Source organism: Myotis lucifugus, unplaced genomic scaffold (assembly GCF_000147115.1).
Source record: "Myotis lucifugus unplaced genomic scaffold, Myoluc2.0 scaffold_8, whole genome shotgun sequence".
NCBI lineage: Eukaryota > Metazoa > Chordata > Mammalia > Chiroptera > Vespertilionidae > Myotis > Myotis lucifugus.
Window position 1 is genome coordinate 10820411 of NW_005871056.1, and position 72089 is coordinate 10892499.

The window sequence follows — 72089 nt, forward strand, 5'->3', positions numbered from 1 at the left end:
CCAACAATACACAGTGTGCTGGAAATCCCTCTCATTTGCAGCAGCATGTTCTATAAAAGCCATGGATCCACGAATAAACCAACTCTGAAATTCTACTTTCTCTATACAATGAGTTCCTTTTTAAAATGAGGACTAATTTTATTCACATTTGGTAACAGGAAGCTAGAGCTGTCAACACAGACATTTATACATGTCGTGAAGGCCCTAAAATAGCCCTCGAAGCCAGCCACTAGATTCCATAGAGCTGATGCTTTAATGGAACCATTCTTCTCTTATTGCAAAATAGTCTCCACTTTGATACACATGTTGTCAACTGCAGCAAAAAAATGTAGGTTTGGGTGTGTGTGTGTGTGTGTGTTTAAAATATTACTACTGCTATCTGTTTACATTATATTTTCAGATTAATATTAAATTGGTATATTGTAAGCAGGGTTTTAAAGGGTGTGAGCCTGTTTTCCTCTGCAGAAATAAGATTAATTGACACTGTTATAAAGAAATGAACCCAATCTGGTTTGATAGCTTCCTTGCTAATTGCTAGCTATACAGTGCTTACAGTTTTAGCAATTAATTTGGAAACCCAATAATATCATAGTAATGGAAAGAACGTTAACTGCAGAGATCCCTGACAGTATTGTACTTAACTGCAGTGCTCTCTCCTCCTTCCCTTTCCTTCCCCTCCTGAAAGTTTTTTGAACTCAAAGCAGGGGGTTGACTTTGCCACTAGCTTCCCAAGGACATTTGGTATCTTGAACAACTGCCAAGCAATTGTTGAGTAACTGCTCTATTGGACTTTACTAGAGGCACTTAGGAAAAGGCAGTTAAAATCTAACCGTGAAGACAGGACTGACCCAAAATAAATAGGAAGTAACATATGATGATAGGTAATTAAGTATTAACTTAAGAATAGCTGATTCAGAGTGTTATTGGAGGTTAGGGAACAGAGATGGTGATGTTGGCTTGATTACTGTGATAGATTTGAAGTAAAGGTAGAATTGAGTTGGATCTTGAAGGAAGATGGCAGTGACAAGACCAAAAACAGTACCATTCATAGAGGGGGGAAAATAAATAAAGAAATTATCAATTTTACAGCCATTTCCACTAAACGCTTTGTATGAATTATCTCATTGGATCTTCAGAGCACCACTTTTCAAAGATGAAGAAAGTGAGGCTCAGAGAGGTTCAGGACCTTGGCCAATGATGGAATTAGGTTTGTCAGCAACCTAAGCCTGTGTTCTTTCTTTCAGAGAGGTAGGGAGAGGGAGAGATAGAAACATCAATGATGGGAGAGAATCATTGATTGGCTGCCTCTTGCATTCCGCCTACTGGGCATTGAGCCTGCAACCCCGGGCATGTGGTTGAAGAATGACCTCCTGGTTCCTGGGTCAATGCTTAACCAATGAGCCGCATCGGCTGGGCCCTTCCTTTTTTTAATCCTCACTCAAGGATATGTTTATTGATTTTAGAGAGAGGGGAAGGGAGGGAAACATCAATGTGAGAGAGAAACATGGATTGGTTGCCTCCCATACGGGTGCCCCCCTTCCCTCAGCCCCTTTTTCTCCTTGAAGTCAGCGACCACATTGTAAGCATTCCTTGTGGAGAGGCCACCTGGTGAGAAACTGAAGCTTACCAGCAAGCACGGGAATGAGCTTGGAAGCAGATTCCCTAACCTGAGTCAAACTTTACAAAGACTCTGGCCCAGGAGACAGCTTCACTGCAACCGCATGAGAGACCCTGAGTCCCAGCTGAGCTGCTGATTCCTGACCTCTGAACCTGTCTGAAATAATGAATGTTTGCTGCGTGAAGCTGCTAAATTTCATATTACTTAGCTCACATAGGGTAGGATGGGCCTTAACCACCAGATAGAAGAGATGGTCCTGACAAACTCGGCCCAAAGGAGGAAAAGGAGCTGTGGGGTTTTCCTGCCTCCAGGTCCCAAAGCTCACTCTCCTGTTTCAGGTTTCCACACAGGTTATTCCTTCTGCCTGTGCATCCCTCCCCCCCCCCCACCCCCAACCCCCCCCCCTCCCCGCATGTCTTCCTGTCTGCCTTTCAGGTCGGGGCTCAAACATCACCCCCTGCAGGAATCTCCCCTGATCTCCTCAGCTGGGATCCTACGGTCTAGAATCTCACTCTTCCTCCCCTCCCCATGATTCCTTTTATCACAGCCATGACTTATTATGGCCTATTTGGTTGTCTGTCCATCCCACTAAACTATGAGCAACTAACTTGAGGGCAGGGCTGATCCCAGCATGTAGCTAAGTACTTGGCTCACAGTAGGTACCCAGGAAGCTCAGTCATAGAAAGTTCCCAGAAAAGAAAAATAATGACTGGCTTGAAAGCAAGGGAGAATCTTTGGGACACACAGGAAAAGGACTTCCTCTCAGAGAAGCCAGGGGCCAGCACAGGGATCAAGGCAACCAAGCCTCAGAGCACAAACACCATTCAAACTGGGCTGGGGAGGGTGACTTGGGTCCCAAGGCCTCGCCTGAGACCAGGAAGCCAGCTCTGGACAGGACACAGCATCCAACTAGGCTGACCATTATACCAATCCAATTGACCTTGACCTAAAAGCCAGCCTGTCTTTATTTAGGATCCAGACCTAGCTGCTGGGAGGGAAAGGAGCCTGGGGCCAGGTGTGAGATCAGCAGGATCAGCCAGTCTAATCTGGGGAGAGACTTTGGTTAATCAGAAACCAGGTTGCTAGAAGGGCAGTTTGTTTATCCTTTCACCAATTGGATATTTTCCAGTTTGGGGGTATTATGAATAAAGCTGCTTGGCTTCACTTTTTTGTTTCATTTTGTTTCTGGTGGTTTAATATTTTTTAATAGACTTTAGATTTTAGAACATTTTTGGGTGCACAGCAATATTAAGTGTAAAGTAGGGAATTTCCATCTACACCCTGTCTCCACACAACCATAACCCACTATCAACATCCCCAAGCAGAAGAGTACATTTGTTATCAGTGATGAACCTACACTGACACATCATTATCACCCGACTCCATAGTTCACCTTAGATTTCATTTATGGTGCTGTACATTCGATGGGTACTGCCAAATGTATAATAAAACATATCCACCATTATAGCATTACACAGAATAGTTTCACTGCCATAAAAATTCACTGTGCTCTGCTTATTCATCCTTCCCTTCTCCAACCTCTGATTTTTATACTGTCTCCGCAGTTTTACCCTTTCTGAATGTCATATGTTGGAATCACAGTACGTAGCCTTCTCAGATTGGCTTCTTTCTCTTAGAAATATGCTTTAAGTTTCCTCCATGTCTTTTCACAGCTTGATAGCTCATTTCCTTTTTTACAAAAATATATTTTTATTGATTTTAGAGAGGAAAGAGATCGAGAGAGAGATAGAAACATCAATGATCTACACTAATAAAAGAGAAACATGCAAATTGCTGTCACTCTGCTACACCCACCAGCCAATCAGAGCAACTAGGCAAATTAACCCAACAAAGATGGTGGTTAATTTGCATACGCAGGCACTGAGCGAAGTCTGAAGACTGGACACTGAAGACTGAAGAGGCTTGGCTTCTCTGTTGCGGCCAGACCAAAGGCCTGGGTCCGGGTGCAGGAGGAAAACCGGTGATCCTTCAGTCTGGAGGCCAACGTTCTATCCACTGAGCCAAACCAACTAGGGCTCATTTCCCTTTTTTTTTTTTAAATATGATTGTTTTATTTATTTTATTTTATTTTTATATTTTATTGATTTTTTTACAAAGAGGAAGAGAGAGGGATAGAGAGCTAGAAACATCAATGAGAGAGAAACATCGATAAGCTGCCTCCTGCACACCCCCTACTAGGGATGTGCCAGCAACCACAGTACATGCCCTTGATTGGAATCGAACCCGGGACCCTTCAGTCTGCAGGCCAACACTCTATCCACTGAGCCAAACCGGTTAGGGCAATTTTATTTTATTTTTTAATCCTTACCCAAGGATATTTTTCCATTGATTTTTAGAGAGAGTAGAAGAGAGAAGTTAAGACAGAGAGAGAGAAACATCAATTTGAGAGAAACACGCAGGTTGGTTGCCTCCTGCAGGAGTCCCGATCAGGGGCCGGGCCTTGGAGGAGCCTGCAACCAAGGTACATGCCCTTGATCAGAACCGAACCCTTCGGTCCACAGGCCTACACTCTATCCACTGAGCCAAGCCAGCTAGGCGGCTCATTTCCTTTTAATGCTAAATAATATTCCATTGTCTGGATGTAATAGAATTTACTTATCTATTCACTTACTGAAGGACATAGTTGCTTCTGAGTCTTGGCAATTATGAATAAAACTGCTATAAACATCATGTGCTGTTTTTTTTTAATGGATATAGGTTTTTCAATGCCTCTGAATTGTATGATACGAGAATTTCAGTTTTGTAAGAAACTGCCAAACTGTCTTACAAAGTGGCTGTATCATATTGCATTCCCACCAGCCGTGAATGAGAGTTCTTGTTGCTCCATATCTCCATCAGAATTTGATGGTGTCCGTATTTCGGATTTTGGCCATTCTACTAGGTGTGTAGTGATAGCTCATTGTTTTAACTTGTATTTCCCTGGTGAAGTAGAATGCTGAACATCTTTTTATATGCTTCCTTGCCATCTGCATATCTTCTTTGGTGAAGTGTCTATTCAGGTCTTTTGTCCATGTTTTTATTTGATTGTTTTCTTATTGTTGAGTTTTAAGAGTTCTTTCTGTATTTTGGATAACATTCCTTTATAAGACATGTGTTTTACAAATATTTTCTCCCAGTCTGTGGCTTGTCTTCTCATTGTCTTAACTTGGCTTAACTTTTTGTATTTAAATCTTTGTTCTCTCTGGAATTTGTTTTAATCCAAGTAGTGAGATTGGGAATCCAAATTTTGTTTGTTTGCTAATGATATGACAATCCAGTAGTAATCACAACATGACTTATTGAATAATTCATTTTCCCCACTAATTTGAAATATGTATGTGGATTTAAAAAGCAGAATGCTTTGTAAAGTCTGTATCTGCTGGCTACTTAAAACAAGAGATGCCTGGATACTGCCTTACACTTCTTCAAATGTGACAAGGCACCCTAGTCATCTTCACCCGTGTGTTCACCACATCCTAGAGTTCATAGTAGATAGTGGTTGTGTGAGCTACATTGGCGAAATTTTCCCCAAGGACGAATTGGGGGCTCCCTGAGAACAGAGACCATTAGCCTAGGACCCCCTTAAACTTATCCACTCCCTCAAACCAGCCATTCCCTAAGGGCAGCAATCCAGTTATCTCCTATATCAACATGCCTTTGCACAGTAAGAAATTGCTTCCCCATCAGGGAAAGGGGCCCTTGTGCTCCTATGAAGGTGGGAGTGCCCTGGAGCAGAAGCTGTACCTCCTCTGAAACCCACTGGATAGCTGCCTCCCACACTGGCCACTCCCTCCTCCTTGTTGACTATTTCTTAACACTGTTCCTGGGCTCTCTGAAGAGAAGGTGGCAGTGTGCACTGTGGTCCCAGTAAAATAAAGAGCACTTCTGTTTGGTGTTCATTGCTGGCATTCCTCCAGACCAGCAGACAACCACCTGGGGCTGGAGAGTGGCCTGGCCTCACCCCACAGCGGGGCAGCTCAAGTCAAGTTCTCTTTCCTCTGCTCAGGGGTCTGGGCAGGAAGAGGAAGTTTTCAGCTTGACCTTGCCCCCTCTCATACCCCTTCCTCCTGGCCGGCTTCTGCTTTCCCAGCCATTGCCAGCTGCCAGCCTTCCCACCCTGGTTTTCTCCTTCTTTCTTTCTTTTTAAAAAATATATTTGTATTGATTTCAGAGAGGAAGGGAGAGAAAGATAGAAACATCAATGATGAGAATCATTGATCAGCTGCCTCCTGCACGCCCCCGACTGGGGATCCAGCCTGCAACTCGGGCATATGCCCTTGACCGGAATCAAATCCAGAACCCTTCAGTCTACAGGTTGACGCTCTATCCACTGAGCAAAACCAGCTAGGGCTCCCTTTCTTTCTTTCCCTTCAAATATTTTGTTTCCTTTTTCATAAAATTAAGCTTGCAGCTGTCCTCAGGAGGGCCGAAGGACAGAGTTGAGCAAGAGTCCTCTGGGTAGAGTGGTTCTCTCTGGTGAGACAGAGTAGAGGCCATGAGAGAGAACTCAGCTGAGAAACCAGAACTGGGCAAGTTTCAGTACCTCAAGATGATCATAACTCAAAGTTGCTCACTGCTCCCCAGACACTGTGTTCACAAGAGCTTGTGATTAATATTTCACAGAGAGCAAATTAATAAAACATGCAATTAAATGTTCTCTTTTAGCAACTCTATCTTATTAAAGGCCCGCAGCCTCAGGTCTCCAGTGTGGGGCTCACTCTGCTGCAGATCTGAGACCGGGTCAGCTGCTCAGGGGAGAAGGAGCCAGCAGTCCTCCTCTGAGCCCCAAGTGGCAGCCTTGGGAGGGCCCCAGGGCAGGGGAAAGAGCAGGGTACCAGCAGGGCCTGGGGCCTGGAGAGGCATTTCTGACTCTGATGCTCACCAATGTCTTCACTAGAGCCTTCATTCCTTATCTCTACATGATGGTGGCAATTCCCTCTCATGGGATTGTCCTGAGGATGAACTGAAACTACATATAAAGCAAGTACGTGTTACCCTGGCCAGTGTGGCTCTGTTGGTTGAATGTCATCCCGTGCACCAAAAAGTCACTGGTTTGATTCCTGGTCAGGGTACATGCCTGGGTTGCAGGCTCGATCCCCAGTAGGGGGCATACAGGAGGCAGCTAAATCCATGTTTCTCTCTCACATCTATGTTTCTCTTTCTCCTTTCCTCTTTCTCCCCAAAACCAATACAAGCATATTAATAAAAAATAAAAATAAAAAAAAGCAAGTATGTGTTAGTGGCACTTACAATTCCAGTCAAATTATCCAGGTTTCATTAGAATGACCCTGCCCTATTCATGGGAAGTGTTCCTAAATTAGGACCTTCTACATGTTGTGATGAGGAATCTTGGCTAAAAATTACACCCAAAGGTACTACGTACTTTCTTCCTCCTCCCCATCCACTTACTCTTCCCTTCACCCAGCCCACTCATTATTTCTCTGAGAGGCCTCTGTCCAAGCCACCATCTGCAATAGCCCCCTAATGGATTCCCCAGCTCCTTTCTTGCCCCCCTTCCAACCAGTTTCTACATATTACCAAAGTGATCTTTTGCAATTGAAAACCGAGTCTTGCACTATCATGCTTAAAACCCTCCTGTGGCTTTCCATCTCACTTAGAGTAAAATCCTTGCCACGACCTACAAGAGTGTACAGGAGTCGGCCCCTGGTCGCCTGTCCAACTCCGCCTCCAGCAGTCTTTCCCTGCTCACAATGCTCCTGTTGCACTGCCCTCCTTTTACCTTAAACTCACTCATGGCCTTTGCACTTGCTATTCCTGGAAATGCACTTCCCTCATAATGAGCTGAACTGTGCTCTCCAAAATTTCACATGTTGAAGTCTGAACCTCCAGTGTATCAGAATGTGAATGTATTTAGACATGGGGCCCTTACAGAGGACATTTAAGTAAGATGAGGGCACATGGGTGGGCTCTAATCCAATATGGCTGGTGTCTTTATAAAAGGAGATTAGGACACAGACCCACACCGACTGAAAGACAACAATATAAGGACACAGTGAGAAGGCAGCCATCTGCAAGTCAAGGAGAGAGGCCTCAGAAGAAACCACGTTTGCTGACACCTTGATCTTGGCCTTCTAGCTTCCAGAACTTTGAGAAAACAAATTTCGTTTGTTTAAGCCACACAGTCTGTGGACTTTTTGTTATGGCAGCTCCAGCAAACTAATACAACCCCATCTTCACATTGCTGGTCCCTCTCACTTTGAGCTCTGAACATTAATATCCCCAGAGAGTATGTCCATAACCACTCAGTCTAAACTACAACCTCCTATCATTTGTGTTTCTTCCCAGTAAAGTAATTTCACAGTATAAAATTATTTTATTTGTTGACCCCCACATTGCCTGTGACATACTAGAATATAAACTCAGTGAGAGTGTATATTCTTTATATATATAATTGATTTCAAAGAGGAAGGGAGAGGGAGAGAGAGCTAGAAACATCAATAATGAGAGAGAATCACTGATTGGCTGCCTCCTGCCAATCTGGGGATCGAGCCCACAATCTGGGTATGTGCCCTGACGGGGAATCGAACTATGACATCCTGGTTTATACGTCAACACTCAACCACTAAGACACACTGGCCAGGTGAGAGTATATATATATTATTTCTGAGAGGAAGGGAGTGGGAAAGAAAGATAGAAACATCAATGATGAGAGAGAATCATTAATCAGCTGCTTCCTGCATGCCCCCTACTGGAGATCAAGCCCGCAAACCAATGTGCACTGACCAGAATCCAACGCAGGACCCTTCAGTCTGCAGGCCAACGCTCTATCCACTGAGCCAACCAGCTAGGCTAGAGCATATATTCTTGTTGCCCTTATCTGTCTGGTTGCTCTACTAGGACAGCACTTGGCTCAGGGCAGGCACATGGACAATATTTATTGAATGTCCATGATATCAAATGCCAAAGAGGCCACAAAGACAAATGTGGAAGGATTCCCAACCTGGAGAAGCACGGTGACTGTTGTATAAGGAGTGGACAGGGCATGGTCTGGAGAGGCTAGCACAGAGCTGTAGAAGGACAAGGAGGGGAGGGAGGTGTTTTAACATGTCTGAAAGCCCAAAGGATTGAAACAACTATGTGAGTGGGGGCAACATCAGCAGTGGGTGTAGAGGGATCTATGCTTGTAGGAAGGGGTGAGAGAATGGGAGGAAGAGATAGACAGGGACTTCACCATGAAGTGCCACCCTAAGGGAGTTGAACTTCCTTCTCTCTCTGTCTCTCTCCGTGTCTCTCCCCTTCTTCCCCCTCCTCCTCTTTCTCGTTTGTTCTTCTTTCTCTATTTCTTCATCTTTGTCCTCTCTCTCTCTCTCTCTCTCTCTCTCTCTCTCTCTCTCTCTCTGAGGGGACCCAGCCTCATACCTGTGTTCTGAGAACAAAATGAGATAATATATCTGAAAGCAGACACCAATGTGTCAGATTCCTAATTGATAAAAAGCAGCTGAATAAAAGTTAGTTGTACAACTATAATAAATATTTTATTTCTTGGAATGAATGGATAGTGCACTATTTCTCTTTCACACACACAGTTTAACCAATCCTAACCCTAACCCAAGTATTGATTTTTAGAGAGAGAGGAAGGGAGAGAAAGAGAGAGAGAGAAACATCGATGGTTGCCTCCCATATGCACCCTAACTAGGGATCAAACCCATTTTCTAGGTATGTACCCTGACTGGGAATTGATCCTGAAAGTTTTTTGGTATATAGGAAGACGCTACAACCAACGGAGCCACCCGGCCAGGGCAGAGCCCTCTTAAATTTTTTCAGATATTTTCTGTTGACCCAGAATCTGTTCTGCCTGGTAAATGTTCCCTGTACATTGGAGCGGGGAGAGGGGGCTGTTATGCTGTTGTTAAGAGAAGTATTCTATAAATGTCAATTAGGACAAGTTAGCTGATAGTGCTGTTCAAAGCTAGTATATCCTTGCCTCTTGTCTGTCTACTTGTTCTATCAGCTTTCTTTTGACTTAAAGTTAGCATTGATATCTTTTCCCCTCTTTTTACTTTAATATACTTGTGTCTTAATATTTAAATACTAGGGAGAATATAGTTGGGTCTTGCTTTTTGTCCAATTTGACAATCACTTCCTTTTAATTAGGGCCATTTACATGTAATATGATTATTGCTATAGTTAGGTTTAAATCCACCATCTTGGTACTTGTTTTCTATTTGTCCTGTGTGCTTTGTGTGCCCTTCTCCTGTCTTTCTCCTCCCCTTACTCCAACCCCCCCCTATATAACCCGTCCTGAGACGAGGTTATTAACTATAGCTTTGTTATATTAGTGGGTGTAAGGGTTTATAGTATACAGCTTTAATTTAGCATAGCTTATCTTTGAATGACATGTTTCTCCTTCACCCCTAATGTGATTTCTTGGGAATCTTGGAATCTGGGCATAACAATATTTTCCTGTTTCTTTGCATGTCTGGTAATCTTTGATTGATGCCAGACATTGTGAATTTTACCTTGTCAGGCATAGATATTTTTGTATTTCTATAAATATTTTTATTTGAATTTCATTACACACAATTTAATCCACTTATATCTCACTTTTAAGATGTATTTGACAGGACCAGAACAGTATTTAATCTAGGGCTAATTCTTCCTCACTTGGAAGGCCCTTCTGAGTACTGTACCCAATGCTCCATCACAGGTAAGATTTCCCATTCTGATTGATGGGAATATTCCTGGCCCTGTATGAATGCCAAGTACTGTTCCCTCAAATTCTATGAGGAGGGTTTTGTGTTTTCCTTTTTCCTTCCTCCGGTAGTTTCCTCATGTGCATGCACTGATCAGTACTCAGGCTAAAACTTAAGGAGGACCCTCTGCAGATATCTGGGGTTCCTGGCACTCTGTCCCACAACCATAGCTACCTTGGTCTCTCAGCTGCATGTCCCCAACACACAGAATCTGCCAGGCTCTGCCTGTTGCACTTGCCTGTGCTGTGGCCTGGAAACTTCCTCCAGGCAATAAGCTGGGGCAATTGATGGCATGCTTTGTTTGTTTCCCGTCTCTTAGGAATCGTGTTTCACTGCCTATCAGGTGTCCTCAAAGCCATAGGTTTATATATTTATTTATAGGTTTAATGGTATTTCTGATCCCTGTTACTACTCTATCTTGTGTGGAAGTAAAAGTCTTACAGAGCCAAAATTATGAAAAAGCTGTGGGCATAACTTTAGGTATTTCCCAGCCAATGAAAACATAAAAAACAAGTTGTTTAACTGTGGCCAAGAAGCTGGATGGAGATGGTTTTACTGACATCCTGGAAGAAGACATTATAGGATCAACTGAGGAGCAGAGAGAAACATTAAGTACAGAAAATTCTTAGTCTCCTGTGTTTCTGGGAGATTTAAGGGCTGTCCACAGTAATTCTGACAAGAGTGTGGGACTTTCCCTTCCAGCATCGATCTTTGACCCTAACCCAAGTCCAGTGAGACTCCCCAGTCCTGTTCTCCATTTCCCTTCTGTTCACTGGGCTAAGTGGTATTTGAGGGCATGGCCTGGTGCAGGGAGAAAGCTGCTGAACCGGTTCTCCTCGCCCTGGACTCAAAGAAACTGGCCACTTGAGAAATGAATCTGTTATCGCTCTTTTCTCCACCAAATATTTGTCAAGTGCTGCCTCTCATCACCTTGTTGCCAAAACAGAAATCTGTCCTTTTAACCATTGGCCCCTGATTGAGTGCTAACTTCTTGTCAAGTACTGTTGTGGAGAGAAAATATCAACTACACTTTTTGGCTTTGGGGGCTGAAAGATCCAAATTAGTACATGTGAAACCATTATAGAACATTCCAAAGATAAAATCCTAGATTTTCATTTCCAGACTGAAAAGGCCCACTGAGAGTACCCAGCACAGTGACCCCCACCACCAACATGGCACTTTGTCATGAAATTTCTCCAAACCAGGGATTAAAGAAAGATCCTAAAAGGTTAAAAGCAAAAAATATGTTCTGTATAAAGATCAGAGGTATGAATGGACTCAAATTTCTCAATATTAGCCCTGGAAGCGGTTAGGTCTGATCAAATAATTGACTCTACACCCCCAGCCCCCATGGAAACTGACCTTTAGACCACTTCACAGTCCTCACTGCCTTTTGCTTAGACCACATTCCACTTGCTAAGACCACATTCCACTTGCTAAGACCACATTCCACTTGCTAAAACTATTAACCTTCTCCTCCAGACTTTCCCAGGATCCGGACCTGCCCAGAGAATTCTCCTCCCCCAAAAGCCCACCTAGAGTCCTTTAAAAACTCTTTCTCCCCGGCCGTTGGGGCTGGCACCATTTTGGGATTCAGCCCATCTGGTTTTCCAGATGACCTAATCTATACTAATAAAAGGGTAATATGCTAATTAGGGCGGACATCTTCCGGACATCCATCCCGACAAAGCCCCAGCGGCTTCGAGGCCCAGGGCTCAGACCTCGCAGCCACTGCGGCCGGCAGTGGCAGCAGCAGAGGGGTGATGAGGGCGGCGCCTTCCCCTGATCAGCCCAGTTGCCTCCTGCAGAGGGAGGCCAGACTGCAGCTTAGGCCTGCTCCCCATGGCCTAAGCCAGTGATGGTGAACCTATGACACGTGTGTCAGAGGTGACACACGATCTCATTTTTTTGGTTGATTTTTCTTTGTTAAATGGCATTTAAATATATAAAATAAATATCAAAAATATAAGTCTTTGTTTTACTATGGTTGCAAACATCAAAAAATTTCTGTATGTGACACAGCACCAGAGTTAAGTTAGGGTTTTTCAAAATGCTGACACGCCGAGCTCAAAAGGTTCACCATCACTGGCCTAAGCCATCAGTCAGACATCCCCTGAGGGCTCCCGGACTGTGAGAGGGGGCAGGCCGGGCTGAGGAGCCCCCCCTCAGTGCACGAATTTTCGTTCAATGGGCCTCTAGTAAATTTATAATTCTGTACCCTTTTTGGCCTCATTTGTTCCTCCTTTGGTGACTTTAACAGAAGCCAGAGGGGAAATTATTTTGTTTTGTTTTGTTTTGTTTTGTTTTTGTTTATAGCAGTTTTATTCATAATTGCCAAAATTTGGAAGCCATCAAGATGTCCTTCAGTATGTGAATCCATAAATTATGGTACATCCAGACAATGGAATATTTAGTGCCAAAAAGGCTATTAAGCTGTTAAAAGACATGGAGAAGCTCTAGCCGGTTTGGCTCAGTGGATAGAGCATCGACCTATGGACTGAGGGTCCCAGGTTCAATTCTGGTCAAAGGCATATGCCCAGGTTACGGGCTCGACCCCCTAGTAGGGGGCATGCAGAAGGCAGCCGATCAATGATTCTCTCTCATCATTGATGTTTCAATCTCTCCCTCTCCCTTCCTCTCTGAAATCAATAAAATATATATATTTTTTAAAAAGTTAAAAAAAAAGAGACATGGAGAAACCTTAAATGCATATTGCTGTGACAGAAGTCAATATGAAAAGGCTACTGTATGATTCCAAATGTATGACATTTTGGAAAAGGTAAAGCTATGAATACAGTAAAAATATCAGTGGGTCAGAGATTGGGAGCAGGGAGCGTCAAATAGGAATACAGAATCTTTAGGGCAGTGAAACTATTTCATATGACTCTATAAGGTGGATACATCTCATACATTCATCAACACCCATAGAATGTAAATCACAAAGAGTGAACCCTAATGTCAACTATGGGCTTTCCGTGATAATGATGGGTCAATGTAAATTCAACAAATTTAACATTCTGGTACAGGGTGTTGATAGTAGGGGAAATAGAGGTGGAGGGGGGTGGGCGGAGAATTTTTGAACTCTTACTTTCTGCTTAATTTTTCTGAAAGTCTCAAACTGCTTTAAAAAAAAATCCATTTTACATTCCCATCAGCAATGTACAGGATTCCAATTTCTCCACATCCTGGCTAACAGTAGTTATTTCTTGGTTTTGTTTTGTTTTTTATAGTAGCCACCTTAATGGTGTGAATTAGTATCTCATTGTGATTTTTATCTGCATTTCCCGAATGATTAGTGATGTTGAGCATCTTTTCATGTACTTACTGGCCATTTGTAAATCTTTGGAAACATATCTACTCAAATCGTTTTCCCATTTTTTTAATTGGGTTGTTTGTTTGCCTTTATTACTTTGTAATAAAAGAACACACAAAGAATTAATGCTAATAGACAAAGCAGGACTTTTGGTTGGGCCCTTGGATAGGTTCTTAAATGGGGGTGGGGGGTTACCACTTCTGTATTGCCACAAACCGTTGAAGTCCCAGGCATTATTCAGATATAATTAAAAAGTGTGTTACACTCTTATCTCAACAAAATCTACCTTTGCAAGGTCTCCCCACCCTTCTAATACTCCTGTCCTAGCTGGTAGACAAAGTTGGTTAGCTGGTGTTTTTCTAAGCCTCCTGGGACACACTCCTGAACGAGTCCCTGAGAGATACTGTTTCCTGCACGCAAACTGCTAATTCGTCGTGGGGAAAATCCACTTCTACAAGCTTGTTATCTATTTCCAGGGCTAGCTCTGCTTGTCACCTGTGTATCAGAAGAACCTTTAACCATCACTGACTGGGAATGTTACACAGAGTGGCTGATGGGAGTGGTGGCTCAAAGAGACATCAAAGCTGCATTTGAGAGCAACTGCCCTCATGACTCCATCTGGGGCAGAGTCTCCTTCCACGATGGCATCTGAAGGAGGTTCAAAAGGAAACGGTCACATTATAATTGTAATTGCTCATTAGGGGAAAAACTGGTCTGCACATGAGAATTCTGGCTCCCTCCTTACCAGTTTCTGAAGCTGCATAATAATTATGACATTCACTATGTCGAAAACATGGAGCTAAAGCTATTGTCTTAAAAGAAATGCGTTTAAAATGGTGCAGCCACTTTGGAAAACAGTATGGCAGTTTTCCAGGCATATCCCCAAGAGAACTGAAAACACGTCTAAGCTAAAACTTGTACACAAATGTTCATGGCATCATTATTCATGATAGCCCCAACGGAGAAAATCTAAATGGCCATCAATTGAGAATGGATAAATAAAATGTGGCATATCTATACAGTGGAAAATTATTCAGTTATTAAAAGGAATGAAGTTCTGATTCATGCTACAACATGAATGAATCTTGAAAACATGCTTAGTCTTAAAAAAAGACATAAAAGGCCACATATTGTATGATTCCATTACTAGTATATGAAAAGTCCAGGTTATGCAAATCCAGAGCGACAGAAAGATTAGTGGTTGTCAAGGGGTGATGGAGAGGAGAATGGGAGTGACTGTAATGAGTGTGGGGTTTCTTCTTTGGTGAGAAAAATGTTCTGGGATTAAGTTGTGGTGATAGTTGTACAACCATGAGAATATAATAAAACCACTAAATTGTACCCTTTAAATGGGTGAATTTTATGGTATGTGAATGATAGCTCAATAAAGCAGCTATAAAAAAAAGAAATGCCCACTAAATGTTAATGCAACTCTCACAACTACCCTATGAGGTGATATTATCCCCCCAATTTTTCATGAAGAAACTGAAGTGTAAAATAACTGACTTGCCCAATATTCTTCAGTTCATCCAAGAGGAGCTTTGGATATGAATCCCCCACAGTCCATCTGAATCCAGAGCTTCAGCGGACCATAGAGGGGACATTTTTGAAAAAAAACAAACACAGAAAAGTAGAAATAAAACTTGCCACCCAGCACTACTTTCCCAAAACTGTTGCATTAACAAGGCAGTAATAAGACTACAAGGCAGTAAAGTACCACTACTGATTATTCTAGGTAGGCCTTATATAGCACTTCTGTAGGTGCTTTACATGTTTTGACACATTTAGTCCTCACAACTACCTAATGAGGGGGGTACTCTTAGGCCTATTTTGCAGAGGAACATATACTGCGAAGTGGATGAACACTTGCTTGCCAGTGGCATGCAGTCTGCACATGTGGTAGGAATTTAGGAGAGGTAAAGAACATACAGAGCTGAGGCAGCCAGGGGGAACTTCATGAAGGAAGGAATCCCAGGAGGGAAAGGAAGGTGAGCCCTGGAAAATCACGTCTGAGGAGGAAAGCATGGAGAGGGCCCCGAAGGTGAAATGGAAGTTACTGAACAAAGAGGTGGAAAATATTAACATTTGTTCAGTGTGGGTGATAAGTGCAGATTATGTTGTTACATTATTCTCTGTATGTTTCTTCACCTTAGAAATAATTAGCAAACATTTTAAATATTTAATCACTGTGTTTTGGAGAAATAAAACATTTTCTTTCTGTATGTGTGTGTGTGTGTATGTGTGTGTGTGTGTGTGTGTAGGGGGCAAAAGTAGGTTTACAGTTGTTGGTATGGAAAATGATATAATGCTTAATGAATAATAATATAAGAATAAACTTTTGGCCCTAACCGGTTTGGCTCAGTGGGTAAGAGCGTCGGCCTTCGGACTCAAGGGTCCCAGGTTCGATTCCAGTCAGGGGCATGTACCTTGGTTGCAGGCACATCCCCAGTAGGGGGTGTGCAGGAGGCAGCTGATCGATGTTTCTCTCTCATCAATGCTTCTAACTCTCTATCCCTCTCCCTTCCTCTGTAAAAAATCGATAAAATATATTTTTTTAAAAAAGAATAAACTTTTGCCCCACCCTGTATATACACACCCATATACATAAAAACATTTGCTGATTAGAATGAGTAAATGTCTTTATTCTTTCTAAAACAAATCTTAGTATTTCAATTGTATTTGCCTGCTTTAGTTAGTAGGTTTTGAGGATTTCCCCCCCACACAGATCTACCTCACCCTTGTCATAATTGAATAATATTCACAATAGGAATGTGTCATGATTTAATTCTCCATTCCCCTATTGATGCCAATTTTCCACTATTACAAGCATTGTTTGTAAACACTGCACTGGTGTTTGTGGTCCTGAGTTTCCTTGTAGGAGCCTTTTCATGCATTGTTTATTATAACTCTGAGGTAGATACTAAGAGGCAGAAATGGGGTCATAAATCCAATTTTTAAGTGAATCAAACAGTCAGTAGGAAATCTCAAAATTTTTTTAAAATTTATCTTTATTGTTGAAAATATTGCAAATGTCGCCCTTTTTCCCTCCCCTATTGACCCCCTCCACCCTGCCCCTGCCCCTGCCAGGACTTCACTGCACTATTGTCTATGTCCATGGGCTATGCATATATGCATATAAATCCCCCGGTTAATCTTTCCTCATCCACGCTTTTCCTCATTTTGTTGTAAACTTAAAACTGCTCTAAAAACATCTTTAAATTATTTATTTATTATTATTTTAAAAATATCTTTAAAAAAAAAGCAAAGCAGAGACGTGGCAGGTTCACCCCCCGAGTCTGGTGGGGTACCAGGAATACCGGCAATTTCTCCCTAAGTCCCGGCGGGAGCGTGGTCCCCGGGATCTGTGCGCCCACCCACGCGGCGCGGGGTGCAGCCCCACCGCCCGCGGATTAGGTGCGAGGGCACAATGACCTACTACCCTCCCGCACGCGCTCTGGCCCCGCCTACCGGCCCCTTTCATTGAGAAACCCCTTAGCGATCACGTGAAACAGGCATGCTGGGCTCGTGACGTCAGCCGGCGCGGACCAATGGGAGCTTCTGTTTATATGGCGGGGGAGGGGGTCGCGGAATATTCTCTCCCCCGCAGCCAGCCGGCCCCGCCCCGCCCCGTTCCGCCGCCTCCCTCGCTCTCCTGCTCGGGTCGTGAGCGCCGGGCTAGAGCGGGAGGCGGCGCCGCTCCGCGCTGCTGGGAGGGCCGAGCCGGCGACTTTCTGCAGACGCGCCTTCGCCCGCTTTTCGTCGCCACCTTGGGTCCCTGTGCGGTTCCAGTGCCGGACCGAAGCCGCCGGCCGTCGCGGGCGGCCGGGTCCGCGTCCTGCCTCAGCGCCCGGAGGACATGCGGGAGAGAGAATGAGCCAGAGGGACACGCTGGTGCATCTGTTTGCCGGGGGGTACGGCCCGGGCGGGCGGGCGGGCTCGGGCAGCGGGGCTGGGCGGAGGCCGGGGGCTGTGGCCCGAGGCGCGGGCGAGAGGGGCTCGGGGGGCTCGGTCCGCAGAAGGACGGGGTGCGGCCCCATCGGGGAGGGTTGAGGGGATGAAGCCGAGGAAGGACGTGAGGTTGGGGGCCTGCGGGCGGGCGGAGTTGGATCCACGCGCGCCCGGGCCACGCGCCGAGGCCTAGCGGGTGTCTGCGGCGCGGGCCGCGGCAGGGGTGCAGCTGCGGGCCTCACGTAGGCTGCTCGGCCGGGAAGGGGGGGATGGAGGACGGGGCGGGACGTGCGGAGGCCCAAGACAAAATGGGCGCCGGGCCTGGGCCGCCTCCTTCCCTTCTGCCGCGCGGGCTGCGGGGCCTCCTCGAGCCGCTCGGGCCGCGCCGCGCACTCAAGCAGCCGGTTTCCGGGGCGGCCCTCGGGGGTTCCAGGCACCCGACACGCTTTGGTGTCCTCTCTCCCGCAGTGAGTACAGGTTTTTTGCTCTTGCGAACTTTGATTTAACAGCTTAACAATTGCAACATGATGTTATGTTATTAGTTTCTTCATTCTGAGGTAAACAATGTATATGAATTACCTCAGTCCTCTGCTGCACGCGCCGTTTCATCTTTTCATGCGAGAAAGTGGGGACCTGGTGTGTGTGGGGGGGGGGGCGGGGGGGGTAGGGACTGGTCAGAAGCTCTGGCGGTAGCTAAGTGTCTGCAGGGGTGGGACGGGGCCTGAAGTTTTAGGTTGCCCGCTGATATTTTGTTGAGCCCGTTTAGGTTCCCTTTCGGGTCTGTCCCTTCCAGATTATTTGAAGAATCATAACAATGTTAAGTTGAGGATCATAAAGAGTTATATCAAAAAATGGCTACGGTGAATTATGTCGAGGCATAATTTTTTTCTGCCCATCTGACAGTATAAAGGCACATATCCTTAGGCCATAGTTTGTTCTTTAATCAACCTTTTTAGGAATATCAAATTGATGTGTTCGCAGCTCTGCTCACAGTGTCTTCATTGGAGTTGGGCATGTGGACTCCGGTGCCAGCGATGCCATCCGTTGCCTTGTGGCACATTCATTGAACGTTGACTGCACACCAGTTGTGGGCCAACCACTGTTCTGACATTTAAAATGTTTCTTTTAATTCGTGAGACCCAATTTAGGCAAAGTTTGCTTTACACGTCGCTGATTCATTTATTGGTAATTTTGGCAAATTCAATCATTTCTTAAAAACTCATTGGCCAGGTAGCTGTAAAGATGCCTTGTTATGCAAATGATTGGATTCCCTGTTGTAATTAGATCGCTAGCAAATGCCTGAAAGTTAGGAGACTGCACTACTTCTGGCCACTATTTTGAGTGAAAAATGGACAAGACCTTTGATTTTAATTGCTTCATCTATAAAATGTGGAAGACATACTATACCATCTCTAAGGCCCTTCTCTATGTCCTAACATTTCTATTACTCTGCATTCGAGATTCATATATCAAGTTTTCTTAAAAGTAGGGCATATTTATTTGAAATATTACTTTGGTTGCACTAACTTCCCAATTTGGTTTAGGATCAACTTTGTTATTATCAGTCACTTTGTTATTATTAATACATATAAAGGCCTTTCTGGTTAGCTTTTTCTTCAAAAACAGGAATGGAGAGGGTTTTGTTTTTTGTTTGAATATATTTTTATTGGTTTCAGAGTGGAAGGCAGAGGGAGAGAGAGAGAGAGAGAGAGAAACATCAGTGATGAGAGAGAATCATTGATCGACTGCTTCCTGCACGCCCTCTATTGGGGATGAGCTTGCAACCGGGCATGTACCCTTGACCGGGAATTGAACCCTGGGACCCTTCAGTCCACAGGCTGATGCTCTCTCTACCCACTGAGCAAAACTGGCCAGGGCAGGAATGGAGAGTTTTTGCAGCTTCTAAACATAAATAGATGTAGGAGCCCCTCCCGGAAAGAACCTAGCCTGTGCGGGTCATTTACAGCATTAAACAAGATACTGGGATGTAGGGTCTGACATAAGATAGGTACTCAGCCTTGTAAATTCCCTTCCTTTGCATGTTGTCTTGATTTTACATTTAAATGTGGTTGCATAAGTCACTCAATATAAAACCTGACTTATCCATATTAGAGAAACATTAGAACTAGGAAGGATGGTAAAGATCATCTGTTTCATCCCCTTCAAATTATGGGAAAAAATACTGAAGTATGAAAAATTGACTTACCCAAGGTCAGACCGTTTTCCATACATGTAAAATGAGAAGAAACGAATCTCTAAAGATTCTTCCAGCTCTTTATTATATAAAATCAATTCTGTAGAATATTCTGGAAGTCTGTGTGCTAAGCCTGGTGGAAATGCAAATCAGGCTGCTTCCGTGACATCATTCTTAATTGAAGAGGTCTAATTCTCTTATACCTCTCAGTGGCTTACAGTTTTAGATGTTCTTCACAGAAAACTAAATTTCATTTTTTTAAAAATCCTCATAGAATCAAGTAAATTGGGAGTTAGGAAATTTAGTTTTACTTTAATAACAAGATGGAGAAAAGGAAAGATATATATATATATATATATATATATATATATATATTTTTTTTTTTTAGCTGTTTGGGCAAACACAAGTATCATTTGGGTTAAATTATGAAAACAATATATTTTAAAAGAACTAAGTAACTTTTCACAGCGACATTTAATCTTAGACAAAAATTGTCTGAATGTGGAGCCTTTGGATTGTTTTCCTGATGATTATAATAGTATTTATTGAAGTGTGTGTTTATCAGGATCTCAGATTTCTAATAGCCTAGTGGCTGTATTATTAAATCAGGAACATTTGAAACAGACCAGCAGCACTGGACCTTGTGTCTGGGTGACATGCTCACATGCATAACTCGTGCTTTCTTTAAGACACCCTTTGGTCCCATTATGTTTTGCCAGAGTCAACATTCAGAGTTTGTAAGGTCATTGGTTATGTTAATTGAGTTTTGGAGGCAACTCGCAGCATCCTGCAAAAGGATGTGTCAGGAAAGTTTAATTTCACTTTTAATAACACTATATGTCTCTATATGAATATATAAATATGAAACATGTTTTAATTCTTTAATAGAACTACACAGTGTCTAGTATTGTGTCAGTTGCATATGTCCACCAAGAGGCAGTTCACTATTTTCTTTCCTATTTGAGAGAGATTGTCTCACATGGGAGGACTACACCTTCAACACTTGAGTTGATGTTTTTTTCCTTTGTAGCTTCTGTGACAGTGAGAGCTTAATACGTGTGATGAGTAATGTCTCAAATTATCCAAAAAACTTTGTTATTAATCTATCCATTCATTTATTCAGTAAGAAACTCCCACTTGGGTGTCAAATATGTTGATTCTGCAGAAATTTGTTAAATTACTTTACCTGGTTCCTTGTAAAATCAGGGCAGAAGTAGAATACTTCTGAAAGTCAAATTAAGCAAATATACAGTATTTAGGAAGGAATGTAGGATAAGCTGTCGTGTTACTGTCAATTAAGGTGAGATCTGAGAGCTCTTAAACATTGAATTTAACAATTGGAGACCTTTGTTGACCTTGATTAGCAATTTCTAGGCAGAGCAAGGAGTAAAGGTATTGGAGTGGGAGAGAACTTAGAGATAAGTAGAATTCTGAGATTTGTTGCTTAGGGGGAGCAAAGAAACAAAGGAACAGTTTGTGGGGGGAAATTTACCTTTACTAAACCTATCACATACCCTTAGCGTATTTTGTTTCAATATTGAATTTTAGATGCATAGGATGATGCTCAATCCACTGAGCCACACTGATTGGGCCTTAGTAGTATTTCTTAATTTGACTAATGCCCTCAGTCTGATCTCTTACTGTGTTTTCTGAAAGTGAAAACCATACACCTACATCTTGGGCTGTATGATGTGACTTCCTTCTGTATTTCCATGTTTATCAACAACTTATCTAAGTTGTTGGCTAACATTTCCCTTTTTTTCTCATAGGTGTCTTGATTATTGTTCAGAATAAGCCTGGCCTGTTAATTTTTTCCCTGCATCAGAAACACTATGTATACCCATACGTAGTTATTTTCAACCACTTTTGTATCTATCTGATTTTCATAAGTTAGTCTGTCAAGTATATGGAGTATGTTCTTCATTCACCATTTCAAGAACTTGTATAGTTTCTTGCCCAAACATTAAAGCTTATAGAAACTACAAATATACTACTAGAGAAACAATTTTGATAAGACTTCCTAAATGGTTTTTATAGGATTTCAGAAACAGGTTACATATTTTGAGATTGAAAAACTCCTTGGCTAACTTTTTAATGATTTTCTTCCTTAGTGGTATTTCTTTTTCTTCCTTCCTTCCTTCCTTCCTTCCTTCCTTCCTTCCTTCCTTCCTTCCTTCCTTTTTTTTAAAATATATTTTTATTGATTTCAGAGAGGAAGGAAAAGTGAGATAGAAATATCCATGATGAGAGAGAATCATGGATCGGCTGCCTTCAGCAGGTCCCCCACTGGGGATCAAGCCCACGACCCAGGCATGTGCCCTTGACCGGAATCGAACCTGGGATCTTTCAGTTCGCAGGCCAACGCTCTATCCACTGAGCCAAACTGGCCAGGGCTTCTTCCTTTTTTTTTTTTTTTTAGAGAAAGAGAGGGAAGGAGAGGGAGAGAAAATAGAAACGTTGGTGATAGAGAAACATCTATCAGCTGCCTCCCTGCACACCCTCTACTAGAGATGAAACCCACAGCCTGGGCATGTGTCCTGACTGGGAATCGAATCAGCAACCTCTTGGTGCATGGGATGATGCTCAATCCACTGAGCCACACTGATTGGGCCTTAGTAATATTTCTTAATTTGACTAATGCCCTAATTAGGAAATTACAATGGGCTATATTACCTACAGACAGAAAAATGACAAAATATTTCAGTCTATTCACAAAGCTAACACTGCAGTTGTCTGACAAAATAGGTTTGCTTCAAGTTAATACATATATTTCTAAAGTTTGTATATATATATATATATATATATATATATATGCACACACAACAGCATATATTTCTAAAATACATATACATACTGTATATATACATATAGATATACACATACATGCACGCACACATACAACAAACAGTAATGTGGACCCAATCAGTATAGGTTTTTCCATTTATAAATTACCTTGCGTATTAAAAACAAGTGTCCTGCTCCATACATGCTCAGAAGGTTAAAATCAAGGAAATATGTCTAACAACTACAGTCTTAGAATCCTAGTCTTTTCCATGATCCACCTTTTCCTGAGCAGAATCCTGGGGTGCCTTGAGTTCCTCCCCTGATGTGGCTAGTAAAAGTCCGCTAGAGCCAGGGAAAGTGGAAGATTCAGTGTTGCTCCGCAGCTTGAGGCTATCCCCCTGATGGGGTTTTGTGTTTATGCAGCTGACCTAGGGACTGATGACTCCTGGTGGCAATATGGCTGAGACTGACTGATGACTCTTGGGGGGCAATATGGCTGAGACTAATCTGCTTGTTATTCATACCTAGTGAACAATTTCTCTTACCTCCTATCCCCTTCACCACCACCCTAAACTTCTTATTCCTATGTTGATATAATTTGAGTTGGGAGAGCACTTTGGGGCCCACAGAGGCTTCTTCTTTCTTATAAGACATATTTGCACTGATTTATTTTTGTGTGTGTGTTTTAATTTTAACAAGTCTTTTGGTTACACTGTGCCTGGCTTCAAAACATTTTTTTAAAAATCTCCATTCTTGGTGTATTAAACTCTAATACAGTAGTTAAGTTTGGGGGGAATCAAAAGTTATATGTGGATTTTCAACTACGTAGAGATGGGGGTTACTGCTTCTAACCCCCATATAGTTCAAGAGTCAGCTATAATTAAGGTATCGGAGAGTCCAGTGTGGCTGGAGCAGTGAGAAGGTGAATGGTTGATGAGGTCAGAGGGATCAATAAAGGACAGATTGTATAAGATCTTATAGGCCATTGTGAGGACTTTGGTTTTTATTCTGAATGAGTTAGGAAGTCTGGAAAGTTTTTAGCAGAGGAGAGACTGATCTGACTTAAGTTTTCAATACAATCAAAGATACAGTGGCTTAGACCAGGGTGGAAATGATGAGAACTGGTCAAGATTCTGATTTTTTTTGAAGTTCTGAGTAAAGACAGTTGCATACTATATACATTATTTTTTTCATGGGGTCCAAGGAGTCCCAGAAATATCAGCCACATTCTCTAGTTTACAAACCCTACTGTTTTTAAAAAATACTGCTAAAATTTTGATAAATTAATTAAATATGTGTTCAAAAGGTTAAAAAAAGGGTGCTGAGAAATAATAAAAATCAGTATTTCTACAGTTCTCCCTCACATCTTCTTAATAGGAACTTCCTGTAAGTCTTAGCTATTTCCTTTGGTATTTTCTTCATACTTTCTTTTCTGGATTTAGTTATAGTACACCACTCCCTGTTTACCCCATCTTTTCCTCCTCTCAATATATAGTTATTTACATCACAGTTTTTTTGTTAAATCAGTAGTCAGTGCTTACCTTACTATGATAATATAAATATTGTTGATAGCACAGCTAAGGTGTGTATTGACAACTTCATTTTGAATAGCTTCATTTTCTTGAATAATTTCATTTTCTCCTGTAGAGAAAATAATTACCCCACATTTTAAAATGTTTACTTAGTTATGTGAGTATTTATACTTGAATTTTTTATTTTCATATGGTCAAATATACTTGTCTATTAGTCTTTTTTCCCCCTGGAGATCTTTATCCCTCTGAATTCTGTCATCCTAATCTATCTGGCCTGTTTTTTTTTCTTTTTTTTAGTAAGTTTTTACTTATTTTAGAGGTTGAGGAAGGGAGAGAGAGAGATAGAAACATCAATGATGATAGAGAATCATTGATTGGCTGCTTTCTGCATGCCCCCTACTGAGAGGATCAAGCCCACAACCTGGGCTACTAGAATGGAACCATGACCTCATGACTTCCTGATTCACGGGTCAACACTCAACCACTGAGCCACAGTGGTCAGACTGGCCTGGTTATTTTTCTGAGTCTTGACATTTCACTGTCATCTTGGGACTCCATTCTCGCTCTCCTGGGTTATTTTGTTCCTGCATTCAATTCCCTCTTTTTCCTCCCAGTTTTATTGAAATATTGACATATAACATAGTATTAGTCTTAGGTGTTCCCTCTTCTTTAACTTGTGGAACAAATCCTTTAGTAGCTGTGTAAGAAAGGGTACAAGATAGGAAATTTCTTGAGTCTTTCTTGTTGACTAACTCTTTATGAGGTAGATACTAAGCTTAGTTCTTTCTAACTACCAAAGGTGTTTCAGTATGCAGTCAAATAAATGAAACGTTAAAAGAGTATTTAGTCTTCTAAAATAAAAAAAAGTTACATTTTAGTACCTTGGTAAATTCCTACTTGCCTACATGTGTACTAACTTATGAATTAAGTAGGTACGTTTTGTTCTTTTCATGTTTTGTAGATGTGGTGGTACCGTGGGAGCTATTCTGACATGTCCACTGGAAGTTGTAAAAACACGGCTACAGTCATCTTCTCTGACGCTTTATATCTCTGAAGTTCAGCTGAACACCATGGCTGGAGCCAGTGTCAACCGAGTAGTGTCTCCTGGACCTCTCCATTGCCTAAAGTGAGAGCACAGTACTCATTTTTATTTTTAGTTTATCTCCCTTAATGATGTTCATATATTTGTTTGTTTATGTTGACATTTTAAAAATTTTACAAATTTAATGATAGAGTTACTCTGAATTATGTTCATTAATAATGATCATCCAACATTTTATATTGGCTAATATAAAGTGTATTATCTTGAATAATATAAAATGTATTATCTAACTCATGTATATTTAGAATATTTTTTGCACTTATCCGGTGGATTTATTTTCTAAAACTATTATAGGTATTTTATTTTGAATTAAGTAATAAATACGTCCAATTAATGGCAGTCTGTGACTTTTATATAACCTAAACAATAATTGAGATTAAAGCAGACTTCTACTGATGTTAAAATGTGATTCAGTGTTTGGCATTCTTGATGCTTTAAAAAAGATTTGTTTTTACATTTTACCATACTTTATTCTGCTACAAACTGGATTGAAATTTTAAAACTATTGAAACTAGGTTTTACATGTTTAAATTTAGGTATGTAACTGAATGCCTTGTGTGTCTGCCTTATCAGCTCAATTGGGACATAATCTGTTTGAACTTAGTTCACTAGTGTTTATTTTGTAGTAGCAAATAAGCTCATACTGTGTGTTTACTTTCTCTACCAAAAGATTTTATCAGTCTTTGCTTTGTTTAAACTTACCTAAGTACACGAATAGGTAGAATAAAATTGTTAACAAGTTTGAATTAAAATGCCGTAGTTATTTGTAAATACTTCTGATTAATAAGAATATTTTAATATGATTTTGACATATATTACCACTGATTACCTCTCAAAGTTCTCCCTTTGACCTTTGTGACACTATTATTTTTTATTATGGTTTTTTTTTTGCCTTTTATTTTTAAGATTTTTAAAAATTGATTTTTAGAGAGAGAAGGGAGAGAGACAACGATGTGAGAGCGATGCTTTGATTGGCTGCCTCTTGTATGCCTCCTACCAGGGATCGAGCCCGTAACCCGGCATGTACCCTGACTGGGAATTGAACCAGCAACCTTTGGTGCATGGGATGATGTCCAACCTACTAAGCCACACTGGGCTATTCTGTTTTTCTTTCTTTTAAATATATTTTTATTGATTCCAGAGAGAAAGGGAGAGGGAGAAAGAGATAGAAACATCAGTGATGAGAGAGAATCATTGATTGGCTGCCTTCTGCAGGCCCCCTACTAGGAATGGAACCCAAAACCCCCCCGGCATGTGCCCTTGACTGGAATTGAATCCTGGCCCCTTCAGTCCACAGGCTGATGCTCTATCCACTGAGCCAAACTGACTAGGATAGGGCTATTCTGTTTTTCAATGGTTCTGCCTTCTCTGACTTTCCTCAGAGGAACTATAGGACCTCTGGCCTCTGCTTTAATTTCTCACTTTTTCAGGCCCTCTTATATAAGAGTTAATTTAACATGTTTCACCTGTCATCAGTATAAAGGTGATTTCCCAGTCTTCATTCTCTTGCCCTAGCATTGCTTTACTCTGGGACTCTGTTTCATGGCTGCTGCTGCTGCTTCTCCTCCCCTCAACATCTTTATTGAGATACTAGCCCGTGCATGGGTGGGTCTGGCTGGACCCACTCCTGATGGGGGGGGGGGGGGGGCTACTGGGGGTGGGGCCGGCTGGTGGGGGGCCACGGCCGGTTGGCCAGCCAGCCCCACCCCCTGGTCAAACTCCCTGGAGGGGACAATTTGCATATTAGCCTTTTATTATATAATTCATATACTATAAAATTCACCCATTTAAAGTGTACAATTTAATTGTTTTTGGTATATTCACAGAGTTATAACCATCACAACATTCTAAATTTAGAACATTTTTATTACCACAAAAATAAATCCTTACCTATTAGCAGTCACTCCTCATTTTCTCCCTTCCCTATTAGCCTCCTCCCAGCCTTAGGAACTACTAATCTTTTTGTCACTACAACTATGCCTAAATAAATGAAATTATATAATACTAGAGGCCCAGTGCACGAAATTCGTGCACGGGGGGTGGGTCACTCAGCCCAACCTGCACCCTCTCCAATCTGGGAGCCCTGACGGCTTAGGCTCACTCCCCGTGGTTCTCTGCTCTCTGCAGAGCCTGGCAGCTCCACGCCCGCTGCCCAGAGGCCCTCTGCGGCCGTGGCGGAACGCTTGCCTCGTCACCGCGGTGATGAAGCAAGCATTCCGCCAGGCAGCTCACACTGCCCATTCTTGGCGGCCGCCTCTCCCCAGGACTGGGGGACTCTGGCGGGGCTGAGGGGACTGGGCACCGCCATCTTTGTGATGGAATGATGGTTAATTTGCATATTACCCTTTTATTAGATAGGATAGGATATGGTTTTTGTGTGACTGGCTTCTTTCACTTCACATAATGTTTTTAAGGCTCATCCATGTTCTAACAAGTATCTTTATATTGCCAAATATGTCATTGTTTATCTACTCATCTGGTGGTGGACATTTGGGTTGTTTCCAGTTTGGGGGTTTTATGAATAATGTCACTATAGGGACATAGGTTTTCATTTCTTTTGGGGCTATACTAGGAATGGATTTGCTGGGCCATACGGTAATTTTATGTTGTTTCACATTTTGTGAAATTGCCAAACTATTGCCAAAAGTGGCTACATTTTACATTCCCAAGGCCAATGAATGAGATTTCCAATTTTTGCACATCCTCTCCAACCCGTTTTATGTCTGTTTGTTTTACTATAGCCATCCTAGTGGGTATGAGTGTTTCATGGCTTCTTAACCAGGAACTTTGGGAATCCCCCCGGGCTCTCTTACTTTCTTAGATGGCTCATAGTTGAGCTTCAAGAGGTCTATAAAAATTAGGTGAAATTGTATACAAAATTGTGAATATTTGCAAATGTGTGTTGTTGTTTTTAAAGGATAGCTACCTTTCTTAATTTCTGAAGGGGACTGTGATACAGAAGGGCTAAAAAACACTGAATATTCAAAATGTGCTATATAATTTGTTATTCTTAACTCTGTTTCTATCTAATCTAGTTTTATCAAAACTGATTCTGGGCACCCTCCCCTTCCCTCTCCTTATCCCTCTTCCCCCACCCGCCTCTTCATTATCACTAGTAAATCTGTCTTCAGTAACTATACTGTCATGAAAAACAGATGTTTCATAAGTAAGGAAAACTGACCAGAGCAGCATAATATATTATAGTACAAACATAATGGGATTTAGATGCTAAGTTTGCTATACAAATATAGTACCAGATTTTGAAAGTTATTTCTTTCTAACTAATGTTTTTCTCTTTCAGGGTGATCTTGGAGAAAGAAGGGCCTCGTTCTTTGTTTAGAGGATTAGGCCCCAATTTAGTGGGGGTGGCTCCTTCCAGGTAAAAAAAAAAAAATGAGCAAAATTGTCTCAGTCTTTTCTTGTTTGAAGCTTAATGAAGGGAGATGCTGAGGTGAAGGTGGTAAGGATAAAGCAGTATGGTGTAAGAAACAGATCTCAGTAAGCATCTGCTAGGTTGGGGAGGTTGCACCATGTGGAGGTGCAAAGGAACTCATAGTGAGATTATTGTGAAGCAGTTTCTGTACCAGGTTTAAAAGGCAAAGAACAAACTAAAGGAACTAGCAGAAAGAAAGGTGAAGACCTGGATCTCTAGAACTAATCCTATTTTTTGGTTTAGGGGACAAGCTAAACAGAATGGTTTGAATCCCTATTAAAGAAGCCAAAAAGGCCTTAATACATTAATTTGTCATTTTTCTCTGATATGGTTTTATCTTAGATTGACTTCTTCCATGATAGAGTGCTGTGCAGATTTCTCATTCAGAGTGAAAATGCATACCCAGCTTTCTGTATCCAAACAATGTACCAGGCCCATCTCTCATTATTTATTTGGTTTGAACTTTTTATGGACTACTTTCTCCCTTAAAAAATTACCCAAATTTTGTCCTTATTATAAAGACTTAAAAAAAAAAAAGTATAGCATAAAGCTTGTCCTTCTACCTTAAACACATCACCTCTTTCTCACCCAATGCACATTCCCTTCCCACATACACTTATTCTTTTTTTACAAAACCATCATTAATAAACAGTGCAGTGTATTTCTGGCCTGTCATGTACATAAAATGTATAATATGTAGACTTAATTACCCTTTATGTATATTTAATCATATTAAAAAATATTTTGCCCAACTTGTCTTGAAGGATTTTTCCATGAAAATGTGTAGAATTTTTTCAAAATTGCATAGTATGAGTATTCTATTATTAATAAGCATTATTTAAATTGATAAACCTTTAGATTTATTTTCAGATTTTTGCTGTTAAAAACAATGGTTTTGTGCCCTGCCCAGTGTGGCTCAGTTGATTGGAGCATCATCTCACACACCAAAAGGTGGTGGGTTTGATTCCTGGTCAGGGCACATACCCAGGTTGTGGGTATGTATACATCAAATTGATGTTTCTCTCTCTCTTCCTCTGTTAAAAAACAACAACAAAAATAATGGTTTTGTGAACCTCACTGTTCCTTTATCTTTGAGTACTTAAATGAACATATTTCTTTCTTTAGGATAGTTACCTAAAAGTAGAATTTCCGGATAAAAGGGCACATGCACATTTAAAGTTAATAAATATTCCTCACCAGCCTTCTGAAAAGGCATTCTACATTTTTATTCTCTAGTAGTGGATTATTTGCTCTTTATCCATGTATTACCAATTTTGACTACTATTTATGTCTTTTAATATTTGCCAAATAGACTAAACATGATTTTTCACTGTTTTAATATACATTTGTTTAATTTTTTTAATATATTTTATTGATTTTTAACAGAGAGGAAGGGAGAGGGATAGAGAGAAACATCGATGAGAGAGAAACATCAGTGAGCTGCCTCCTGCACACTCCCCACTGGGTATGTGCCCGCAACCAAGGTACATGCCCCCAACTGGAATTGAACCTGGGACCCCTGAGTCCGCAGGCCGACGCTCTATCCACTGAGCCAAACCGGTTAGGGCCATTTGTTTAATTTTTGACCCTCCTTGCAATTATTTGTATCTCTTTTGTGAGTTACCTATGTATATTCCTTGCTTATTTTCTCATTAGAATGTCTTTTTCCTTTTTCTTTTTTTTTAATATACTTTTATTGATTTCAGAGAGGAAGGGAGAGGTAGAAATAGAAACATCAATGATGAGAAAGAATCATTGATCTGCTGCTTCCTGCACACCCCCTACTAGGGATCCAACCTACAACCCAAGCATGTGCCCTGACCAGGAATCGAACTGTGACCTCCTGGTTCATAGGTTGATGCTCAACCAGTGAGCCACACCCACCAGGCTCTTTTTTCTTATTGATTTCTAGGAATGCAGTGTTTATTTGTGTTCACAATTTGGCATCATTAAATGTATCCTATATTTTCCTTTTTCATAAAACAAAATGTTTTATTTTAAATTATATTCACTTCCTCCCCCCTTTTTCTTTATTCTCGCCTGAGGATATGTTTATTGATGAGAGAGAGACAGAAAGAGAAAGGGAAACATTGATGTGAGAGAGGAACATCAATTGGTTGCCTTCCATATGTGCCCCAACTGGGGATTGAACTCCCAGCCTTTTGGTGTATGGGACAACACTCCAGCCAACTGAGCAACCCAGCCAGGGCTTAACTTCCCTTTTTTAAAAAAGCACATTTAAAAAGGCACAACAGTGAGACTCTCCATTTGTACTTGTTTGTCTATTCTGTCCCTTATTGGACAGATAATCAGGATTGTTTGGTGATAATAGGATATTTGATACAGCAGGCAACTAATTCAATGCCTGAAAAGCTAAATAATTAATAGGTAGTTGGGGTACATAAAGTCATAGTCAGGAAGTTAAATTTGCAAATTTAATAGAATGTTAAATGTTGGAAAACATCACCTGATCTGCTGGTGCTGATTTCTTTCAGAATTGTTTTGTCTGTTTAAGGAAATTGTGAACTAATCTGTGTATAGTACAGATTAGAATGCACTATAGTATCTCAAAATTGTTTAACATACATTTTGATCAGTTGAATCAGTTTTATCTTTCTTTTTCTACCCTCCCCTCCCCCCAAAATATATATGTGCTCATACCATATTTCCTTAATTCAAATGTATTTAATTTAGCTTTAGTGCTACATAAGTCTTCCAGCCTTATTCATGTGTTTTCAAAATTTTATACAAATACTTTCAGTTATAGTTGTTTTCAAAGTATTGGGGCGGGATGGAGGGGATGTCTGTTTGAGGAACTTTATTTACATTTGAGTTTTTTTGTGTTTTTTTGTTTTGTTTTGTTGTTTTCTATCTTCACCCAAGGATATTTTTCCATCACTTTTAGATACAGTGGGAGGGAGGAAAGGGGGAGTGGGAGAAAAACATCAATGTGAGAGAGACACATCAATTGGTTGCTTCCCACATGGCCCCAACAGACCTGGCCAGGGAAGGAAGCTACAACCCAAGTACCTGCCCTTGACTAGGAATTGAGCCCTCTCTAACCACTGAACCATTGGCCTGGGCACATGTCTTTTTCTTAATGAGTTGATACAAACTCATTAAGAGGGTCTTCATGAAAAAATGTGTAAATTAACCTGATGTTATATGAGCATATAGCTAATACTTTGTTTTAAAATGCCTCTATAATTATAAAGATTTACATGTCATTTAAACCTTATGAATTAAGCAACATGCTTATTGATAAAATTTAAATCTTTATTTTAGAGCAATATATTTCGCTGCTTATTCAAACTGCAAGGAAAAGTTGAATGGTGTATTTGATCCTGATTCTACCCAGGTACACATGATTTCAGCTGCAATGGCAGGTATGACTATATAATATTAAAAAAAATTTTTTCTGAAACTTAGAGACTTAATATATTAAATTATGATAAATTTATATTATAAAGTTAAGACAATGTGCTTCTAATTGATTAGCATCCACAAACATGATTTTTGCATTTATTAGTATACAATAAATTAGACCAGGCCGTATATGTAAGAGCTGTTGTCAGTTGGCATTTTGTAGTTAGGAATTTGTGATAGCATACAGGTAATATACTATTTACATTGTCTTGCATAGTTTACTGAATATTTAGTGATCACTTTTTAACAGTTTTAAGAATCCAATCATAATTACAGTATCAGTAAGTTATGGAGCTGTAATTTATTCTTCTCTCCTCAATTTCTGTTAGTGCCTTTTCCTTTCTGCTGCATGTTTTGGCTTCTGTCTGAAATGTGCCGGCAGTTCTTGGTAAAGTATTCATTTTGTCCTGTGCTCAAATGCTGACATTTTTGTGAGTGATGTATTACTGATAACTCAAGAGTTACTGTAATGTATGTATATTGAAAAATATGTTTAGCATTTCACATAAATCACACTGGATGGCACTTGAAATCTAGGCACTGGTTATGTACGTGCTTGCTATAGAAATGTTTTCAGGAATTCTTCTGTCATCATTGAGTATGTATGATTCTGAATTAAAACAACCAGTCCTGGGCTTCTCTCTGCCCTGCCTTAAAGATACACTAAACTGGTAGATTGGTTTGGCCAGTCTGGTTCTGGAATCATTTTTTTGCTATGCATGTTAAACAAAGCCATGACCTTTGGTTCTCATTAGAAAAATCTCTACAGTTTTTTGAGGTTTGTTGCATATTGAACCATGTCTCACATTTCTAAATTATGTTACAACTTTATAAAGCAAATTATATGTACTTTCTTCACTTGATCAATTAATTGTCAGTTATGTGCTTAACAATGAGTGCCTTAAACTGTTAACCATTTTCTGTTTAGAAATTAATTGGATCAATTTGAACCACATACTTAACGAACTAAGTGTAAGTTTGAAATGCTAATTTCTGAAAGATCGATTGCCATATAATTTAACATATATCTTATAAAATATTTTCAAGGCTTTTTATAGTTAGTAATTGTTGATTAACTCATTGACGTTTTAGAGCTGGAAGATAAAACTTTAAAGATCAAGGCAAATACTCTTATTTACCAATGTGGAGAGCTCTTGGGCAGGTTAAGTAATTTATGTGAACTTCGTTACCTTATGCTTAGAATGAGTAGGTTGTCCTACATAGATTTGCATCTTGAGAATGAGTTCTTCAGTACCATAGAGGTCACCTACTTACAATGATAATTATTTTTTAATGTACTTTTTATAGATGTTGAATATGAATAGATATGATTTTCCCTCTGCACATTCAGTGGGTATAAGGTAAAAGTTAGTAGCTAATTACAAACTATAGGATCTTTAGAATATATTTCTGGGTTACCAGTGTTTAAACATTTTTGTTTTTTAACCCCAGAAATTTTTAAAGAAATGTTAATCTTTCATTTTTGAAATAATTAAAACCAAGAAAGTAGATCAGCATTCATTTTAAGTGGAGGAAAGTTGGTAGATAGTCAGTATTGCAAATTCAGTTTCAGAATTTCCTGAGTCCCACTGGATCATTTTTTTTTTTTCATTAGAGTGTCTTATCGAATTTATTATATTTGATTCACATTGCAAAGAAGTTCAGTGGAATTGTTATTTTGATTTTTTTCTCCCAAATATATACAAGTATTAGCTTTGTTTTTATTCTAACATTGATACTATTTCTCATCTTGAATTTCTTGAATTTTGGTTATTGATAGTCTTATACTTGTTTAGAGATTATTGCACTATACACTTCTTGTGTAATTTGAAAATACTTCAGTTTGTTTGCAGTTACATTTTTTCTAAGATTGTGCTTTCAGAGCTTTCTTGCACTGTTTACAAGCATTAATATTTAGCTTTTCGGTTTTTATATACATAACTACACGGTTGGTGAAACGGAATGGTCCCATGCAGACTCATTAAGGTAGCCTTTTGCCCCCTTCATTCTTGAAATAACCTAGACCAGACTGCTCTGGTTTTTCTTCAGGATCATTTTTAGAGGCCTTATAAAAATGAATTGGGGGTGCAAAGTGCTTAGAGGCAGTCATGTGAAAATTGTTTTCTAATTGGCTATTCAAAAAAAAAAAATGCTAACCTTGTCACTTTAATATCAAAAAACACACTAAAAGTAGTCCATTAATGATATTGCCTGCTATGTTGTGCCACATCAGGTAGCTCACACATTAAGGATTTAGTAATGTACTTTGTACATAATTTTTATTTCAAATCCTCAAATCATTTGCATTTTATTCATATGAACTATAGTTACTAAATCCTTTTAGCTAAAAGGACATTTTGAAGTGGATTTTATTTTCACCTTGTCACTTTAATATCAAAAAACACACTAAATTTGTAAACCTCTAAATTGAGCTCTAAATGTCCATGCACTGATTTTTTTTTAATTGTGAGGCTATTTAATCAAATTAAGTAATGTTGATTTTTTTGTGCTTTACCTGCCTTTTTTTTTCCTTCCTACATATGACCTTTGTCAGACTAAATGAAACTTAGCTATTGAGGGTATTTGTATGTTTTTACTTAAATGAACTTGCATATCCCTCTGTATATACCTACACACAGCTGTGTATAAAAAAAAATAGAATTAAGGTGTTTTTTTATAGTAATTCCCAATTTTTTAAAGTTTTGATCTGGAATATATATACTTTTATATACAGCATTACAGATTTAAAGAAAATTACTTCCAACTTTTATTGGATTATATATTTAAAAAGTATCACTCAATTTTTAAAATACACATAATTGTTTAACATTTACTAGATTTGCTTATAGCATTTACTTTTATTTTTCAAGATATATTTTTCTGTTTGACTCAGAGTTTACTATCAAAGGTTAAGTTTTTGAGTAAAAATTATGTCTTGCATATATTTGTCCATGGCAGTTCATTCAGCCAGATTGATGGTTGGACAGGTGTTTAGTGTGTTTGTCTGTAAACATTCTTCCTGTTTTTTGTTTTGTAGAGCACAAGAAATTAAATACAAAATAACCCAAAATATTCCATAAAAATGGATGTGCAATATTACTGGCCATAGTGCAAAAGGTGAAAGGTACTACTGTAGCAACATATACTATACTGTATTTAAAAAATTATAAATCATTAAAAATGAAGTTACTTGAATATTCTGGGGTTTTTTTCCTTTAAGATTTACTAAGTAAGCTGATTATTGTGATTTCAACTTGGATCATGGTAGATGATAATGGCAGGAAAATGGGATACGATAATCCCCTCCAAATATTTTATTAGATTCCCCTTTGACAAGGTTAGCATTTTTTTCTTTAAGGCAAAATTGCTCTTCTTTTAGGTAAGTATTTGGACTCTGAAACTGCTGCAGATGGCAAAATTTTCAGTACTCGGTGCATTAAAAAAAAATTATGGCCCATTCTGGTATTCCTTCCTTTCTTTTCTTTTAACTTAAAATTTTCAAGAAGTTAGATCTCACCGTAAATATTTCTCAAATCCTTCCAATGGGATTCATTTTGTACACATGTTTCTGATGAGGTCACTGCTTGTTGTTATGATACAGAAAAGCCTGTGTCTATTTTAGGCATTTACTGTACATTTCTCCCGAGAAAAGAGTGAGATCGTGTCATCTCATGCTCCCCATCCGCAGGTCACTTCCTGTAGAAATATGGACTAACTTAAACCTCGTGAGTACTGATCTGAGCATCTCTTGCAGCCTCTAGTTATAAGAAATACCCCCTGGGAATTTATAATAGCTGTGGAATTAATAGAAGGTGGGAAATGAACTTGTATTTCCGGAATTTGTGTGTGCATTATCTGAATATTTTATAAAACTTTAATTCTGATCCCTTTATAATAATTCCTTCTAGAAGGACAAATGGGGTAACTTTTCAATCATCATTTAATAAAAGCCTGGGGTCCTCAGGTTGGCCATAATAGTTTTGACCACCAAAGAATTGGTAACACTATTTAAGATATACATAGTTATAACTGGTATCATAGCATCCTACAACTTCTAGAAAAAATAGTTGTTTGCAGAGCATAACCTATTTTAAATGTCTAACACAGTGCTTTCTATTCTCTTGTCTGTTGATACTTGGCTTTTTTCTACTTTCTTACAAAAACATTGATCTTAATACCTACCATTACTTTCCAAATAAATGCACGATAAGAATATGTAGGATCTTAGCTGTTTTTGTTTTAATTTTCTTTTAGTAGTGTTAATATATTTCCCTTAGAAAGTTAGGGTGGGCTTTGTTACTACTAAAGTTAATTGAAATAAAAATATTAAAAATGCAATACTACAGGTATCACTCACTTAATGAAATAGACATTTTCAGCAAGTTTACTATAAGTGGGATTTTTGTTAATCTGGTGTTTAATTGGTTTATATCAGTGATTTTCAACCAGTGTGCTGCAAGAATTTTAAAACATGTGATACCTGACTATTTAGTCAGGAGTACAGATCTCTTTTCCCTTATATTGGCAAATAAATAAAAACATGACAACAGCCAACAAAACAATAGATGTCTGCTGTGAATGAATCAAAATTATCTTTTTGTGGGGGGGTCAGATTGGCAAAAAATGTTTTTTGGTGTGCTGCAGATTTTTAGTAATTTATGTGTGCCATGAGATGAAAAAGGTTGAAAATTGCTCGTTTATGTTATCAAGGGGAGTCTTAGATGAAGCAAAACTTAAAATTGTATTTTAAAAGTTTTCCAAAACTTTCTAATAAAACACTAATCACACTACTAACAGTATGGCCAGTGTTATTGCCACTTTGCTTTAACTGACTGTGGAGCAACATTAACTCTTAACCTACAAATAGATTCTTCATATACCTCTAAGTCAGTTTTAATATTTAACAGGGTTCTCAGAATATTACTATGAATTAGCATATTAGCAAAATGTCACAAAATTTAAATGCCAAAATAAAAAGTATTTAGAAATTTCTAATTTCAGGGGCACCATTCCCGGTATCATTGTGTATGTTTTCTTAGAAAAAATAGGAAGATATGTTTAGTTTTGGCTGTTTGTCCACTTCAAATTGCCTTACCATATATAATTCTAAATTAGTGATACATTTTTGTTTCTTCCCACTTCACTTTTTGAATTAATAGATTATATTTTTCTAGATTTAATTACCATAATAATGTCTATTTAATTTACTGGAGTATCTTTGGTAAGATAAGATCATTAGCTAAAAACCTGTGGATATGTCTAAATTCTTTAACGTAATGGTTTGCTGGCAGTTAGGCTAGTGTCCTTATTAAGAGCTAAAACCATATAGTAAGCACGGGTTACTGATAATAGCAGTTACATAAGGATTAGATGACAACATTCTCTCACCTAAATTTTAATGTGTTCTGTTCCATAGATTAATTTGTATCTGGAAATGAATTTTAGTTAAGTGAGAAATACCTGTTGTTTGCTTTTTGTCTTTGTTTAATATGTACAGAGAATAATTAAAATTATAACTTATGGGTATTTGGAAATTTCATTTTTTATAATATAAATGTTTATTGTAACATTTTAAATTTACATATCTGGAGGTTTTTCTGCCTCTGAGGAATTTTGTGACTTGGAAGAGTATTAAGCTTTGGGTACTAAGTTTATAGTTTTAGAAATAGAACATAATTATTTTAAAAATACTTTGGTGCTTATCTTCTTTTCAAATACAGTATAATAAGTTGAATGAGATTTTTACCTAGACAGGCTGGGTTTTTGTTTTGTTTTGTTTTATTTAGTTTAATATAAGAATTCCCTATTTTGGCCTTTTTAAATTTTCAGAGAATAATTAATAAAAACCATTATGAGTAATGTAGACTATTTTGTTTATTTGATCAGCAGTTATTGTTTGTTTTTTTGTTGTTTTTTTACTAATAAACCCCTGAGTTAATACAAATATTTAAGTTTAAAAATAAAGAATTATTAAATTAAAAATATGACCAGAATACTGATGTCTGGTTCATATTAGCTTTAAAGAAAAATTTGAATATCTTTAGTTTGACTTTCACTTAGAAAAATGAGATTTAAGAGAAGAAAAAATATGTATACTATAAAACTTTATTCTCAAGCTAGGTCATGCAAGAGAAATCTTTTCAAAACAAAATATTTAAACTGATCTGACAGTTTCATATTTTTTATCTCTTTCCTGTTATTAGAATATATGCGTGGAAAGAATCTTATTCCTGGCAACCTATCCAACAATTTAAATTTTTATTATTTAGTACTGACTGATGCTTATCAAATTATTGGTCCCATTTTAGTTTTATACACATGTATGTAGTATTTAAAAGCACTTAAAGAAAAGGGGACTATATAACCATTATAAGATTATTAAAGGAGTTATATCAAACTTTTATTTCATTTACTTGCTTAATAGATTCGATTTGAGCACCCCTTCGTGAAACGTTTGGCTATTTCTACAGTGTCAAAGCAGTGGATTAAGGGAGTAAAATTTGAGTTAGCTAATTATCTGACATTATAGAAAGGGAAAAGAACCTGTGTAACTGAATTCCATTTTGTATACAATTTAGTAAAATTATTTTGCATTTATCCCTAATATACACCACAGCATTTTTGTTTTCAAAAGTACTTTACTCATATTAAATGTGTTGGTTATAGTCCACCTTTCTAAAAATAAATGTGCTTGACCTGCTAGTATTCAATAGAAAGTATTACTTCAGTTTTAAAAGTAAACTAGAGGTGCCTCTACCCCAAGTTTCTCTCTTTAGTGTCTATAAAAGTGAGAGGGAAGTTTCCATATGTAACTTTCTGAACTTTTGAGTTTTTGTATGTGTTTAAGTGGATGAAAAATAGATTTGTCCTATTAATCCTAACAGAAACCTTTCCTCTTTGATACCATTATTTTAACAGTATTAAGCATATGTTTATGTAAAGTATTCATAAGGCCAAACAACAATCTTTTCTGTTACACAGTCACCTTAAGATTAAATATTAGTAAATGCTGAGTCCATTTGCACAAAGTGGTTTGTGATGTTAATTGGACCCCAAGTTTAGTGATTGTAGTATTTGCATGCTAAAAAGCCCTAGAACACACAAAATTTTTGTATATTCATCTATAGAAATGGGTTTCTGAATTTAGTTAGAGAGTAGAGGCCATTCCAGAGGATATCCTGAATATTTTGGGAGAGAAATTTATATATAGTCAGATTTTGCTCTTAAAACATTATCTTTTAGTTATTATGGTCAGAATTTGAAAATGTAGTTTGGAAATAAAGTACAAATGTTCATGTTTGTATGGATTTGTAAATAAAAGCATAAAGCATATGTCAGTTAATACTTTAAATATTTATTTGCATTTTCTTTAATATAGATTTATATAATTTTTAAAACCTTAGAATAATAGTGTATTCATTTTTACCAGAGTTCATTTTAAACATGTTTGTTTAGGTTTTACCGCAATCACTGCAACCAACCCCATTTGGCTTGTAAAGACTCGGTTACAGCTTGATGCAAGGTATGTTATTTGATTAAACAAAATTTTTAAACTTGGTTTCAACTAATTTTTTCCTATAAATTTATATCAGTGAGATTTCAGTGTCTCCTCTTTTGCTGCTGAATTGTTTTGTTTTGAACATAGTGATTTGTGATGTTAATTGGGCCCCAAGTGGGTCTACCATCAGAAGCAAAAGCAATATAGTAGTTGACAGTATGAGACTTTCAGGAAAGAAAGTGTATTATGTGTTGTGTTTTTAAATAAAAGGAGAATAAAGAAAGAAGAAGGATATATTAACCTAGCCCAAGTAGTGATGGGTGATTATAATTGGTCTCTCAACAGCTAAATAACCAACATGGTCAACCAGTCTAGACTACATCTTTGAGGATCATTGCTCTAATTCAGTAACCTTATATACAGGAAGTCCTGACTTGGGATTTTGCTCTCCTTTATTCGAAGACTTCATCTGTTACCACTGACAACTTTATGGCAGCAAGATTCATTCATTCAACAAATCTATATTGAGCAGGCACTGATGGGTTCTAGAGATATACCAGGAAACAGTGGTGACCAACTTTCATGGAATAGTCAAGGAATAGTTTTTTGAGCCCAATTTAAGCAGAGGCAGCAATCAGTGCAAACCATATAGGTTCTAAGTTTAGGGCCTTTAGTATGTCCTGGGATCTGAGGAAAGGCCAGAAGCAATGTAGCTTAGAGTCTTGCCATCTCAGTTTCTGTTGGCCTTTAGAACAGAGGATAGGGAGAAGCTGATACTGTTTAGAGACATGATCCCATCTGGTGTATAATAATAATGTTAATAATTTTGAAACCAATTTAGCCTTTCAGTCTAGAGTAGACTGCTATATTTTAGGGCTTGGAAAGTAGTGTTATAGACTATAAATAAAACTGATCTAAGAAATGATTAACAATTACACTTGATTAAAGATCTGTTTCCCACATTCTGTCTTGCTGAATTGCATAATGTTTGGAGATTTGAAAAGAAATGTCTAATTCTTTCATCTGGAATACTTTTTAATGAAATCTTATGTGTTGTAGCAAAACTCAAAGTGTATTTCTTAAAGCCAAAGATCTGAAAGATAATAATGGTGGATAAGAAAAACCAAAGGTTAGGCAGTGTGAGGTGCCAGCCTATTTTGTACTATTATAAACTAGTGGTATTCTTTAGTATGTTATAGGGTGGATTTATAGGGGATCCAGGAAAAGCATGGCTTAAAATTCTTTAATATTATTCTTTCACTATAATTATAACACAAGTTAACACAACTTCTTAAGCTTGGGAGTGAGGAATGGGATGAGGTTGAGGTAATCATGAAACAGATTTAAAGATGCTAATTTATAACACTGCAATCAAGAACAGGGCTGATATGTTTGTTTGCATGTTACCCTTCGGGACTTTAAGCTCTTTTAACTTTGTGAGGAAGGATCTGATTGCAGAAACTCATTCCAGATGGTTGCATGAGTTATTAAACTAAGAAAGTATTTATTCAGTGTCATTAGTTAAAGACAGACCTTAGTTTATAAAATTGGAAGAATGTGTAGAATATGAGGTAGGTGTCTTCATCGTGGTTTTATTTCATGTCAGAAACAGGTTGTGTATAATTTATAAAGAGGTAAATCTTCTATTTCTTTCCCTGTGGGTAGCATTTAAACCCATTTCTTGTAAATGGGGTTCTATTGGAGGAATCATTATATAAGGCTATAAATATTTTTACAGACGCAAAATTATATACTTGTAAGAATAGATGCTGTGCCTGTAAAAAGCAGCACTAAGAACATTTTCTTGGGCCCAATGTTCAATAAATACTTGATCACTGTAGAGGTCCTCGTTCACTACTGACTAGGATACTGAAATGAAGATATGGCCATGGCTTTTAAAGGATCATAGTAAATTTATCTTAAATTCACCCAGTCACCTTTTGAGAAGAACTGGGTGGGGTTGGAAGAATCCCTCAAGTGCACAGAAATTAGATTAATCGTGCTTTTGTGATGTACTGTCATCATTAGTGTCTCAGTCATTTTGTATGTTATTAAATGCAAAAGAAATCTTCTTAACTTAGAACTGGATTTAATATGTATTTTTTGTTTGTTTTGTTTTTATCTTGAGCTGCAGTCACAGTATATTTTAACTAAAGGATTTTGTTGCTTATCCCTACAATACAGACTTCAGTGAGAACATGAAATTGAAAATTTAGTGCAGTATATTTCACATTCAGTCAAATAAACTACGCACATGTTACCCATCTAATATGACACATTGGGATAAAAGAATACAAAATCTAAAATGAATGTTTTAAAATTCTGATTTTATTTCTTCATAAGTTAAATGGAATCATTCTTTATAGCAGAGTGGCATATTTCTACTATATTTTATTTGCTTTATTTAAAAACTTGTACTACTTTATTTACATTAAAAAGATTTTTATTTTGCTTTTCAGGAACCGTGGGGAAAAGCAAATGGGCGCTTTTGAATGTGTTCGTAAAGTGTACCAGACTGATGGACTGAGAGGATTTTATAGGGGCATGTCTGCTTCATATGCTGGAATATCAGAGACTGTTATCCATTTTGTTATTTATGAAAGTATTAAGCAAAAACTACTGGAATATAAGATTGCTTCAACGATGGAAAATGATGAAGAGTCTGTAAAAGAAGCATCAGATTTTGTGGGAATGATGCTGGCTGCTGCCACCTCGAAAACTTGTGCCACAAGTATAGCATATCCACATGGTAAGAGTTGAGTTTCTATAGGTAATATTTTGTTAATTCAGAAATACTCTCCCACCCAGCCATTAGCCCACTTATTAGAGAATTTAGAATTTTACTGAATTTCCACATAACAAAATACAGTCTTAAGAATTCATCAGCCCTGACCGGTTTGGCTCAGTGGATAGAGCATCGGCTGCGGACTCAAGGGTCCCGGGTTCGATTCCTGTCAAGGGCATGTACCCTGGTTGCGGGCACATACCCAGTGGGGAGTGTGCAGGAGGCAGCTGATCGATGTTTCTCTCTCATCGATGTTTCTAACTCTCTATCCCTGTCCCTTCCTCTCTGTAAAAAATCAATAAAATATATTTTTTAGAAAAAAGAATTCATCATAATGGAATTAAATATGTATAATACAAAGCAATTTTAATAGATCATTATATGCTATAATAGCATGGTAGTGATATAGCAGGAGCTCTGGACACATTTTAAAGCAGAGTCAGTCAGATTCCAAGCAGATGACTTTGAACAAGTTTCTTTTTATTTTAAGTATGGATATAGTGCTATACTAGTATATACTTTAGACACATTATATACTTTATTGCTAATCTACATAAAAATCCTGCAAAGTCTAGGTATACAAGAACATAACCAGAACTATCTTCATTTTTAAGAGGGAAACAAAAAATGCTAAGATTATGTAACTTAGTATACATACTCTGTGATGGAGTCCAATTTTTATATTTACACACACACACACACACACATACTGATTTCAGAGAGGGAGAGAGAGAGAAACATCAATGATGAGAGAGAATCATTGATTGGCTGCCTCCTGCACACCCACTACTGGGATCGAGCCCACAACCTGGGAATGTGCCCTTGACCAGAATCAAACCTGGAACCCTTCAGTCCACAGGCTGACGCACTATTCACTGAGCCAAACCAGGTAGGGCATGGAGTCCAAAATTGAATTGAAGTCTACATTCCCAAAGACCAACTATTTTACATTATTTCATGTTGGCAAATAAGTATATATGAGTGATTTATTTCTGTCTAAGTTCTACAATGTTAGCTTGTTTCATAGATAACTAAGGAAATAACTTAAGACTTGGTCTGTAACATGCTGAGTTTTTCTGGTAACTTTGTTTTAAGTGTAGTCTTTGATTTTGGTGTGTTTGAGGTTTGTTTTGGTTCAGGTTTTTAATCTAAGCGCTTCATTTTTTTTTTTTTTAAGCAGAGCAAAACTGGTTTTTGGTGTTTATTTGTTTTTATTTTATTTATTGATTGATTTTTAGAGAGAGGGAAACATCAATTTGTTTTCCACTTATTTATGCATTCATTGGTTGATTCTTGTATGTGCCCTGACATTGTGGGGATTGAACCCACAACCTTGGCACATGGGGATGATGCTCTAACCAGCTAAGCTACCTGGCCAGGGCTAATTGCTTCACTTTGTTACACTAATAAACATTTATATTCACCCTATAAAGCTAAGGCTCTGTAGTTAAAGCTGTATTAGGAAAAATGAACAGGTCTAGAAAATGAGTATATGCTTTAAAATGTAATTTATGAATAAAAACAACTCTAACCAAGTTGGACTATGAATTTATCCCAGTTTCCTGAGAAAAGTCCTCATTTCTCTTTTTAATGTATTTTTATTGATTTCAGAGAGGAAGAGAGAGATAGAACATCAGTGGTGAGAGAAGAATAATTAATGGGCTGCCTCCTGCACACCCCTTACTGGGGATCAAGCCTGCAACCCAGGCATGTGCCCTGACTAGGAATTGAAATGTAATCTCCTGATTCATAGGTTGATGCTCAACCACTGAGCCACACTGGCTGGGTGGCAGCTTGAATTTTAAACATTTTTAGTCTTATCCACATGCAATTTGTGTTGGTACATGCAGACCATTGTAAACAGATTAGTAATTCTATTTTCTCATTGTGCTGTCCACTTTTCTGCTTCTTTCATCTTTGATACCACCTCCACTCCCTTTCCTGCTCCTTCACCTTTTTCCGATCACATTTATTCTCCCTTTTATTTATATCTAGTATACTAAGGATCCTTTTATTTCATCTGTTTTTCACCATTCAGGAACCTATGAAATTTTACAAGTACACATGACTTTAGCCAGCTATCTTAGAAGTTTGGTGGCATTATAATGTGAATAGTTTCAATACGTTACATATCAAAATTTCTTATTTATCCTAAGCTTACGCTTACAGGTAAATAGGATGTATTCAGTATTAGGAGGATATAAAGATATCACTAATGTGTAAATAAAATGATTTTATTTTTTTTTCCTAAACAGAAGTTGTAAGAACAAGACTACGTGAAGAGGGAACAAAATATAGATCTTTTTTTCAGACACTGTCTTTGGTTGTTCAAGAAGAAGGTTACGGGTCTCTTTACCGTGGTCTAACAACTCATCTGGTGAGACAGATTCCCAACACAGCCATTATGATGGCCACCTATGAATTGGTGGTTTACCTGCTCAATGGATAGCAACATCAGGCCGCTAAATATAAAGAGGGAAGACCAAAAGATTACAGTGGACCATGGAGTATCGGAACCAACATGATGGACAGAAGAAAAATGGTTTGGGAACGTGTAACTATGTCTAAGTGGAAGTCTGGTTGTCGGAATTCAAATAATCATAACCACATTACTTGATCTTTTCAGTAATGTGAATTAAAACCTGGGCTGCCTTCAAGAAAAAGCCTTTAGAAGCACTCCTTCCTCAAAATTGCCATTTTCTCTACCATGTCCATGGGACACAGCTGCATTTTGTTTATTTGTGACAGAGTATAGTATTTATTCCATGAATACTTTCCAGTCTTCTAAACAAAGCCATCCCTAGTTATATACTAGTCTATAAACTATCCAAAGATAGTATTGGCGTCATAAATTTCCAACTTTTGGCTTCTGTGTAATTCTTATAAAATAACAGGAATAGTGTGATCCTGACTATCACTTTCACATTAGTTCTTGAGAGGATCTGACTCAGTACTTTAAAGTTAATTATTTGGCATCAGTTGACAACTAATGAAATACTGTCCTAAGTATCTTGATATCTTTATCATTAAAATGTTTTGTTTCCCACTGCTGCAGCATGTGCTTGCTGTTTAGCATAATGTGGACACTTAGTTAATTTACGTATCAAACTCAAATGGTAATAGTTTGGGATAAAATAAACCAGTAAAAATGTTGATTTTTAGGCCATTTCAGTAACTTGAGCATATCCTCTTGTCTTGAATGAATGCAGTTGTCTTTTCAGTGATTTACTGGTTTTGAACTTGAATAACCACATATCATACCTAAGCATTATTTTCTTAAAGTGGAAAAAAGTTACCACTTCTGGGTCTTTCTCAATTTGCGTTCACATTAAGAATTTGAACCTTTAAATTTTTTTCCAGAAGATCTATATAGATTGCATTTATTTCATAGAGAAAATGGTAATTTTGCCCCTACAAGTTTTTTTTTATTTTTTAAGGCGACATAAATACCTGGGGCCTGCTATCTGATTGAGCAGGTGAGTGATCCTAATTGACCTAGGATCATTTTGTAAATGACAAACTGCTTTTGCAAAGAAATTCATTCTATCCTAGTTTCTTGAATGGTAAATGAGAAAGATTCAAGTTAATTCAGATTAAATGTGCTAACAGGATATAGCTTTTACATTTTACTGTTGAGTTCAACAGCACCCTTTAATACCTTACATGTATTATATGTATGGCCCTTAGGAAAATGTTGGCTGTAATTTTATTCAGAGACTTTAGCTTACAGTTGTTGCTGTACTGGTGTAAGAAAATTTCTACAGTTAACCTCCAATGTGGTACTCATTTCAATACACACGAACTGTACATTTGTGCAATGGCTTTACTTTATAAGAATGATTCTGTGAATGCACTTTGTGGCCTTTCGGGGGAGAGGGGAGGTAGTAAAAGGAGAGAATCCCATGTTAAAAACTTTTTTTTAAATATTGGTCATGTATTAGGCAGAAACAGTGTTCATAACATTTTTTCTGGGCTCTTGGTATGTTGTTTGGAGATCTTTAATGTAAATGGTTAAGTATTCTATGTACACTGTAGTGACCTAGCATAGAAAATTATAGCATGTCATTGCAAGCTTCTCTGCTGTCACCAATGAAATACAGTGCCCTCTTAAATTCCTTCCCCTTCTTAACTTCCTTGTAATCAACAATAACTGGATGTTTTTTAGGTGCTTTGATTGGAATTGAAAACATTCCAATCTATTTGGAGACCAAAGGCAAAATTGAGTTTCATTACCTTTGGAATTATTCTTAACTTTTATGGTGAATTTCAGCTTTGATATTTATTGAGGAACATGCCAAAAAAAACAACCCACAAAAAATGGGTTTCTAACTTAAATCTGTAAAGAAAGTCTCCATCTATAGTGTTTGCCTTTTCAGGTGCCACTCGTCCTGCCTAACATAGTGCCATTTGCCTTGTGAAGATTCGTAAATATTAGTTGTATTGAATGTAGGACAGAGACTCCCCCGTAGCTTAATGATCTCAGTACCCCATAAATGCTAAGAATGATGTGAAAACCAGCAGCTAAGGAACATCTTAATATTTAGTTGTAGCAAATTCATAACAAGTGTCCTTCAAGGATGAACATGTATTCTATTCCTGTTTGTATTTAGCAAGTAAAATTTACGTTGACCTGTAGTGCATAGTTAGCTTTTAAAAGTGAGCTTTATGTATGTACTGGAAGGAAAATATCTTAGTCTTAGGCTTTTTTTCTTTGTGCAACAACTGGAAAGGAGCAATGTCGTTCGTTTTAATTCATTTTTCCCCAAAGCACAGTCTGCTGTAGTTTATTTTATGTATGACAGAGATCATTTGAAAAACAAAAACATTACAAATTATTTATAAAATTTGCCTCTGAAACATTTCTTTGTAGATCTTGTTTTTAATTGATGCAAATGTTTAAAAAGAAAAACGTATACTTAGAGCACTGGACTTTTTTTAAACAGTGTTTTGTTTTCATCTATTTTCTATCAGATAACATTTTATTTCTAATATGGAGGTAGTCAGCACTCTTCAGATGGGTATGTATTTTTATTGTAGAATCTTCTCAAAATTAAACTGAACTTATTCAGGTTAAAGCAGTAGATACTGAAATAGCATACTCTCATAGAGCAGCAGAAAGAGCTCTGGTACCTGTGGCTCATAGAGAACAGTCCCCTAAATTGCAAAGTCCAAATTTGAGAATTACCAAGCCCTGTGATTGTAGGTTCCCAATCAGTGCTTTTAAATCCAGGAAAAAAACTATCACCAAAGCCTTGTCTTAATTTTTATTATGTATGTAACTGTGGAACCAGCCTTTCTGGATGGGGCCCACAAGTAATTGATTTGTAACTTCGAAACCAAGAATAGAATATCATTAGATAATTTAATCCAGCCTTTTGTCTCCTAAAACCTAATGCCCATTGTAGAAAAGCATTAGTATATTAGGGCCAGCAGAGTTTGGGTTTAAAATAATGAGGGTTTACTCTTATTGGAGCATAAACATGTCAGTATTTTTAGATTTGTGTTAAATCACTAAAAATATTAATTTGAACTTGAAGGATTTGAATACTAGAAATCAATCTATCCTTTACTCTCCCGGTGTTGTTCATGCCTGTCTTTGGTTGTTTACATGCTCTTCTGCCCAGACTGTTAGTACAATATTATATATTATAGGGACCCTTTGGGGTCTGATACAGTAGTTTAGCTTTTTACTCTAATATTGATCATGACTTCAACATTCCTAAGAACAGATAGTTCTGAATGATTTAAATTGGAAGGAATTTTAATTATATAAAAACATATAATGTACTAACTTTCTGCCTACTCAGATCTCTTCTCTGTCATGCCCTTATATTTCCCATTAAGCTATATACTGCTTTTTATGCTACTCTTTTTAGAAACTGAAAATTCTAGTTTCACTCAGTTTCTGTGTTAAGAAACATTTTGAATGTGTACCCCTGTATATGTGAACAATTAAATCTTGACCTTTCAAAGTCATAGCTAATAATTAACTTCAAGAGTTGATATCTTTTGACCATTTATATGAGGATTGCTATTGTATTCTGTACATGGCTGTAAATTATGTGCATTTCCTCTATGTTTATGTTAACTAGCTGAATTTTATTTGAATTGTGAAAAGTTTAAAAATTAAAATATGCTTATGAAAATATGGTGGTTTTTCTAAAAAAAATATTTTATTGATTTCAGAGAGGAAGGGAGAGAGAGATAGGAACATCAGTGATGAGAGAGAATAACTGATTGGCTGCCTCCTGCATGCCCCCTACTGGGATTGAGCCTGCAACTGGGCATGTGCCCTTGACCAGAATTGAACCCCAGACCCTTCAGTCCGCAGGCTGATGCTCTATCCACTGAGCCAAACCGGGTAGGGCCGGTGTTTTTTTAATATATATGTATCCTAATATTCCAGTATGGTGAGGATATAATCATACTTCTTAGGACTATGTGTAGAACAAAAATGCATTGCCATTTTCAAGTTGTATGTTAGGCTCCTATCTGTTAGACCTGGTGAAATCTCTGCAAATCAAAAGGTCAAATAATCAAACTCTCTCATAGTTCAGTAAGAAATTTCTGTTCTTCCATATTTTACACAGGTTTATTGATCTTTAAGTCCTGTACTTTTTAAATATGCAGTTTGCAAAGAACATCTGAGAAATTGGAGCAAGATTATGTTATTTGATTAAAACCTTCCTAGGATGTAATGTGTGTATTATATATTAGTAGCTTTTTAAATTTGTTTTAGTTCCAGCTTTTAGGAAAGCTAAGGTATTTAAAAGTAAAAAGCTGGAAACTTGTTTAGAATAACAAAATGAATCTACATGTGATAGGTTGAAATACAAGTGACACAGGTATGTGTTATATAGTACCTACCTGCCCACTTTACATTTTGTCCAAGTTTTCCCAAATCGTAGCTACCATGAAACATCACTCAGTTTTGTAGGTGAGGAAACCAGGACAAATTTGTCATGTTTCATTTCTGAAAGTTGACATAAAGCTGAAATTGTGTGGCCTTAACTAATAGTACTCTTTCCACTGAAGACTGAAATACTGGGTACAGTGAAGACATTGGCAAAGTAATGGTTGAGGTTGGTATGACAGCTCAAGTGTCCCAAGTTTAAATTGTATGTATGTGTTCATTACTGAATATCAGGAGCTGTGATAGAGGAAGGAATTTGTGAATTTGTGATTTCTTAAGGTTCAAATGTGACATCTCTGTACAACTGTTAAAACTTATCCAAGCAGACAATTATAGTTAAATGATTTCCTTTATTTTTTTTGCATTGCATAGACCACTTAGCTACCTTAATATATACAGTCAATCCAGTAATTTAAATTCATATAATGCTATGTGTATACAATGATTTCATGTGATTTCCCAACAGCCTATAGATTGGGTGAATAGACAAGTGGTACTTAGAGGGATATTAGTCACAACTGGGCCTTTATCATTTGGATGTTCTGAATGTTACTCCTTTATTTATACTAGGTTTTTCATCAACACTTAGGATGACATTGAGATGATTTTTAAAAACCACTTTTTCACCCAAAGGAAAGATCTATGTGGATTGGCCCAGAATAAAACATTGGGAAGTAATGAGAAGTGGAACTGAACAGCATGAACTGTTTTGAAGCTGATTGATATAGAAATTAGCTTTTATCCTGGTGCTACTGAGGACCCACTGAATTTTTCCCCCTAAAGCATCACTGTGACATCATAGAAAGTCAGACATAACATTAGGTTCAGTTTTTCCTATGTGAGCTGCTCTCAAGTCTACCTTTGAGCCTCAGGGATGTCCTATGTTCTCTGGAAGTGTGGTGATTAATTCAGGAAAATCTGGAAAGGTTGCCTGGAGAAGACAGTATTTTTAAAATACATTTTTATTGATTTCGGGGCGGGAGAAAGAAACAAATGATGCGAATCATTGATAGGCTGCCTCCTGTACGCCCCCTACTGGGGATTGAGTCCGCAACCTAGACTTGTGCCCTGACCAGGAATCGTGACCTGGTTCATAGGTCAACGTTCAACCACTGAGCCACACCAGCCAGATAAAAATAGTATTTTAACCAGGTTTTGATACAATGATAGAAATTTGAAGGACTGATATGGAGAGGAACATTCCTCGTTGAAGCAAAAATAAAAGTGTCGCAGCCTTCAGGAGAAATAACATCTTTTTCTATTCTGGGACTTGACAACACTGACTTGAGATTTAAAACCAGTTGGTAGACCCAGGATTCCAAACCTAGTCTAATTCAAAGGAACTCATCACATTCAGCCCAACAAAATGTTTGTGCCAAACCTCTGTTTTTTATGTTCTAGGTCCCTACTCTACCAAAGCACCTTATATCTCCTTGAGTCTTTTATTGTCAAGGTAAATCACCAATTTTCAATCGCTGCTTCTCAATCCTAGCTTTCAAGACTATATAGACTTTTCTGAGCTGTGAGTAGCCTAGCATATATGATCTGCACTTTCCTAGATTATATGCTGGTTTTGGATTTGTTTTTTATCTCTCTCACCCCCAGTAAGTGTGCTAGAGCAAGTGGACATTAATATGGATAAAAATGAACCATTATCTCACCATACATGCAAAAAACTGGATGATAGGTTAAAGTTAAAAATTTAAATTGCAAACATAGAAGAAAACAGTATCTTTGCAACTTTGGAGTAGGCAAGGATTAGTGGACTAAACATTTTTTAAAAAAGACACTAAAAGTAAAAAGCCACAGACTGGGAGAAAATACAATATATTTTACAGAATATATAATAAAATACATAAAAAGGCAAAGAACTATAATAAAATACATAAAAAGGCAAAGAACTGAACAGTTTCTACAACAACATAAGCAGAGACCTCCTACAAGTACTACAGATACTGAGAGGCTAATTTAAAAATATGAAAAGTGCACGCCGATAAATGCAACAATTTAGAGCAAATGAATAAATTCCTTGGAACAGGAATCTGTGATGCATTTTCCTGTCAGTACAGTCTACCCAGTGCCCTGCAGCTCCAGAATGCCTGTGGGCTGCTCTTCCTGGGGAAATGTTCGGAGGAAGGTTATGTGGTCCACACAGCCCAAAGCACATCAGCTTGTCTTGGAGATGCAACGAATACTCATCACTCTCCTGTTCCACTCTCCATTCTAGATTACCCTCATGCTCAAGTCATGCTTTTACTGGTCTCAGTGGCATACATGGTGGCATGGTTCAGACTCTCATCTCTCAAGGGTCCTAGTGTCTGGTCACCGTAACCTTTTCAGGACAGTTTGCATTACTTGTCCAGTTACCATCAAAATTGATGCCCAAGTGGATTTTCTGGGTCCCCCTCATATTTCTCCCTGGACTCCTTGTGCAATAGAAACCCTAACTTTCTCCTAATGATGAGAGCAAATTGCCCTTAAATTCATCTACTTAAAAGTTACAGTTCTTTTCAAATCAGGAACAAGTCAAGAAAAGTGTCAATACTACTTTTATTCAACATTGTACTTAACAATCCTACCCAGAAATGATTAGAAAGAGGACACTAAGCTATTATGATTACCCATGTGGGAAACTCAAAAGAATCTATAGATAAATTATTAGAGTTAACGTATGTTTAACAATGTTGCTAGGTATATAGAAATGATTGTGCTTTATAGCAGCAATAAACAATATAAATTTTAAATACTATTTATAATAGCAACAGTAAAAAATAACATAACTAGACCTAAAGTTCAGAAAATTATAAAACTTTTAGAAAACTATAAAAATTCCAAATAATTGGAGAGGTGTGATATATGGGTAGAAAAATTTATTTAGAATAATACTAATTGCCTCCAGTAGACCTATGGACTCTATAAAATTTAAACTCAACAGCATTTTTCTTGGAATTTAGTTAAAATAATTGCAAGATGCACATGGTGAAACAGAATAACCTAGATGTGTCTAAAGAAGAAGGATAAGGTAAGGTGAAATTATTATGAAGTTAGACTAATTAAGATGTATGATATTGGTAAAGGGATATATAACTAGAACAATGGAACAGAAGACAGAGCCCAGAAGCAGACATACACTTATACAGAGACTTGACTGTGTCAGAGCATTGCAAATCAGTGAGAACTGGCTGGACCATCCAACAAGGTTTTCCGTATGAACGATTATGAACTTGAGTAGTCACATCTAATTGGTGGGTACCTTACACAATACTAAAAGAATCCATTTCAGATAGGCCAAACTTATGCAATGTTAAGGAGAAAGTCTTTTTAAACTAGTGGGAGAAGAAAGTTTTCTAAAGGAAGACACAAAAAGTACATTTCATACAGGAAATGATTGATAAATTAAGACTACATTAAACTTTATAATGTCTTCTTCAAAATACTTAAACTTTATAATGTCTTTTCTTCAAAACACTTCAAACGTAATGAAAAGATAATTCCAGCTGACAAGGTATAGTCTCAGAATATATAAATTAGAACTCCTGTGAATCAACCTGGATATATAAAGAACTCCTGTGAGACAACCCAATAAAAACCTAGACGAAAGTCATAAGTATTTCACAGGAGAATAAAACAATATACAATAATGTGAAAAAATGTTCATCTTGCAAATTAAAATCATGACATAGCATTTTATAACCATCAAAAATGAATAAATCAGACAAATCTCAGATGTAGAACAGACAAATCTCAGATGTAGAACAAAGGAATTCTTATGCACGCCAGTTGGGAGTGTAAAGTGGTATCATATGACACTTTGGAAAATACTGTGCATTATGTTATAAAGTTGAAGATGCCTATACCATATAAGCTGGCACTTCCACCCCTGGTGTATACCCTTGAGAAGCCTTGGCTCATATGTTCCAGGAGTCATCCACAGAAATGTCCATAGCAGCCTGGTTGCAATAGCAAAACACTGAAAACATTCTACGTGTCCAAGGACAGCAGACGGAGGAATTCACATCAGTGAAAATGAACGAACCATATGATCAACATGGCTCAATCACAGGAACTTCGTTTTGGATGTAAAAAAAAAAAAAAAAAGGAAGTGGCAGAAGCATATATATATAAAGCTCTAAAACCTGCAAAAGTCAATACAATTGGCTTAGGCACTCATACAGGTGTTCAAATAATAAGGAAAGGAAGGGAATGATCAACGCAAACTTCAGGAGAAAGGGGGCGAGGGAGGATAGAGAAAGGCACCCAGGAGGCTTTGAAGGAACCGATGCTCTATTTCTTCAAGCAGCTGGTGGGTCAAATGATTTTTTTAATTTCTTTTTAGATATCACTGCATAACAAATTACCCCAAAACTTAAGAATTTAAAGCAGCAAATCATTTATCATCTCAGTTTCCGTGGGCCTGAGCCCTCCCCTTCAGGGATTCGCAGAGGCTGCGAGTTGTTGGCTGGGGCTGCGATGACTCCAGGCCTAACTGCGGAAGGATCTGCCCCCAGCCTCCCTCGCGGGGTTTGGCCGCATTCAGTTCTCGGACTGAGAGCCCCAGATCCCTGAGAGCCGCCCTCAGCTAGTTCCCTGCGGTGCAGTCCACAGCGTGGCAGATGCTCCATCGGAGGGAGGGAGGGAGTGGAAGCCAGAGAGGGAGCCAGAGGGGAATCCGGGAAGTGACAGCCGCGACCTTTGCCGTATTCTATTCCTTAGAAGCAAGTCCCAGGTCTAGCCCGTGCTCAGAGGTCTAGCCCGTGCTCGAGGGGTGAGGGGTGAGGGATGGGGAATCACACCAGCGTGTGGATGGATGGCAGGAAGCACGGGCATCCCACGTAAAAGCTGCCCACCGCCCATATCTGCGGCTGCGTGTGTTCTCTTATTAAATATTCCGTAACAAAAACCCCTCTGGTGGCTTCTCAGGAACTTCAGGATCAAGGTAGCTTCCTTACTTAGAAGCCTCTTGCACGGCCTGGCCGTGTCTGCCGCGCAACCTCCACTGCCCCTCTCATCCGACTGACGGACTGGATTTTCTCTCGCAGGCCCTGTGCTCTGGCTGGTCTTCTCCACCTGCTTTCTAATCAGCATCACCTCCCCCGAAAGCCGTCTGTGCTCCCGGTCCTTGGTCCTCCTCTCCCAGTCCTGGGGTTGAGTGCTGACCTCCAGTAGCTTGGGTGGCGTGGGCGTTCGCTCTGTTGAACTCTGGGCCTTCGAGGGCAGGGCGCTACCTCCCAGTTTTGCCTCCCAGGACCTACCAGCCTGGCATGTGAGGCTCCCACCTGAGACAGGGCAGAGGGAGTGGAGGGGCGCTGATGAGCAACAGCCCAGCAAGGAGTGCAGAGAGGCCCTGGAGCGCCTCCGGACAGTTCAGGTGGAGTTTGGAAGCTAACGGGGTCAGTTTTCAGAGCTTTTGAATTTCAGATAAGGGATTGCGCATTCGTGCTGCTTAAAATATCCAGCACTATTGAAAGGAGGGACTTTTTTTAAAATTAAATTTTATATTTTGAAAAAATTTCAAACCCACAAGAATATTACAATTAGCTTCTACATATCATCTATTGTTAACTAGTTTTTTGTGTTGGGGTGTTTTTTTTTTAAATTAAATTGATTGGGGTGACATTGGTTAACATGAACATATAGGTTTCAGGTGTGTATTGTTAACTTGTTAACATCTTAATACATTGTTCTCTCTCTCTCTCTCTCTCTCTCTCTCTCTCTCTCTCTCTCTGTGTGTGTGTGTGTGTGTGTGTGTGTGTGTGTGTGTGTTAGGAAGAACAATGGCCCCCAGAGATGCCCACATCCTAATCCCTGCTGCCTATTAATATAGTATGTTACGTGGCAAGGGGGAATTAAGGTTGCAGACAAATTTAAGGCTGCAAATCAGCTGACTTTAAGGTAAAGGAGTAGCCTGGCTTATCCAGGTGGGTCCAATGTAAGCACGAGAGTCCTTATAAATGAGAAAAGGGAGACAGAAGAGTCAGAACCAAAGAGATGGCATCGTGACAAAGACTCGACTGGCCATCACGGGCTTTGAGGATGAAAGGGTGCCTTGAGCCAAGGAATGGGGGGCGCTTCCAGAAGCTGGAAAAGGCAAAAAAAAACCCACCCCACGTTCTCTCCCCTAGATGCTCTAAAAAGGAACAGTGCTGCAGACACCTTGATTTCAGCCCAATAAGACCCATTTTAAACTTGACTTCCAAAACTGAAAGGTAATAAATTTGTGTTCCTTAAAGCCACTAAGCACTAAATCTGTGGTAATTTGTTGAAGCAACCAAAGGAAACTAAGACAGTGTGCATATCATATGCATGTTCTCATTCAATTTTGTTTTAGTTTCGTGTTGTTTTTTTTCAGTTAAGAGTAAATTTTAGAGATTAAGGGCATTCTCTTATACAACAGTGCAATTGATCCCGTTCAAGGAAAGTAACATTCACAAATACTATTTTTTGAAGTACAGTGCAATATTCAAATATTGCTGGGTGTTTCAGTCAGGCCCTTTACAGCGAAAAGATCCAGTTCAGAATCACACATGGTACTTAGTTGTCATGTCTCTTTAGTCTCCTTCACTCTGGAGCAATTCTCAGCGTCTCATGCTCAAGACACTAATATTTGTCAAGGCACAGACCAGTTCTTTGGCAAAATGACCTGCAGTTTGGGTTTGTCTTATTTTGTCCTTCTGAGTAGATTGAGGTTGTGCAGTTTGGGAGGGAAGGCCACATAGGTGATACTGTGTGGTTGCAATGCGTTTGAAGAGCTGATCATTCTATTCCTGAAACAGCTAGAAATGAGTACCAGTGAGTGCAACACAATCCTTAATTTACATGAAAAATATGGGAAAATCCACCCCAAGGTTTCTTTCCACCTAAACATATTCCTAATTGAAAAGGCCGTAGGAACAGAATTAGCTTAAGGCTTACAGAGAAATAAGGTGTCTTGCCCCTTCAGAAGCCCTAGGGGGCACCCAGCAGCCGCTGTGGGGCTTGTCACCTCCTCTGTCTCCCAGGTTCAGGTTCCACAGCCGGCTCTTCTCCCCCCGGGCTGGGCCAGAGCCCTCAGAACCCGAAACAGCATTCACCCACAGAGGAGCACCCCCAGAAATTCATCACATTCACATGTTTTGAAAACATAGGAGATCCCTAAGGGCCTGATAAATTGCAGATGTTAAAACGTGGGGAGAAATAAAGAGTGGTTCCATCGTCTTCTGTGATGACACAGGGCAAATTAAATATAATTTGAATAAATACATTCACCATTAGGTACTTGTCCTCTAAGGTACTAGTTGGTCATCTTGTCTATGTGCAGATGTGGGCTGCCTATTATGATTTAAAGATATAATTTAGCCAGAATGAGATTATGAAGTTAAAAATAGTAGCTGGGTGCTCCCAGATTCTCCACCCCACAGGGGAATAGTCTGCAAAATATTGACATTCTATCTTAAAACAATTTGATTCTGAGTCTAATTACGGTTGTGACAAATGCCCTCCTTTTATCTCCCTCTCGCCGCTCTCCTTTTGGGGGATGAGATTTCATGCTGACTTGAGTAGGCATTAGAGTAAACTGCTATGTCACAGAGGAAATCAAGGATTTAAAGTAATATTGTGTTTATTGGGGCAATTTCCTCTTTGTTCCTGGAGGGTTTCACTTTAAAGCAACTGGGAGAGGAGCAGAGCCAATGACTGCAGCAGGCCTGTACCAGCCGTATAATTGGGAATGTATTCTCATGGAAGCATGGAATACATTCACCAGTTTTCTTGTTTATTCATTTACTAGAGTCCCAGTGCATAAAATTTGTAAACTGGTAGGGTCCCTAGGCCTTCCCAGCTGCCAGCTGCCAACTGGGGCCTGCCTTCCATGCCGGCCCCTTGGTGGTCAGCCCACCTTATAGCAAGCCATTGAATTCCCAGTCTCCCGGTCGAACTCCTGAGGGGATACTTTGCATATTAGCCTTTTATATATATAGATTAATATTCAGCAAATGTTTACTGAGTTACAGAGGAATCCTGGCAGAGCTCCCTGGAATTAACAACTTCCTTCAACAGTTCTTCATAGTGAGAGACCAGTAGAATTGTACTCAGTTGTATTTGTGAGAGAGACAGAACTCAAAGGGGAGAGAGCTACTTTCCAAAGGACTTTGTAGGTAGAATCTGCATTTACAGTTGTGGCTCTCGAGTTCCAGATCTGGGGACTCAGACAGATTCGGAGGGCAGGAAGTCCAGCTCATTGTGCCACAAAACAAGTGATGCCTGATGGGCAGTGAACACCTGGTCCCCTGTGCAGCGGTGAGGAGGGCAAAGTTGCTCCAGCAGATAAATTCCAAAGGGTGGGATAGAATCACCATGGTTTCCTTGTTCAGACACATCTGGGTCCAGAGCCCAACTCTGGCACCTGCTCTGGGAACTTGAGAAGTCATCTTCTCTTATTTTCCCATCTGTAAATGAGAATGATGATGCTACCCGAGCATTAAAGTTGATAAACATGTGTGAGAAGGCCCATGAGGGCACTATCCTCCGTGGCCCGCCCTTTGCCCAGTCAGAGGGAAGCAGGCAACTGCACGTTCATGGAAACCCTTTGTCTGCCTGACCTATGCTTCGGGAAACTTCTGCCAGCCTGTCTCTGCTGTTTCAAAAAAAAAAAAGCAAAAACTTGTGTTGGGTAAAGAAAGCATTTTATTTACTTTAAAATGAAAAATGGAAACAATCAGAGGGACATGCCAGGAAGTTGAGTGTTCACCCTGTGCCTATGGAGGGAAGGAGAGAAATCACCATGTAATCCACCAGGCCCAAAGTTCGGTGATGCCAATCTGGTGTTGGTAGATGAAAAAAACTGGTCAGGTGTTGTTGGGTTTTTTGTAGAGGAAATATGAATTTTTGCGTATTTCGTGTTGATTCCTCTCATGCCGCTGTTCTTGGGAACTCCTTTAATAACGTTCCTCTTGCCACTGAATATCAGCCGAGGGCCGGCTGCAGGACTGTGAGTCTAAAGGAGTTCCTGCTCATCCCTCTCGCATTCTGGCCGAGTGATTGTTAGCAGAAATGTGCCACAAGGCATTTCCTCTCTATTCCTACGAGCATCCTCTCTATTCCTACGAGCATCATAGGCAGCCCAAGGTAACGGGCAAGTGTCTTCTGGGGAAAATGTGCGGGTTGGCTAGGTGTTTGTACATAAAGCAGAGAGCTCTGTTAGACGGGAGATTTGGAACTGAAGTATCGAGGCGCTCCAGGCACAGCCCTTTTAGCTCAGTGATTGCCCAGCGTCCTCTGCTTCTTCATCTGGCAAACGGAAGGGGGAGGGGGGGACCAGGATACTTGACCCCAGAGTCGCCCTTGGCACCCAGAAGGAGCGTGAAGTGCAAACACCACTCTCATTTTGGCGGCTGACTTTGCCCTCCTTCTGGAAATGCACAGTTCCTGCCTGCATTTCCAAGAGCGCGCTCTGCCAGCAGTTCTCAGTGAGGACACTAGGGGGCGCTTGGGAAGTTCCAGAAGTGCTCTTCGTGCTCAGGTTGACTGGAGCGCAGTCCTGGCAGGTGTGGGGTCCATTGTGGGGCAATCTCATATAAACAAAGCGGCCCTGCACGCCCCCATGAATTCTCAGTGTCCCACCAGAAGTTCAGGTAGATGAAAAAGCTGTTCGTAATTAGCTCCTCCTAGAATTTTCTGTTTCATATGCAAACACAAAGCATTTTTATTGTTTGTTTACACCCAAATTATTTTTGTGTGGTTTAATGTCATGTGTTCTAGAAATGCACCTACTGTGTAAATCAGGATAAAGTTATACTTTGTTTCATTAGGATTGAAACTTTACCGAGGGTTGTTTGTTTGCCTTTTCAGAAAGTCACACCAACAAGGACAATACCACTCCTGTGTCAGAGTCACTAACAACCGCCCCTGTTAGCCTGCATTGTACGTAAGTGGTCACACGCACAGCGATTGTATGAATAGGTGTTGGCATCTCACTGCTTTATGGTGTGCTGGTGTAATTGTGCTAAAGCATTTATATAGTGAAATACACTTTTTTTTTTTTTTTACAAATTACTTCCATTTCTCCTTTATATTAGAATTATGATCTCGGAAGGATTTTCTATTGATTTGGATATATTACATGTGAATTTGTTTCAAGATGATAAAGAGGGCCTTGCAAAATATTTATCATAAAAGAGAAAGTTTTATCAGGAAGGCTGATAGCCTCCAAGCGAGGGCCTCAGTGAAGATGCAGAATTCTGTGCTGCTTCTGCTTCTGAGGTTGCTGTTTATAACAATGTAGATTAAGACGCATCTGCCCTGAACAAAACACCCAAATGAAGGGCTTAAGCTAAACAGAGATCTGTTTCTCTCTCCCATAAATGAAGGGCAAAGACAGATGTCAAAGAAAAAAAACTATTTGTGACATTAAAGATAGTGGTAAGGAAGGCTCTATTCAAGGGCGGCTACTACAATGGGGTCTGGTAGATGGGGAGAGAGAGCAGGCTGCACATCAAACAAGGGCAATGTAGCGAAGGGAACTTACAGCGAAGGAGCAGGGTGTGGGGTGGGGGTGGGGGCGGTCAGTGGATAGAAAATTACTCAGAGCAGACATCAGGGGTAAGGGGGGATTCTGGCTGACCTGACCTCACAGGGTTCTTGCTGAAGGCAGGTGGAAGGCCAGGGTGATCTGGCGTCACCTGCAGGATGGTGGAGGATGAGGAAGCCGATCCTATGTCCAGGTGGTCAGGTACTGAGGATGAGGGCTTTCTGGCTAACCTGATTTAGCAGGATTCTTGCTAAAACTGGACAGTGCGGAGATAAACATGGAAACTCAAAAGCCAGGGTCTAGTTGCAAAGAGAGTTCAGGGGCGTCTGGTCAGGTTTGATCAAGGAGAGAGTGTTGGCCATAGGCAGTCCACCTGGCATGGCCATTCCTCTGCCATCAAGGACCCAGGCTCTTTCTATCTCTCTGTTCCCTCACCCTTAGTGCCTTCCATTTTCAAAGCTGTTTTTACAATTCGCCCTAACCGGTTTGGCTCAGTGGATAGAGCATTGGTCTGCGGACTCAAGGGTCCCGGGTTCGATTCCAGTCAAGGGCATGTACCTTGGTTGCAGGCACATCCCCAGTGGGGGGTATGCAGGAGGCAGCTGATCGATGTTTCTCTCTCATCGATGTTTCTAACTCTCTATCCCTCTCCCTTCCTCTCTGTAAAAAATCAATAAAATATATTTGTAAAAAAGTATTTACAACTCAAGATGACAGTGGAGTCCAATCATCTTGGCCGACATGTACGCAGGAAGCTAGGAATGAAAAGAGGGCAATGGGGTACCCTGCAGCTATTGTTCCCCTAGTTAGGAGCTTACCCAGAAGTCCCATCCAACAACTTTGCTTACATCTCATTGGCTGCCCCGAACTCCAAGGAGGCTGGGAAATTAATATTGGAGTATTGGAGTGGCATTTAGCAATTTCAATCACTGCTGCTAGCTGCTTTTGTTTGTTTTTTGTGTGTTTTTTAAAATATGTTTTTATTGACTTCAGAGAGAGGAAGAGAGAGAGAGAGAGAGAGAGAGAGAGAGAGAGAGAGAGAGGAGAACATCAATGAGAGAGAACCATCGTTTGGCTGCCTCCTGCATTCCCCCATACTCAGGATCAAGCCTGCAATCCAAACATGTGCCCTGACGAGGAATCGAACCTATGACCTCCTGGTGTATGGGACCGACGCTCAACCAACTGACTGAGCCACACCAGCCGCACTAGTATTTTTTGAGATTGTAACAGTGCCTCCCTGCCCAGGTTTGGGGGGTTTCATTGTTGTGAAGTCCAAGGACTCAGGTCCACTGTAGCCCATCCTCTTACTTATATGATGACCTTAGTCGAGTGACTGCATCTCTTTGAACCTCATTTTTCTCATCTGTACAATGGAGATGGAAACGGTACTTAGCTCCTAGGGTGGTTGTGAGGTTTTTAACTGTTTGTAAAGCCCCTACCCAGCCCCCTTAGGAGCATCCTCTGCTCCTCCGCTCACACAATGCCTCGCTGAGCCACGGAGCGCGGGGTCCGCGGGGAGGAAGCCGGCGCGCTTTGTTTCAGATATCAGCTTGGTGAGCAGAGGAAGCAGGTCTCCAGGAAACCACCGCCTCACACCTGTCAGCTCTTGGCCAGTTGCTCTGCGGGAAGGATGCGAAGACAGCTGGGCTTGGTTTTTCTGGGCTTTTCTCCACGGTCCTTTCCGGCAGGGCCAGCCAGAGGCCAAAATCTTGAATACAGCGAGGCAGCTTTGCAGTGTCTATCTCCCCCCGGCTGCCCAGAGAAGATCTGACCAGCGATTGTGGGCACTGGCTTGTCTGCTGCACTTCCACAGGGGAAGGGCTTGGGAGATGATTGTGTTGTTTTAAGCATCGTTCACCGCCGAAAGGAACCAGGGCTCTTGGAGAAACGGCGGGCTCCGGGGCGGGGGCCGGACACAGACAAGATAAGCCTGGAGCACCTTGTGCAGAAGCCAGGAAGCCCCCAGCACGGCCGGGCCTGTGGGAAGGTGCAGAGTGCAGCTTCCGGGGGCTCTCAGTAGCCAAAGATGAGACGCTTAGAGATCAAAAAGAATAATGACTGTAATGTATTGAAATATTACATGTATGTTAACCCCTCCCCCCTTTTAAATAAGATGCATTAAAACTTGTGGGGGTTTTAAGTTTGGTAGGAAATAAGTCATTATCCTGGAAACAGGGAAATAAAAGGAAATAATTAAGCATTCTATTCTGTCTTTACCAGATGGACTATATTTAAGGGTTATCAAGTAGTTGCTGGGGAAAAGTCTATCTTTCTGAAAGAATTATGGTTAAGAAAAGCAAAAAACGTAACAATCAGAAAACCACCGTTTGCAACCCCTGTTGAAATAATGGATCTAAGCCACAATCATCAATGCTGCTAAAACCATGAGGTGGAAGGTGGGGGTGCCTTATGATGGATACATCGGGTTGAGACCTCAACCCTGATCAATTTTAACATCACCACGTGTGATGTGCCTCCACATGTGGCTGCATAGAACACACACGGCACCACAGGGAAGTGCTCTCGCCAAAGGAAAAGGAACCTGAATCAAACCGCACCTCCAGGTCTCCCTATACTTTATAGAACATACAAGGGATGGAGGGACATTTTAAGAAACACCGTGGCCCGGCCGGTGTAGCTCGGTGGTTGAGTGTCAACCTATGAACCAGGAGCTCACAGTTCAATTCCTGGGCAGGGCACATGCCTGATTGCAGGCTCGATCCCCCTTGTGGAGTGTGCAGAAGGCAGCCGATCAATGATTCTCTGTCATCATTGATGTTTCTATCTCTCTCTCCCTCTCCCTTTCTCACTGAAATCCATAAAAAAAAAAAAAAAAAAAAAAAAAAAAAAAAAAGGAAAGAAAGAAAGAAACACTGTGAGCATGCAATCCTTCAAGGCCAGAATGTTGGAAATTCTACAGGATAAATTACTGTTTCCCCAAGAAATAAATAATGTGGGTTAAGAATAACAGGGGCTATTATTATAGAGAAAAATAAACATAAAAGACATTAAGACACAGAAGCCATATGCAAAAGGAGCATAATTGGATTCTGATCAGAACAAACTGATTACAAAAAGACATTTTAAGACAATTGGGGAAGCATGAGCATGGATTGGGTAGTAAATGGTTTTAAGACATTATCATACTTTTGTTGGCTATGATAATGGTATTGTGGTAGTGTTTTTTAAAAAGACCTTACCTGAGGGTAAAATGATAAGATGTCTAGAATTTCCTTTGGAATAATCCAGGAAAAGCAGAAAGAGTGGAGTGGAGAGTAAATAGAATAGTTGAAAGAAGAGCGAGGACTCTGTTGTGTGCCCCACGAGCTGCAAGGGAGGCTGGGAAGTCTGTCTCCCCGGGTGCCCATCCTCTGCCCCTGGGGCCCTCCAGTGACTAATGAGGACAGAACATGACTGAACAAGATGATTAGCACCACCATCTGTGCAGAGAATTAAGGGGAAATCGGCAGCAGAAGAAAACCAATGGATTTAAACAAAACTGGGCATTGCTTTGTTCATATACCTGAAAGGCTTCAAGCAACGCAGGGCTCAGAGGAGCCCGAAACTGGGTCTCACTCATCTCCTGGTCCTACACCGGACGGTCCAGTCACAGGAAGGCTCTTACTCCACACGCCCCTCACCTCTTGAGGCCACCCAGCCCTCTATCTTTGCTGCCATCCCGGCCAGTGACAGAGGGATCCTCATTCCCAGGAGGACACCAAGCCCCAGGACCAAAGCTCTTCGACTGACTTGAGTCACCTACACACTCCTGACCCAATCACTGCATCCCAGGGATTGAGTATGATGGGGCGGCCCGTCTGGGTCCCTGGCAGCCTCCCCTGAACCCCGTAGACTGTGAGTGGGGCAACGGAAAGTGCATTGCTTTTGCCAGAAGGAGGGGGACTTCTCATTTCCTCACCTGTAAAATGGAGACGATGCTGAATACTTGAGGAGTCAGTGGGATGTGTAAAGCCTGGCACTCAGCAATGACCAAGGGAGCTGCTGTCCCCTCCCCGCTCTCTGACGGTTCTACTTCTATGCTTTTCCATGGAGGCAGAGCTTGCGCTCTGCATGACAGCCACCTCATGTCCTTCCTCCTCGTGGTACCAGGGAGCCCTCATGTTGGCAAGACCTCCGGGGAGGGTGACACCTCACAGATGTGTGGGCCACCTCCAGATGTTTGCAAAGCGTGCTCACGGGAGCCCACAGTTGTTCAGATTGGTTGTGCTTCAGCGCAACCGTGTGTGGTCCAAAAGTCTCTCTTTTTCGAAGCAATTATTTTAAACATCTGAAGGCACATTTTATTATGATGTGATTACCTCTAGTCAAGCCGTTTGGCATCTTGATTCATTTGTCCCCGCTGCGAATTCCCTGGCTCTGCATGACACGGGTTCAGAAAATTTTAGAGTTTTGTCTCCTGACCTTGGCCAGACGTTGTGTGCGCGAGGCCAAGAGCTCAATATTTACCATATAGAAAAAGTCGGCGAAGTAGGTCAAGACTACAGGCGTTGGGAACAGACTGCTTGCTTTACATCCTGACGCGTGACTGTGGACAAGCGTTTCTTAACCCAGTTTTCTTGTCTGTAAAACGGGAGTTAGAATTTGGCTGTGAAATTCTAACAGCCCAGTGGCTGCTCCCTTCCCCCTGCGTCACGATGCTCTGAGGGGCAGCTCCTGTCTGAGGCAGCGAGCCTGCCGGCCCTCCTGGGGGCTTTGCCTCCTTTATGTGCCCCTTTGTTCGCCATCTGTCTGGCTGGAGGGTGCCGCCTGCCGTCTGAGCCCCACCTGCTCCCCTCCCCCGGCCTGGGGGCTGTCCAGGGCCTCCCTCAGAACAATGCGGGGACGCCTTCTGGGGGCCTGGGTCAGTCTCCGCTTTGTGTCCGCCTGGCCGCCTCTCACTCTCACGGCCAAGCCCAGATGGGCCCGCGGTCCAGGCCCTTGCAGGGGATTTAAAGAGGGGCTTTGTGGGCAGGAATGTGGGGACAGAAGACGGGGATCCCCCCCCCCGACTCTCTCACTGTTCTCCGCAGGCCTTGGTCTCCTGAGCAGGGAGGGCTCTGTGTGTGGGGAACTGATCAGGCCCAAAGGCACCAGTGTGTCCGAATGTATGAGAACTTCATGCAAAGGCAGTTCTGCCTCCTGTGAAGTAGTCTCCGTCTCCCTCCCTCTGTGTGTAGGTGGCATTTGCTAGAGAGTTCTCGCTCATATAATTTTCCTGCGATGACGGGGGTCTTTCTTTTTTCTTATCCAGCTTTACTGAGACATTGACCTATATGTAAGTTTAAGGTGTACAATGTGATGATTGGATACACATATATATTGCAAAATGCTTGCCACCATTAGATTAGTTAACACCTCCATCCTCTCACATAATTACCATTTTTGTGTGTGGTGATAACATATATTAAGATCTACTGTCTTAAAAACTATCAATTGTACAACACAGTATTTTTAATTGTAGTCTCCATGCTGTACATTAGATTCTCCAGAACTTACTCATCTTATTATCTGAGAATTTGTACCCTTTGACCAAAATCTCCCCCATTACCACCCCCCCCCACACACACACACAGCCCCTGGTAACCACCATTCTACTCTCTATTTCTGTCAGTTCAGCTTTTTTAGATTCCACATATAAGTGAGATCATACAGGATTTGTCTTTCTCTGTCTGACTTATTTTATTTAGCATATGTCCTCAAAGTCCATCCATGTTGTTACAAATGGCAAGGTTTTCTTCATTTTATTATTATATATGTTCAAGAATTAATATAGTAATACATTGATATACATAATAATATATGTTATTAATATATAGTGCCCCCAAAAGTGTATACAGACTTTAACAGCTGATAACTCACTAAATCTTCACTCCTTTTCAGGTTTAACTGATTTGAAATAATGGGTGAAGCCAGACTAAGCTTTGAACAAAGAAAATTTATCCTAAAGTGCCACTAGACTATTCTTAATGGGGATACAGAAAAGATAAAGTTTACAGTTCAAAACCAGCAACAGTCGACAAATTGAGGGCACACAAATACTGAACAAAATGATTCTTGATGTTTGCAACTCCATTGCTTCACAGTTATCAGCAGTACCTGGACCAGAACGGTTATCAGTTTGAAAACAGGCATTGACAAAAAATTATTCATTTCTTTATCATCATTCCAAATGCATTATATTTTGGAGGGGTTCTCTCTCTCTCTCTCTCTCTCTCTCTCTCTCTCTCTCTCTCGGCCCAGTGCATGAAATTTGTGTGCTGGTAGGATCCCTAGTGGCTGCTGGCGGGGGCCTCCCTCCCTCCCCCTGGCTGGCCCCGCCTCCTGGTTGAATTCCCAGAGGACCTCCCGGTCGAGGGGACAATTTGCATACTACGCTTTTATTTTATAGGATAGACATTTTCTTTATCCATTTGTTGATGGACACAGGTTGTTTCCGTGTCTTGCCATTGTAAGCAACGCTGCCATGAACATGGCAGTTCAGATAGCTCTTTAAGACAGTGGTTTCATACCTTTTAGACATGTACCCAGAAGTGGAATTGCTAGATCTTACGTTAGTTCAATTTTTAATTTTTTAAGGAACCTCCATACTGTTCTTCATAGTGGCTGTGCTGGTTTACTTCCCCACCAGCCGTGCATAAGGGTTCCCTTTCCTTCTGCCGATCTTTCCTGAGTGAGACTCAAGCGCAGGGAGAACTCATGGACCAAGGGTATGTGATTATGTTTAGGGTGCCAGCGGGGGAGGAAAGAGAAAAGGGGAAAGTAGGAAAAATGGAGAAGGAAAAGAATAGTTGCAAATAATTGGGGGGAAATAGTTCCATTTTCATGTATATATGTAACAGGAGGCTTCTAATGTTTAGGTTTTAATATTTCAAAATAAAAGGAGTGAGGACAGACACAAGGAAAAGTCACAGATAAGAAGATTTGTCTTCACTGAGAAAGAAACTAAATGAGCTCCTTATACAAGCGTTTTATCTTCGTGTGCATTTGCTCATCATTAATAACTCTGAGAGGCGGTGGCGTTCTCGCAGCAGCGCACAGGGAAGGGACGCTCAGAGGAGGGAAAGGACTTGCTCAGAGTCACACAGCTGGAAGTGGGAGGCCAGCCCAGACCTGGGTTTCTCTGGCTGCAAAGCCGGTTCAGCTCAGCACCCACCAGGGCCATCCTGTGAGCAGGCGGCTCTCCTTGCTCACTGAGTCTGATGGCCGTGGGAAGGCCCCGGTCTCCTCCCTGTGAAGTGAGGATGTTACTCATCCCATCGCACGAGGCCCCACTGAGGCTGAAGGGAGAGACCAGGGAGGCATTTTTAAAAGTGCAGAGCAGCTGTTCCCTGTACAGGTGCCGCTTTGTATCCCGAGCCGGGAGCCCTGTTGTTTCATTTAATCGACTGCATTCACAGTCCAGGCATGCTCCGCGGTGGCTCAGGGAGCTCCCCCAGTAGAGCAGGGAGAAATGCCACGGCTCCGGCCAGAGAGCAGGTGCCGACTGTGATGGCTCCAAAGAGGAAGGCGTGAGGATGACGAGGAGGTGGAACCGGCCACAGGCCAGGGCAGGAGGGATAATGTGCATCCTAGAGGCAGAGCCAGGAAGGAGGCCTGGCAGCAGAAGGGGAAAAAACACACACAAATGAAAGAAAGAGAGAAAGCCACAGAAAGAAAGCCATGTTAGCATCTTGACCTTCCAGTGACTTTGCATGTCCACATCCAAATGGACACATAAATCACCGGTGTCCGCATCCGGCTTCTGGTCCCCTGCTTTTCCCAGCCCACACCCCCAAGAGCAAGGAAAACTGCCAAGACCCCACTTAAGCATAAAACAGGGTAATTTATACTTCTATTAACATTCTATATTTTTGTACATATACAAATTTTATTACCCATATTTTAAGCTGACTTATTTGTTTTCTTATTATTGAGCTGTGAGAGTTCTTCATAAATTCTTGAAACAAATCCCTTATCAGATATGCGTCTTGCACATATTTCTCCCCACTGTGGCTTATCTTTTCATAATTTTAACAGTCTTCCAAAGAACAGGAACTTTTTATTTTGAGGAATTTATCAGCTGTTCTTGTAAGGTCCATGTTTCTTTGTGTCCTTTCTAAGAAATCTTTGCCTAAATCTAAGGTCAGAAACATTTTACGTTACCTCTATGATCCACTTTTGAATGAATTTTTATATGTGGTACAAGTTTAAGATCAAGTTTTTTGTGTGTGTTTTTTAAAAGATTATTTTCTCTGCCCTAACCAGTTTGACTCAGTGGATAGAGCATCTGCCTGTGGACTGAAGGGTCCCAGGTTCAATTCTGGTCAAGGGCATGCTCCCCCCCACTTCTCCACCCCACCCCAGTCTGGCCCTGGTCGGGGCTCGTGCAGGAGGCAACCAGTTGATGTGTTTCTCTCACATTGATATTTATTTCTGTCTTTCCCTCTGTCCTCCACTCTCTCTAAAAATCATTGGGAAAATATCCTCAGGTGAGGATTAACAATAAAATAAATGAAATAAAATAAAATTAAATTAAAATAAAATAAAATAAAAAGGATTGTTTTCTCCATTGAGTTAGCTTAGCACCTTTGTTGGAAATTAATTGACTGTATGAATGGGTCTATTTCTGGGCTCTATTCTGTTCCATTGATCTATATGTCTACTCATATGCCAATACCATACTATTGATTATTGATTATTATAGCTTAAAAATTTATGAAACTAGATAATTTGAATCCTTTAATTTGTTCTTTTTTTCAAATGGTTTGATTATTGTAGATTTTTATTTTTTCCCCCATATTACTTTTAGAATCAGCTTGTCAATGTCAAAAAGCCTCCTGGAATATTCATTGGAGTTGTGTTGAGTCTATATATCAATTTAGGGGAACTGACATCTTATTAATAAGTCTTCTGATTTATGAACATGGTATAGCTATCCATTAATTTAAGTCCTGTTTGATTTATCTCAGACAAATTTTACACATACTTTAAAAAAATTATTACTATATATATTGGTTTTTATAATCTTACTAGAGGCCAGGTGCACGAAATTCATGCACGGGTAGGGTCCCTAGGCCTGGCAGGTGATCAGGGCCGATCAGAGCCTTCCGGCTGCCGGACAGGGCCTTCCTTCAGGCTGCTGGCCAAGGCCTCCCTTCCCTGGCTGCTGGCTGCCAGCTGCCAGCAGGGGCCTTCCTTTGTTCCACACTGCCCCCTGGTGGTAAGTGAACATAATAGGGAGTGATCGCATTCCCGGTCTCCGGTCAAACGCATATTAGGCTTTTATATATATAGATAAATGACACTTTTATAAATTTCAATTTATAATTGAAAGTATATAAAGCACAATTGATTTTTATATGTTGACATTTTGTCCTCTGAAATCATTAAACTCACTTAGTATTCTAAATAGCTTATTTTGTTGATTCTTTGAAACTTTTTATCTAGATGATCATGTTTTGCTTTTAGGGAATTTTTGTTGTTGTTTTTTTTGTTAATCCTCACCCAAGGATATTTTTCCATTGCTTTTTAGAGAGAGTAGAAGGGAGAGAGGAGGGGAAGAGAGAGAGAGAAACAACAATATGAAAGACACATTGATTGGTTGCCTCTCGCACGCACCTGGACCAGCGCCAGGGATTGAACCTGCAACCCAAGTATGTACCCTTGACTGGGAATTGAACCAGAGACCCTTTGGTCTGTGTGCTGATACTCTAACCACTGAGAAAACCAGCCAGGGCTGATCATGTTGTTAACAAATACAGATCTTTCTTTCTTTCTTTCTTTCTTTCTTTCTTTCTTTCTTTCTTTCTTTCTTTCTTCCTTCCTTCCTTCCTTCCTTCCTTCCTTCCTTCCTTCCTTCCTTCCTTCCTTCCTTTCTTCTTTCTCTCTTTCTTTCTTTCTTTCTTTCTTTCTTTCTTTCTTTCTTTCTTTCTTTCTTTCTCTCTTTCGTCCCTGTTTAATGTCTTTCATTTCTGTTTCTTGCCTCATTGCTCTTGCTAAGATCTCCAATATGATGCTGGAGAGGAATGATGAGAGTGAGCATTCTTGTTTACATTTTGGGGAGAAATCCCTCAGTCTTTCACCAGTGAGTATGAGTTTAGCTGTAGGTGTTTAGTAGATACCCTTTATCAGGTTGAGAAATTTTCCTTTACTGTCTTCTATTCCTAATTTGCTGAGAGTTATCATAGATGGGAATTGAATTTTCTCAAAAGCTTTTTTTTGTGTGTTTATTAACATGATCATAGAGTTGTCTTTTTCATCTGTATAATGAATTATATTGATTGGCTTCGGAATGTTGAGCCAATCTTGCATTCCTAGTATAAACCCCACTTGGTCAGGATGTATTATTTTCTTTAATACACTGTTAAATTAAATTCACTAAATTTTTAAAGGAATGTTTGCATCTAAGTTCATATTGGTCTGTGGTTTTCTTCTCTTGCTGTGTCTTCAGCTTTGGTATCAGGGTAATGCTGGCCTCAGAATGAATTGGGAAGTGTTTCCTTTTGGTTTTTTTTTTTTTTTTGGAAGAGTTTGTGTAGAATTATAGGATAAAATTATAATTACAACAGCTGCTTTAAAACCCTTATATGCTCATTTGAACATCTGAGTTATCTCAAGGTTGGTCTTTGTTGATTTTGTTTTTTCTTGTTTTTAATCCTCACCCGAGGACATGCATGGAGAGAGGAAGGGAGAGAGAGAGAAACATCTGTGTGAGAGAGAAACATCAATCGGCTGCCTTCTGTACTTGCCTCAAGTGGAGATTGAACCCACATCCCAGATATGTGCCCGGACGGGAATCAGCCAGCAACCTTTCGGTGCACAGGATGATGCTCAAGCAAATGAACATTCAACCAGGCTGATTTCTTTTTTCTTGGCGATGGGTCAAATTTTCCTAATCTTCATATGTCAAACAGTTTTGGCTTGTATCCCCAACATTGTGGAATCATGTTGCAGAGATTCGAGATTCTGCTTTGTATGTTTGCTTGTTTTCCTTTGCAGGCAATTACTTTTGTTGGATTCCATCTGCAAATTCTTTCTCTCGGGTAGCAGCTCAGATCTCAGTTCACTTAACTATGCGGCTCACACCCTGCCCCAGACGTGCACAGATGAAGGGTTACACGGAGGTCTGAGGAGAGATTTTGCACACATTTGGGACTTTCTCTCTCTGGCCTGCTCCTTTATAGGTTTGCCCTTCACTTGCCAGTGGCCACAGTTGTCCTGAACTCTGCCCTCTGCTTTTCCAGGTGAAAAAATGCAGGATTTCTAGCGGAGGTTTAGCTGCCTTGTGTGGTGCTGAGTTAGGTTTAGGCCGAGACTAAAAGCCTTGAATTTGAGTAACTCATCTGAGTTTTCCCTTTTTTCCAAATGTTGACTCCTATCAGGAACCTGCCTTTGTTCATTTTTCTGTGTAATCAGGTCTTTTTTTGGCGGGGGGGGGGGGGGGGGGTAAATTTAGGGAGAGGTAAATTTATCCAAAGTTTATATTGTTTTCTCTGGGAGAGTCAGGTCGGTCAGCCATATTATCAGTGGAAATCTCCCTTTATCTTTGTTTTGTCTATATAGTTGCTCCTTTTAAATTTATTTTAAGCCTGTCTGGCATGTGTGACAAAATAATGTCCAATATGAAATGGACATTTATTTTGTCGAGTTTGAACAACCATGACATCAACAGAAATTTAAAATTACTAAAAGGAAGCCCACTGACACCTCTTCCACTTCTCCACAAGAAAGTATTCATTCTTTTTTTTAAATATGTTTTTATTGATTTTAGAGGGAACATGGAAGAGGAAGAGAGAGATAGAAACATCAGTGATGAGAATTATTATCAGCTGCCTCCTGCACATCCCCTACTGGGGATGGAGCCCACAACCCAGGCATGTGCCCTGGCTGGGAATTGAACTGTGACCTCCTGTTCATAGGTTGATGCTCAACCACTGAGTCATGCCGGCTGCTCTAGAGAGTGTTCATTCTTGTGTGTTATATCAGTGCTGGGGAAGTCCTTTGCAGATTACTTACTGTGATGAAGGCAAAGCTGTTAGCTCAAACTATGAGGCTATTGGGTGGGAAGAACTTGACAGGGGCCATGTTGGAAAAACAATGCCCTGCCCTCCCCTGCTTCCTCCCTAGTTGATTCATTTACTCATTAAATATTTACGGAGCACCTAATACGTGTTGGATCAGGTGTTAGATGTCAGAGATATGATTATCAGCAATTTACTAAAGGACCCAGACATGAAACAAAACCCTACAGGCATAGAATTTTAAACTGGGATTAGTGTCATGAGTAAAAGGCATAGGGTGCTACAAAAGTGCATAACTACAAGCTTGGCCCAGCCCCAGATGT

At 40.0% G+C, this 72089-nt stretch overlaps 1 protein-coding gene across 3 annotated transcripts; it reads left to right on the forward strand.

Annotated features, from left to right (window-relative positions):
- Window positions 1–17265: 17265 nt before the first annotated feature.
- Window positions 17266–48495, forward strand: SLC25A36 (solute carrier family 25 member 36). Of its 3 annotated transcripts, XM_006083762.3 has the most exons (7): window positions 17281–17556; window positions 25065–25229; window positions 28507–28584; window positions 31924–32024; window positions 39520–39586; window positions 42022–42311; window positions 44603–48495. In XM_006083762.3, exons 1-7 carry the CDS (start codon window positions 17516–17518, stop codon window positions 44794–44796), a joined length of 936 nt encoding a protein of 311 aa, XP_006083824.1. In that variant the 5' UTR covers window positions 17281–17515; the 3' UTR covers window positions 44797–48495. The 3 variants fall into 3 exon arrangements, with proteins under 3 accessions (XP_023605354.1, XP_006083824.1, XP_014306594.1); XM_023749586.1 differs by lacking the exons at window positions 39520–39586; window positions 42022–42311; window positions 44603–48495 and adding exons at window positions 32993–33036; window positions 35102–35188 and having other exon boundaries at window positions 17266–17556; XM_014451108.2 differs by lacking the exon at window positions 28507–28584.
- The last annotated feature ends 23594 nt before the right edge of the window (window positions 48496–72089 follow it).

Coding starts and splice junctions, on each gene's coding strand:
- SLC25A36 (XM_006083762.3), top strand. CDS start 17,516: ATGAGCCAGAGGGACACGCTGGTGCATCTGTTTGCCGGGGG. Junction 39,587..42,021: donor CGGTTACAGCTTGATGCAAG/GTATGTTATTTG, acceptor TTTGCTTTTCAG/GAACCGTGGGGAAAAGCAAA. Junction 42,312..44,602: donor AAGTATAGCATATCCACATG/GTAAGAGTTGAG, acceptor TTTCCTAAACAG/AAGTTGTAAGAACAAGACTA.